At 37.1% G+C, this 72,089-nt stretch overlaps 4 protein-coding genes and 1 pseudogene across 4 annotated transcripts; all 5 read left to right on the forward strand.

Moving 5' to 3' along the window:
* Nucleotides 1-666: 666 nt before the first annotated feature.
* LOC141666769 (protein ANTI-SILENCING 1-like) lies at nt 667-16,018 on the forward strand. The gene is made up of 14 exons (XM_074472949.1): nt 667-809; nt 2,476-2,859; nt 4,248-4,416; nt 4,525-5,201; nt 5,312-5,443; nt 9,252-9,278; nt 10,985-11,077; nt 11,591-11,669; nt 11,820-11,910; nt 13,256-13,355; nt 13,455-13,571; nt 15,244-15,323; nt 15,484-15,536; nt 15,660-16,018. The coding sequence occupies exons 2-12, from the start codon at nt 2,509-2,511 to the stop codon at nt 15,292-15,294; spliced, it is 1,887 nt and encodes a 628-aa protein (XP_074329050.1). The 5' UTR covers nt 667-809; nt 2,476-2,508; the 3' UTR covers nt 15,295-15,323; nt 15,484-15,536; nt 15,660-16,018.
* A 943-nt stretch (nt 16,019-16,961) lies between these two features.
* LOC141668901 (putative potassium transporter 11) lies at nt 16,962-34,694 on the forward strand (annotated as a pseudogene).
* On the forward strand, nt 34,611-35,390 carry LOC141665176 (potassium transporter 11-like). Its single transcript, XM_074471157.1, has 2 exons — nt 34,611-34,627; nt 34,685-35,390. Exons 1-2 carry the CDS (start codon nt 34,611-34,613, stop codon nt 35,388-35,390), a joined length of 723 nt encoding a protein of 240 aa, XP_074327258.1.
* A 10,962-nt stretch (nt 35,391-46,352) lies between these two features.
* On the forward strand, nt 46,353-60,436 carry LOC141667499 (potassium channel AKT1-like). Its single transcript, XM_074474020.1, has 12 exons — nt 46,353-46,664; nt 47,669-48,037; nt 48,333-48,390; nt 48,510-48,830; nt 49,628-49,873; nt 51,482-51,580; nt 52,073-52,105; nt 54,701-54,886; nt 57,052-57,246; nt 57,355-57,430; nt 58,574-59,146; nt 59,741-60,436. The coding sequence occupies exons 1-12, from the start codon at nt 46,447-46,449 to the stop codon at nt 60,007-60,009; spliced, it is 2,643 nt and encodes an 880-aa protein (XP_074330121.1). The 5' UTR covers nt 46,353-46,446; the 3' UTR covers nt 60,010-60,436.
* A 4,430-nt stretch (nt 60,437-64,866) lies between these two features.
* On the forward strand, nt 64,867-65,631 carry LOC141665177 (secreted RxLR effector protein 161-like). Its single transcript, XM_074471158.1, has one exon. The coding sequence runs from the start codon at nt 64,867-64,869 to the stop codon at nt 65,629-65,631; it is 765 nt and encodes a 254-aa protein (XP_074327259.1).
* Nucleotides 65,632-72,089: the final 6,458 nt, after the last annotated feature.

Raw genomic sequence — 72,089 nt, forward strand, 5'->3', positions numbered from 1 at the left:
ATTATTTTATTCATATTTCTCAGATTTATATGTATATATGTAAAATTTAAATTATAAAATGAATTTAGGTAATACTTAATTCAATACATGAAAAAATATATAATTGTAATTTAATAATTATCACAACTAAAAATATAATAACATATAATTATAACAAAAATATATTTAATTAAAAGTTACCAATATATATTGTGTATATATATATATTGTTTGTTAAAAATAATTAATAAATTTTGTTAACAATTTTAATATTTATGCATTAAATATTATATAAATATATGGATATGTATGTATTAATGTGTAGATTTGGGTTTAAATATGAATTAACTTAAGATATAGCTAAGGCCTACAATTCAACAAATATAGAACACCAAATAATAATATCTAAATTTTTGGATAATAGGTGATGTGGTTGGAGTGATGTTTTTTTACCTAATATCTATATTTGAGCGCTAGGTTTTTTAGCTAATAGGAGGCGATTATGTTCTTGTAGTTGTAAATTTTATAAATATGTTTATATTTTTAGATAAATTATAATGAGCATCTAATTTATTAAAATTTTATTTAACTGCTTGTACAAATAGGAGTAAATTTGTCACACGGGATAGTATATCGTATAAATTAAGTTCCAAAAAAGAATTAAGATATTTTGACAACAGTAACTAGGGCACTTGTAACAAACAAATTGTAGTCCTAAAGATACAAAAGTGACATCCATAAATAAATCAAATTAATTATCCAGCAGAGGGAGCTTATCGATTTCTCAAACCCACGCACGGTGAACACTTTCAACTACCCTCCGCTGAATAGTAATCTCTCTCTCTCTCTCTCTCTCTCTCTCTCTCTGTCTCTCATTAGGCTTTGATTTTTATTGCATGTTTCGTCCTCTATCTATTTACCCCCTTTGAACTTTAGCAACTCAGAATTGAATACTTGATTAATTGATTAGTTATGTTATAGACTTATAGTATGTATATTGTATGTATATGTATTTTCTATTGACAGAATATGTAATTGAGCACTGATGTGCATGGTTTGGGGTATAGAAGGGCTGGATTTGATTCCTGAATTCGTGTGTTCGGGTTTTGCATTCAGGGTCGGGGACTATTAATTTCCGTGATTTCGACTCCTATTATGGCAAATTCCAAGTGTTTATGTGGTTTGATGATTAATGCACTATGGTTGTGGCATACAGTGGTTGATGTAATTGGGTAACATGTACTGCAGTCTAAAGATAGTGGCGTTTTTTTTGTAACGGACAGCCAATAATAGTGTCTTTCTCTACGATTTTTTTAGAAAACATTATCAGCTGACTCATGAACTTAATAATTCGTTTATATCTAACTTCATCATGCCTAATTGTTATCCTGGTACAGAGAAATTAATGTACTTTTGTAGTACAAACTATAATTTATTCCTTCAATATAAAGCCATTTTTAGAAAAAAGTTTAAGTTAACAATATTTCAGAATTTATTATTAACAAGCTGGGAACCCCCCTCATTCTCCCTTTTCAAATTTGTTTAATTATATGTTTCTTTTTTTAATTTTGTAGTGCATGTTCCTTAAAACTATGTAGTTTTAGAGGCATAGTAATACAGAACGTCTCTATTTTGAACTATAAAAATTCTTTTCCCCTAAATACATGATTGCTATGTGTATCTTTCTGTTTCTTAATATATTATCCATTTAGCAAAAAAAACTATAATTCACTGTTTCTTTGAATGCTAATCCATTCATATCACATGAGATTAAGATATTCAATTAAACACATGTTTCATGAGATTAAGATAAACAATTGAACACCTGCAAGCATCTTTTTCCCCATTTGAACTATATATGTACACGGACATAGATTTTGCGTATTTGTTGAAACTTACATCTTTTATTGGTTTTATATTTTGTGTATATGCATGCATCTTATATAGATTATTTTGAAACTGAATTTATGAAAGAATTAATTGTATACATTGCAATTTATACCGTGTTTGACTAAAATATGAACTAAGGTTTTCTATGAGAACCTAGTTTGTTGCAGCTCTTTTATGAACACAGTGTGATAGTATTTTCATATATCTAACATATGCAATTGTGAACTATATAGTGAGTTCTGAAGGGTTTTAGTTTCTGGTTCAGGGTTGCAGTGGTAATTTTTTCATGAAAGGATTTGGATTATATGGTTATTATGAGTTTGCAGTGTTGACCTGAGTAAAGGATTGATGTATGTGGTTATATTAAACTTTAGAAGATACTTTATGGATGAATGTATTGGTTCCTTGTTTTAAATTATTGGACTGTGTTTTGAGTAAGCTATAGGGTTTTTTCATATGCTGTTTAATTTGGAGTCTATATTGTCATGAGATTTGAGCACATATCTTGTCTTTCCCAATGCTTTGTTTGCACCCGCATATCAGCTTGTTTTATATTTTTGAAAATTTGTATTTAATGGATGAAGACTATTTTGTTTCATGTTTTAGGACTCTGAAAATTGTCATAATAAAGAGACCTCTATGACGATGGTAGAAGTAACCGATGTTGCAAACCTCGAGTTCATGTGGGGTAAAAAGAGAGGAATTGGGGGGAAAAAGAAAGAGGTCCAATTCTATGAGTCTTTTACCTATGATGGTGTTGATTACAATCTCTATGACAGTGTATATATGGTCAAAGAAGGCGAGCCTGAATTTTACATTGGTAAGTTAATAAAGATATGGGAGTGCGGGGACAAGACAAAGAAAGTGAAGGTTCAATGGTTTTTCCAGCCTTCTGAAATTTTAAGATGGCTGGGAGATGTAACTGTCCTTGAAAATGAAATTTTTTTAGCTACTGGTGAAGGCGTTGGCCTTGCAAATGTTAATCCCCTGGTATGTGATTTATATACTTAAAACATTTTTATGCCAATTATTTATGTTCCACATATGCTGTTGACACTAAACTTGTTCTGCATCATTGAGCCTCAGTGGAATGGAGGCATGTGTGCGCAAGTATTATAATGTCTGCAATTGACCATACTAAAAAAATGACATTGCTTAGGTATCCTAATAAAACTTTACTTAACTGTCAGGAATGAAACTATCTTTAGCCTCTGGGTGTCATGGTCTACAGCATTTAGTAGCAAGTACTTGTAAATTGTAATGGACAAATAGACTAAATTGATAGCCAATATACGTGTTGCAACTTGAAGCTGACCAAACAACCTCAAATTTTTTGAGTTGATTTTTTACAAAAAATCGCGTATTCTAGAAATAAAGCTTTAGCTTTTAACTGAATCATGATTCATAATCAAATTTAGTCTGGTGGAACCATTGTTCGTCATGTTTGTCAATGATAGAGCCATAGAGGATATGCGTATTGTTCTTATCAAAATATTATGTTTTTAAGAAAAAACTCTATTTACATAGTCTTTTAGGTAAATTTCTTTTTACTTTTTTGAAGTACTAAACAATACATAGCAAGAAATTAAGAACATTATAAAATCAAATTTTTGGGTAAAATAAATTTTTTATTATGTAATCACAAAAACGCCTTTTTACTTTAATCTAAGGGACCAAAACAGATTGAAGGTTACAAAGTGAAAGTTTTTTTGAAGTTAGGAGGGTGAACCTACACTGAAAAAAGTACGAGTACAGCGTTGGTCTTCCAAACTTAAGGGTTACAAACTGCAATATACTCTTTTATACAGGCTCTTGAGAGTTAGGCTCGGGTGAATTATGTCCCTAGTAATATATGTTAATTAACAAAAAAATTATTAAATAAAGTAATATTATAAAAATGCATTGTTTAAAAATACATCTAAGTAGTTGCTGAAATAATATATATTTGATAATTATAATATTATGCATACAAATTTTTACAACGGATTGGACTAGTTCTTGTTTTCCATATAAAGAAAACAAAAACACCAGTTATGAATATCTAAGCAGGTGAACTATTTCTTCTTTCTTGTTATGGAATTTATTTGGGAAATAGATTTTATATAAATATAGGATTTAATTAATGATAAATGAATAGGGTTTTATATAAATTCTCGTATATTATACATTTTAGGGTTTGAAGTGTCAAAATTCCCGATCATTAGGAACGTTTAGTGGTCTAGAATTTAGCATTTTAAATTTTCAATAAATGATAAGAAACCAGATTTGCATACTATACACTGTGTATTGCATCTTTGGTCCATAATCTTGAGCTTTTTGCTAACGACCATAGATTTTTGAGTTCTGCGCTTGAGGATTTTTCATTATATAATTTTCAGGAGGCTATTGCTGGAAAATGTAATGTTGTCTGCACATCGAAGGACAGCAGGAATCACCAACCATCAGAGGAAGAACTTCAGTTGGCTGACTACATATTTTATCGTACCTTTGATGTCGGTTCATGTACTATTTTGGATAAAATGGATGATAAAGTTGGTGGGACTGAAGGTATGTATATATGTGGAGTTCCATGTTTTTAGTTTAGCATTGAGTAATTTATGGTGCTGTAATTATTGAGACCCTTTAATTTTTTTTGTTACCTTTAATTTGGTACAGTTAGATTTGTCTTCAACAAAAAAGAGAGTGAAGCTGCTTGTGCTGTTCCTGAACATATACCTGATAAAAAGGATGAAAAGGAGTGTGCTGTAGCTTGTAATGGTACACAACAGATTTCTAAAGAAACTGCTCCTGACGAGTCTAAATCTCTTTTGACGAATGGGTTTATAAATCAATCCGTGGCTTTCAGTGATGTAAAAGATGTTACAGTGAAGGGTGAATACTTAACTGATGTGAAACCTGCTTCTGTGACGGCTGTTGAATTCAATACCTTGTCTACAAGTGTTGGACAACCAGCAAGTCTCTTGAGCGAACAAGTTGCCGCTTCCAATGCTGGCAATGTGAAGGATGAGTCCGAAATGGCCACTGACACCAAGGTTAAAGCTGGAAAGAGACCTCAACCTGCTAACTTTCACAGTGACTCGGAAGAAAAACCTTCCAAGAAAGCAAAAAACAATGATGTTAATAAATCATCTTTTGACAAGAGTAGGAACAATTCTCAGAAACTGGTTGAAAGAGGTAATGATGTCAAAACTATGTCTACAGCCGTAGATTTTTCTGCAGAAAATGCCAAATCCGGGAGTGATGGTACAGTTAGGCAAGAAAAAGATAAACCTTCGAAGCAAGGAAAGGTGGATTGTCCCAGTAAGGAGAAGAACACTAAAAACATTGAGAAGGTAATTTTCTATTCTGATTTGAATTGTGCAAAAAAGAAAGTGCTTCTCTTTGGAACTTCTTCTGGGAAGATTACTAAATCTAAAGTAACAACGAATTCTATGGGCTGTAGGGTCCTTCCAATATGGAGAAGCTTGGCAGTAAGACAAAGGGTCTTTCAAGCAGTAAGTTGCCAAAAAGGCCCGCCCGCAAGGAGCGAGAAAGTGATGGCAAGATCTTTGATGTAACAGAAAGACCAGATGTTGTAAGTTGTGTTGACGCATATATAAGTGTTGTCCAAGTTTTTTCTTTACATTCAAATGCATTCTTTAGTAAATGTGAGATGGGTAAAGTAATAGATGTTTTTTTCTAATTAATTACACATGCACACACCAGGAGTCGAACTCTTGATAATCTTTACAATGATAATGAATGTTTCTCACGACGTACAAATATTTAAAATGAACAAAACGCCAACATGAATAAATGTGAACTAGGGTTGAAGCTTTTGCAATTAGAGTAGGATTAAGCGATTACCCAAAATTATACCGAAAATAATGGAGTCAGTTTCAGGTCAAGCCGAAAATCCAAATGTAACCAACAATTAACACACGAGTCATATGTAGTAATCAATCTAGGGATATTCTATATGGTACCGTTGTGCAAGACTTTTGCAGCTAGTACCATTACGTTCTCAACTACTTATGGTACCATTAAATTTTGACTTTTTCAACTTACCATACCCTTCTGTTAGTTTAACGTTAAAGAAACGTTAAGGATACCACAAATAAAAGTCAGAAAGGTAGTGGCACTATCTGTAGAAACCAATAGTATAGGGGTAACATAGAGAATTTGAAAAATGTACAGGTCTAAACAAGATATATATTTTAAGCTTTTGAAGATCCTTTACCAATTCGAAATTCATAAATACTTGAATCCTTGTTAGTCCATAAGTTTAGGAATGTAAGTCTTACAAAGTACTTGCATATCTCCACTTGACTCGAACCCTCAATCAATCCACTAGACTTCGATTAATACAATTTTTGTTTTGCTCATAGAATCATTATAAACGTAAATCACCATTGCTATAAATTACTCGATTCTAGTTATATTAGACTTTACTTTCTTTTTTTTTAAAGTATGTAGCAAACTTAATAATCTCTCTTCATAAAATAATTAAACTTCATAATTTTATTCATAAAAATTAGAAGAAAAAAAACCAAAATAGAACTCACAACAACAATAATTCTCCATCATTATGCATAATCTCTTGTTAATTATTCATAATTGTTTGTCAAGTTTTTTTACACATTATAAAAGTATGTAATTGATCAAGGAGAAGTGATGGAAAATGTTAGTTAGAAAATAGAAATGGATATGATGGTCATTTGGGTATTTTGTAGCGTTTTTGTGACGTTTTACGTTTTCGTGACGTTTTACTAACGAAAGGGTACCATGAATAGGAAAGTGAAAGGATAAGAGTGACACAAGTAGGAGTCATAAATGTAGTGGTACCAACTGCAAAAGTCAATAGTATAATGGTACATAGAGAATATTCCATCGATTATTTGTATAAATTAATGAGTAAAAACTTTTCCATCGTTTTTTAGTTTAGGATCCTGACCCATATAGTTCTTGGGCTGGGTTGCTGGGTTGGTGGTTTAAATTCAAATTAAAAATAATTCGTACTATTGATCGGGCTAATACAAAATTAAAGTCCACCTGAACCGCCCCTTATATCAGAAACATTAAAAGTTTGGTAGTCAATGGGTTAGTACGATGTATGGGCTTATATAGTTACAGATTTACTTTGTCAGGAATTGATGGATTCCTGACTTGTTTTATGTATAATTTTGTAGTTTTCTGTGTTTTAGGCAGTGTTCCAGAAATCGCTAGGCGTGCCAGGGTACCTTCGAGAGATTAATCGGCAAGTCGGAGATTAATCGGACCGATTAATCGGAACATTAATCGGAAGAATATAAATATTATTTTTAATTTTTATAATTATATAATGATCAATATGTCAAATATTTGTTTGAAAAAAGAAATTAGAATGATATTAAACAATATCTACACATTTGACATGCGTTATGTACTAATTATTGAGTTTACAATATTAACTATATTTTAATTCACACTTTTAAATTAATTATAATATGTTAATTTTATATTTTAAGTGAGAAAGTAAATATATTTGATTACTTGTTACTTATTACCAATACTTTATATTAGAAATTGACATGATATTGTGTGAAATTATGAAATTAATGAATTAAATTATTAAAAGGTAAAAAAAATATTTTTTTTAATTATTTTCCGCCTAGACCGCCTAGGACCGATTTTTGACCGCCTAGCCCGCCTAATCCCGATTTTGACCCGATTTTTTGAAAAAACGCCTAAATCACCGCCTAGGTCCGAGTCGGGGCGTTTTACCACCGCCTAGGCGCCGCCTAGGCGGCCGCCTAGACCGATTTTTAGAACACTTTTAGGGAGATAAACAGCTTGTTACAGCTGAGTAACAGAGAGATAGAGACAGAAATAGAGAGATATTAGAAGTAGAAAAGGAAGAATTGGCAGAGTTCTAAGTGAACTTGCAGAAGAAGAAAGGTTTTAGAGAGTGAAAACCTAGAGAGAAGGGAGAGAGAAGTTTGTGGAACAAAGTCCCATTTTCTGTTATTTCATCAAGTATACTCTCAAATTACAATTGACTGCAATTTATACTACTGCAGTTCTAACTAACTCTGAAATTATGGTACTACCCTTACAACTATATAGCATACTACTACTAGTACTTTTATACTAATGCTGCATTCGTGACATGCTTCTATGTCTACAATATCCATACTATTTTGTTAATACCAAACTAGAGATAAGTTGTTGGTCAACATGATAGCGTTCGGCTAAAGCAAATTAATGTATATTATTTATCTGGGAAAACTTATACAATTGATCCAGGATAAAATAAAATTAAATTCAAAATATATAATTCAAATTTAAAAAAATTAAAATCAACATAAATATAATTGTTTTTTTCAAAATAAAATGTCTCTCATTTCAAAAATATCATGAACATATACATGTATATGTATAATAATTATTAAATCATATCACCAAAAATTTTAAATGATTTTTTTTCATTTTTTAAAAACTTCAATTCAAATCAAATTAAAAAATCCTATAATATTATAAAAACCGTGCATCACACACGTTCTAAGCTTATATATACTAGCTTAAACCCTGTGCGATGCACGATTCCCGTTAATATTTATATATTTTTATTTATATTATATAATTTTAATGAATGTAAAATGTAGAAACATGAGCTAAAATAACAATATCTTTTGTATATATTGACTATTTTAGAAGCCTAAATCATTAATTTTCTTAAAGCACGGGTTCTTGTTAATATTTAAATATTTTTAAAATTTTATTTTTCCAATCGTATAATCACTTTAACTTTAATATATTTGTATAAATATATAACAATTAAGATTTATGATAAAAATAATAAAATTATTAGTAAGAAGCTGTATAAGTTGTTTGTAGTTTAGCCGGATTAGTTGTGGTCCTAGTTTAGGAGAATAAGGAGAATGTGTCTAGTAGTTTAACAATTTAGTAGTTTAGTAGTTGTATAACACTATTTGTTTTTATTTTTAATAACCAAAATAAGGGAATAACGGTTGAACCAAATTATACCCCATTCCGGTTATTATAGTTTAGTGTGTGTGTGTATATATATGTATGTATATATGTATGTATGTATGTATTAAGTTATTTATTTTTGTGTCCATCCCCCTTCTATCTGGTTCCCCCTCTGCCTCCATCCATCTTACACTAATTATATACACAGTCCACCATCTTGGACATTCTAGTGGGGGTTGGATCCATTGTACTGTTGGTCTTGTACCCTAGGATGAGTTAAGTCATGCTCTGTTGATTTCACTATATTTCTTACACACAGATATTGTATTTTCAGTCTTACCAGCTGTACCCTTTATACTGCCTTCTATTCTTTTGGCTAGTGTCTTCTAGGTTTACTTGCTTCTCACTAATTTTTTTTCCATGCTTTCCAGGACAACAGCAAATGGTTTAGGCAAAGTGTAAGTATATCTCATTCTCTACTACGATTTGTCTATACATTTCTATTTTGTATTGTTTCGAGTCATGTTTGTGTTCTCTTATCATCTTACGAATTATCAATCAGGTTTTCTTTCTCGTTCACTATTCAAATGGACATTTTCTTTGTTCCTATCCCAAATGATATTTTGTGTGTTAGTTTTTAAAGAAAAGTTAGTTTGGCCTTTGCGGTTTTTTAGGCCTTTGCGGTTTTTTAGACTATGTTGACGACTGCCAAGTGCCAACTATTTTTTGGTGATGGTGTTGGGCAAATTGAATGGTTTTATTAGGTTTAAGCTGTAGGCCATAGCCGACAGCTGTAGCATATATGGTAGATTTAGAAGAAGATACTAATTTGTAGCAGGATGATTAAATTAATTGTGACAAACCAAGTCTAGAATTTTGATACAAAGGCATATCATTTTCTGATTATTTCTAAACGACGTTTGAGGCAGTTTTGCATCAGATTATTACTTTCTTTTTTTTCATTGGATATCAGTATATGAATCAGTGAGAATCTAGGTAGCACGGGTGCGGCTCCAAGGTGCCGTATTGCGCACTGGGTGCGGCTCGGGTGCGGCGGTGCGGCCCGGTGCAGGTGGTGTATCCCAGTATTTGACAGAATCACAGCGGGGATTCGTACCACGGGAGGGGCAATTTTAGTAATTTTTTGTTTTCGTTGAACCCCTCTCTTTCTTCCTTCTGTATATACATGTATGGATATATGTATATATGCTAATACAATGAATCGATTTGCAGTTTTTTTAAACTATGTATCGATTTGTTGTTTTTTCTTTCTTCTCTTTTTTCCGTCAGTGGTGTACTGGTGGGTGTGTCTATAGTAGGTGTATGTATGTATATATCGATGACGAGACAAGTGTCGTGTGTATGATATATCTAAAATTCCGAATTCTGATTCTGAGACTGGTCTCATATGTATTACAAGGCCCAGCCCACAAGTGTTTATCTTTCTGTTACTTTTTCTTTTATAATTGATTTTTCAAAATTTAATTTTAGTAATAAAGCTAATAAAGTCAAATACATAAGTTCACGTATTTAAGTCCTGACAGATAGAATACATAATAATATATAACAACTAACTATTAATTTTATTTTAGTCGAATTCTTGGTTTTACTATATATATATATAATATTTTAATATTTGCCGAATCCCTCCGCACCGAATCCCCATATTTTTAATTTTTCCCAATTTACGTGTCCCCGCACCCGCACCCGTGCTTCCTAGGTGAGAATAATTTGTGGAAATAAAACATTCACTAGTAACGCCAATGATTCCTTGCAGCATCACACAACAAAGTACAGTGAGATTGCGACATATTTCATTAGAAAGTATGAGTTTACCATCTTTCCACCTTTTTGTCACTGCTGAAGCTCAGCTTGCAGGTCTAGTAACGAAGAGGCTTGGAATAAATTATTATTGAATATCTTTATTAGTATGCTATGATTAGCACATTTTCACCTGTGACTAGGCTTTGTTTACTATTTTAATTTTACTTATGCAGCAAGTCCAAGAACTCTGGTTTTTTGATTTCTCGTGTATTGCTTATATATGCTAATTGTTAATGGCGTTCCTTGATTACTTTTTACATTTTTATCGTTTTGTAATTTGCATTGCTTTATTATTGGCCAATCTTTACACTGATTATTGATAAAACCTTTTCTCATCCAGCCATTTGAGGACAGAGTTGAAATTGCACAAAAGGACGGCACAATTTTAATGCTTCATAATTTGGACCCTGAATATGTTTCAGGAGAAGTAGAGGTAATATAATATGTAGTTTTATAGTTCCTTGTTTTGTAGTAATTACAATACCTCATAAGTATATTAATCCCATGAGGATACATCTGGTGCTTGAAATGGCATGCACATATGACATCCCTCATTTAAACAACATACGTCTAATCATGACCTTCCAAATTTTTATCTCCAAACCTCTGACAGCCCTCGTTGGAAGTAGATTGTTCACCTATATTAATTGGGATAGTTTCATTATGTTTTCAATGTGAGTAATTTGCACAATTGGAACTACTGTAGTTTTTAATTGAAATTTCTGCTTCACTATTGTCGTAACGTTGCTTTCCTATCTAGTGTCCACCACATCTCGTCACAGAGAATTATTAATTATAATTTTCTTTAATCCCAATTTGGGATGTCGAATATCTGTTTACTTGGCACTCTTCCTTATTTAATTTTGCTTAAAGATATGCTGTTTACTCTTACATATTCAAATATATTAAGTTTCTTCTATTTACCAAATGTGAATATTTTCTCCAGAATATTATTTGGCATGCTTTGAAGGAGCATTGTTCTGCAAAAATGGTGCAACGCACCAAAATATCTACCCCCCACTCTGGTATGAAAAACACCAATGTCTTTGACTTGCCTAATTTTTTCCCCTCTTTTCTTGTTGAAGTTTTCGGAACTAAGAAAACATGATTGGTTGTGTTTTGCTTTATGACCGCATTAGAGCTGAAAATTATTATGTTTTTTGAAAATGACCTAGGTCAAGCTATAATAATATTCAAAAGCAGGGAAGGGACTGAAAGAGTCATGACAAAGTTGAATGAAGGATGCTTGATGCTACCAAATGGAAGGTATGCCTTGTTGAAATGTGCGAGGAATCAAATAAAATCCACTCAATTAATTGAGTTTTGTTGCCTGACCTTATAATAAAAAGTATCAGGTTGACAGGTTCCATAACTTGCGTAATTGTACAGTATGATATCTAAAAAAGAATCTTTTTTTATAAAGAAGTAATAAAATGAGGTTGTCAGTTGTCTTAAGTTTGGGTTGTCCTTACTCAATCAGAATGAATATCATACTTTGAACTTTTAAATTGGAAATTTTTGAAGATATTAATTTCTACCATTAACAATGATTTGTGTTACGCAATGGTTACATGATAAGTAATTTATATTAAGCACCTTCTAAAAGAGAGTTTTGGGCTACGTAGTGAATAAGCGAAATTGATGAAGTATGTTCTAATGATCTTTGTAGAACATGATTCACGAAATAATAGGTTTTGCAATGTTTTATAATGTTTCCAAGTAATATTTGACGGAAGTCCCTTAATAGCCTCAGAATTAACAGAAAAAAATGAGGGTGACCATTAGTTTCATAGCTCAGCAACTAATCTTCCAAAAATATCCTTAGAAGCTCATCACACAAGGGCCATTGTTAATCACCATGACTTACGGACCACAAATAGGCTAGTAAGGTTTAAATTTATATTCTACCCAAAACATATTAAGCTTATAGTTAGTAGATTTGTGTCACTCAACCTAAAGGACATTTTTTTTCCTAGTAATATACCCATTCACTATTTCTCTGTACATTTCCTACAAAATTTTATTAAAAATATATCTTACAAAATTTGCCATGAATGATAGATAAACAGTGAATGATGTTATTGTAGTTCTAACTTCATCGAATACAGTTTCATTCTAGTTTAATATCCCTACTTCCATTTAAGAAACTCTTAACATCACTGCCTTTAAATCATGTACCCAAGTTTACAAGGAGAAAAGAGGAAGATGAAAGCACATGACTGAATAACAGGGCAAAGAAGCCAAACATACTCTCTTCATTTCTTTTGTGTTCCCAAGTTCCTTGGTATTGTAATAATGTAAATTAGGATATGGAACGTATAGAAAATCCATTCCAAAGAAAAAAAATGGCATTTTTGGAAATATCAAAATAGTATAACAAGGTTTTTTTCTGGTTCATTATTTCCAATCCTTATTTTCTATTTCTTAGAACTCGGGAACATACTTGATAAAAGGTCTTAGTAATGTCCTTTATGCTTATTTTCTCCTCTAAATATAAACTTAGTCACACCCTTGTGCTTTTTTCCTAGTTTAAGATTTTGCATTGCTAAATTTGGTACACTTTGTTTTAATTGACAGAATGTAATAATGCCTAAACATTTCCTCTTAACAGGCCACTTGTTTGTAGCACACCTTCCACCTTTCCCGGAAAGCAGTCCACATTTTATGGTCACCTTGTTATTGACAACAAGACTCAAGGACAAAGGGGAAAGGTACTGCATTTAGATGCATGCATTATCCATCAACTTATTGTAACCATCTTTCCTTTTCACATATATGATTGCAGTCTTTTGGTTTTCCTTATTATACAGAAAGATGCCGTTTCCACTTCACATTGCTCACAACCGAATACAATTGAATATGATATGGCAATGGAATGGTGCTTGCATCAGGCAAGATCTGATAGTTGGTGGAAAGGTTTGTACAAGGTATGGGAAAACAAATCTGAAAAACTGAAACACTAGTCCATTTTATATAATATGGGTCACGTTTCACTCATAACCACCCTATTTCTTAGAACATTAGAACTATTATATTCCCTCCATCCCACCCAATTGGTAACATTGGGTCAAGAAAGGTAAAGAAAAGAGAAGAAAAAATGGGTAAGTTAGTGGGACCTACTGAAATTGGTGAAGAAAAATATGCTATTTTAGAAAATGCTAAAAATTGGATGGGACATCCCAAAATGGAAAGTGTTAACAATCCGTTGGGATTAAGGGAGTATGTATTATGTTGCAGTACCTAATAATTTTTCATAGACTTTCATTTACTATGAATTTTTTGGATAAATATATTATTAGAGTAAAATACAAGTTGTGTTATGTGCAATTTTTTTTTTTTAAAGATACTCCATTGTCCCTCCCAATTGTTATCGTTTCTAAGAGAGTGTTCGACACGCATTTTAAGATGAATATAAAGTATAGTTATATAACTTTTTTTTAAAAAAAAACTCTTTTTCTGAATAAAAATTTAAATATTTTATTTTTATTCAGAAAAAAAAAAATTTAAATTTTTTTTATAGAACTATACTTTCTATTCATCTTAAAATAGGTGTCGGACACTCTCTCAGAAACGATAACAATTGGGGCTGGGACTTAGGGAGTATTATGTAATTTAGAGAAAATTTAGTTGCGGGGCTTAGGGGGGTTAAAAAAATCCGTCAAACCGTGAATCCGAATCGGACCACGGTAATCCGAACCAAGAAAAACCGAAACCGCTAAAACCATTTTTAATGGTTCGGTTAACCGGACCGTTCACGCATAAATGGTTTGGTTATGGTTTCCAATAAATTAAAACCGAATTAAAACCATTTAGACCAAACAGGACCTTTATATAATAATATATAAAAATTCTATTATATACCTAAAAGTTAAGATTAAAAATTATGGTTTTGTTTATGTGTGGGTGTATATTATATTAAAAATATCAAATTACTTTTTAAATAAAAACTTCAGTTAATATGTTGCAGTTATACTCTAATTCATATACTTAGTATTATTTAAATTAAATTAAAGTATATGAAGGTCATATGTAAACTAAATATTTATAAATATAAATCATAGTACTTCTATATAATATATATATGATATATCAATATATGATAAATTTTATATTACATTTACTTCAATAACTATTTCCATGTAAGTTTAACAAAAACGAAATAAAAGTAAATGATTAAGTTCAAACCGTGGTTCAAAACCGAACCAATCTGTTATTTTATGGTCTGGTTTGGTTTGGTCTCGGCGTTTAATTGGTATGGTTTGGTTTTGATTTTCAAAAAACCGTTTTTACTGGTTCGGTTTGAAAAAAATAAGAATCCGGACTAAACCAAACAGTGAACACCCCTAGTGGGGCTACATAAGTACATCGTACTTATACTTAACAAACAAATATTGTGTGTTGTGGCAAAATATAAAATTTTGTATACTGCATCAGAATTGATATATGCCAGCTGTTGATTGAGCAAAATCTACATGGAGATTGGTCCTAAGTTCTAATTTAATGTAAAATTCTAATTTGAACCTAATTCTATTCCCTTATCTATATTTAAGTATAAATTTGGATTGCAATTCTTAAACTGTTCATTTTTTATACTCTTAGAGTCAAGGCGTGGCTTTGAGAAAATTGAAGGCCACTTTCAAATCAAAATGAGCATCAACTGCTTGTATACCTTTCTCGTGGTGAGTAATTTACAACTGTTTCTTTTCTTCAAACATTTTGGTAGGTTTAAATGTGTATATATATATATGTATATACACGCTCGCCTTATTACTTGTTGGATAAGTCAAATGATCTGACAATGACAATATGGTATACCCTAATTTAAGAACATAATTGTAGGTACAATCTGTCTATTTCTTTCTTTCTATGGGGTTGATGACTCACCTAAGAAGGTAAATATACCCCAGTGCCCCTTTTCACAATCTTTTTCCTAAAACTACATAGTAATTGATATTTGATAGGGTTTAACTCCTTGCCGTTTATTTATTTGTTTTTACTTATTTTTTTGGTTCTAGTTTCCCGATTCTGCCTCGGGTTGGAGTTCAATTCGCAGAAGTGAGATACAACATATGGCGGCCTTAGCTTTACTAATATCAGAGGCTGGCAAATTTTTGTCTATGCCTATGTAGCATACTGATGTTACTAGTTTCTTGGTGTCATATTTGAGGCAGATAACCTGAGTTTGTCCGATCTTCCTTATGTTTACCAAGTCAATTTGAGGATGGAAATAAGATAATGATGTAATTTATGATGTTGCACTTCTCTTAATTTCCTTCTAAAATGTTGCATATAATAGCAAAGGGATTCTCATGAACTTTATATTTGATTACCGTATATGGCAAATTAATGTGATTGATGATGAAGTATGAAGTCATATTATAAAGAGAATATATCTTTGATTAACGGCCATGACAATGTTCAAATACAAGTTTGAAATTGTGAATTAATCTCAAAAATTTAAGATTTTTTATTGCTATATGTTCTGATGTGTCAAAAAAAACTTTTAAATCAGTATTTTTAATTAAAATTACACAATTGTAATTTAATAATACTTGGATTTTATGAGTTTTTTTGGGGGAAAGGTACGTTTTATGAGATTAATTGTTCCAGGAATTCAATATGTACAATTTGTTAGCAACTTAATTAAATTTGTGGAATAAAAAACTAAACTTTAAAAGTAATTCTACTAGAAGTATAAATTTTAATTAGAAAGTTATTTATCTACTTCCCTCTCACTATTTGCGATAATAATACCTTTATTACATACCAATAACTATTCTCAACTTGAATGTTATACAACAAAATTATATTTTTTAAATTGTATTGTAAAGGAAGTCCTAGGTTGAACACGTGTTGGAACAATATGTATGGATGTTAAATTTTACTAGTAGAAATAAACGTAAAAAATTCGACATCTTATAAAGGAAAAAAATACTATGTTATCCAGTAATATCGGGCAAGGAACAAGCTTGTGGCTTGAAATTAAATTTAAATAATCCGCCCACATTCTCTCTTCTCGAAAAGAAATTAGTTACAAATGCAAAATGCAAACTTTGTCATCTCTGAAATGACTAGAAAATGCTTTGATCATTTTGGTTACACTGTTCTGTTTCTTTTGGTTATTTTACCTTCTCACTCATTAAATTTCTTCTGCTATTAAAATTTGGGTTTGTATTTCTTTTAGAAACAAAATTTACCCCGCGTTGAGTTGAAACTCGAATTTCAACCTCTTGTGAGTTTATAATATAGCGTCTAATTTTTTATAATATAGCGTCTAATTTACGATTAAGATTTGGGGTTTTGATGTATATGTTTTATTTTGCTTGTAGTAATATGATAATTACAAGATTTTTATTGGTGAGAAATATTAGGTTTCTGAGTTTTGAGGTCATATTATGGAAAGTGGGAAATGGTGAGGGGAGTATGTGGGCCCTGGACCAGAAACTTGATCAGCCCATGGATGAGGAGGCTGGAGGACTTGAACACATGTACAGAGAAACAGTATGTTGTTCTCTTGCTCTTTCTTGTTCAAAGTATATATATTTGACATTCTTGTTGATTTTCTTGTAAATTTTCTCTGTTTCAAATAATTAGTTAATACATATACAGATTGATAGTACATATAGCTCCCGGGAGGATTACTTCTAGGCTTTCAACTCTATACAGCTCCCGGGAGGACTCCTCCTAGGCTCCTAACCCCATATAGCTCCTGGGAAGGCTACTCCTAGGCTTCTAGCTCCACACGGCTCCTGGAAGGAGTAGTCCCGCACGCTAACACTCCTAACCAGCTCAGTCCCGCAAGCCTAACCTTGGTAAATCCTAGCACGTGAGACATTGGCCCAAGCACAGGATGGGGATAACTGTCACACATCAATCATGAGAATAATCAGGGCACGTGTCAGAGGATCCTCGGAACATTCCTCAACCAGTCCCGCGCTGACACGTTTAAAGCATCCACTCCAGCCAGGTGTCCTCCGCTCCCAGAACCAATGACTATGATCTAAAGGTACCAACCCCAAAACCCTACCCTTGGGCTATAAATAGCCCAAGAAGGTGAGGTTTTGGGGTTAATCATTCTTTCACACTCATATACACACTCAGCCACCTTACATTCATATTCATCTTCGTCTTCCCAAAAATCTAGTTCTTACTCTCACGCCGGAGGCGCCGCGGGACTCCAACCCCCCTTCCGGTGTTGTTTTGTAGGAACCCAACCACAGCTACACCTCTACAGCGGCGAAGGATCCAGGACGGCGTCGAAGGAGCAGCCCCGCCACCAGGAGTTATCATTTGGCGCTAGAAGGAGGGCTCTCCATCCTTGGGTCTCGGTGCCCCTGGATTCACATTCATCAACAAACTCTTCAAAGAGTCCATTTATTCAAACTTGTAAGAACCCAAGCAACCAACCTCTTCCATAAACATGAATGTTGTTTATTTCAGCCACGTTTGTGTGTGCTCGTTGGGCCCGTTTTGTTGATTTAAGCCACATTTGTGTGAGCTATCGTTAGTTTTAATCGTTTTTGCTCTAGTTTGAATATGGTATTTGTGTTATGCTACATCGTTGAGTAGTCCCAGAAAATTGTTTAAACTGCTCCCAGGAAGCTATTTGTTAGTGTTTGTTGTTATTCTGGTTAGTTTCTGCAAATTTCGTAAAGCAACCTTAGAACGATATTCTCTGTAGCATATTGTTGTTATTTGTTGGTATTGTTGAGAAATGGCAGGTAAAAATACATCTGGGAGACCATCTGCTAGTGCTCAAGTCCAGGAGCCGGACCACTCCCAGGCTCTCGACCCGGGAGCCGAGAGAGAAACATTCCAGGAGCAGCCACTTCACACTCCTGTAGTGGAGATAATTGTAAACACCAGGGATGCCAGGACCCTCATAGAGCTCAATCAGTACAAGTACACCAACGTCCCAGTAGTCGAAGAGCACATGGCTAACCTTACAAGTGATGAACTAGCAGAAGCAATCAGACTATACAGACAGGAGCAGACCCGGCTCCATGAAGAAGCCGAACTCGAGGAGGAACCGGAGGAGTCCGGGGACTCCCAGCAATCGAAGAGATCCGTGTTTGACTGAATTGGAGCCAAAGGGAAGAAAATCAAAAAAGATCAAAGCAAGAAAGAAGTAGAAGTCGCTAAGCAGAGAAAGCTGGAAGAAGTCCGGGAGCAAATCAGGAAAGAAGAAGAAGCAAAGCTTGAGCTTAAGATCCAAAAGAGAATGCAGCTAGAAGAAGAAAAGCTATTGGCCAAGTCTAGGAGCAAAAGAACCCGGAGAGATCCTACTCCGGAGCTGATTTTTGATGACGAAGAAGAAGAGAGGCAGAAGGACCTAAAAGATATGATCTATGAATTGCAGAGAAAGATGGACAGAGACTCAGGAGTAGAGGTCGGAGAAACATTAACTCCATTCAGCCACTCCCTGGAAGCTATCCCCCGGTAGCGGAACTTGAAGCATTACAACTTCGACTCCTTCGATGGACTAGGAGACCCGGAGGAGCACTTGAACTACTTTGAGCAGATAGCGCAGATATATTACTACAATGACTTAACGAAATCAAGGTTCTTCGCTTCAACTCTTAAGGGGGGGCCCAGAGATGGTTCAGCAGAATCCCCTCCCGCAGCATCCACTCTTGGAAGGAATTTCGAGCCTCCTTCCTTCGGAGATTTCGGGCAAACAAAATGCACGAAATGCACATGTGTCACCTGGAGACAATCCGGCAGCATGACAATGAGTCCCTCTCTGCATACATGCACCGGTTCCAAGAAGCAATCAATAAAGTTTCAAGTTTGGATGAGAGGGAAGCTTTAAGCATTTTCAGGAGAAACCTGGACCCAGAGCACAATGAGAGATATATAGTGGAGCTAATCAATAAGGAGCCGCAAAGTCTGGCAGCAATTTATTCCATGGCTGCCAGATTCATTAAGGAAACAGATGTCCTCCAGGCAATGAGGATGACCCGGAATGGGGGGTCCAGGAGCAAAAACACTGATGACCGACCGAAAGGGGGTTACCATCAGGATAAGAAATTCAAGCAAAGCAACCAAGGTCAAGAAAGACAAACTACTCTGGTTTTCCAGAGACTTGGTCCTAAGAAGGAGTCAAGCAGTGACCCAGGACCCGCGAAGCAACCCCGGGAGCCAAAGCAGGAGCCGGACTGGACTCCTCTCAACATGACCCGGGAGGAAATCTTGAAAGAGGTAAAAGACAAGCCTTTCTATTATCCTCCTAAACCAATGCAAACTCCTCCGAAAAACAGGCCTTATAATAGGCAGTGTGATTACCACGAGACCCATGACCACAAGACAGAGAATTGCTTATCACTCAAGTAATTCATTGAGGATCAAGTGAAAAAGGGGAACATGAACAAGTACTTAGTTCGGGACAACAACAGAGGGGAAGCACAGAAGAGAGGAAAGAATGTAGTCAATATTGTCCTAGGTGGATCCTACTCCCCACCCCGGAGCCCGGACTTCGGCGAAGAAGTGCTCTCAATCCAATCACTCCCAGACCTGGTGATATCCTTCAGCAGCAAGGACTACGAAGGAGTCAACCCTCATCACAATGCAGCTTTGGTTGTCACTCTAGACATCTTTGATAATGAAGTAAGAAGAATGCTCATAGATAATGGCTCATCGATAAATATTCTCTTTAAGCACACAGTGGATAGAATGCAGTTAGGGAGCGTCCGCTCAAATGAATATCGGGAGGACCCACTCTATGGCTTCGGCCACAATTTAGTCCCAATCTAAGGAACTTTATGTCTGCCAGTCATTTTTGGATCTGCTCCTAACCAAGTGACTCATGTCATCAAATTTTATGTGATCAATGCTCCTTCTTCATTCAACGGAATCATTGGCAGATCAGCTCTAACCATGATGCAAGCAATAACTTCAATCTCCCATCTCAAGATCATATTCTCAACCCCGACCGGAGTCGGGGAGATTAAAGGAGATTATGGAGTTGCTGAAACATGCTACAACCAGGGGTTAGTTATGGCAGAAACCCATCAAGATAACAAGAGGAAGGCTACGATCCTTCGCAAGCAACAAAGCATGAAGAAGCACCGACCCCGGACAAGGGAAGAAGCAAACAAAATAAGTCCAGAGGAACTGGAAAGCAACCAAGTCATGGTAGTAGACAAGGCAAATCAAGTCCCAGAACAAGCTAGTCATACCATGCAAGCAACCAAAGAACCTGAACAAGAAAACTTCTATCTAAAAAAGAACTCTGAAGCCCGAATTCATCAAATGGTTTCAAACAAAGAACAAGCAAAAATTGAAGCCGCGGTTGAAACAGAAGAAGTCCAGGTAGATGAAAGCAATTCTAGCAAAAAAGTGAAAGTTGGGTCAGGACTCGAGGAGTTCTTCAAGGAGAAATTAATGTCCTTGCTCCGGGAGTACAAAGATGTTTTTTCCTGGAGTCCAAGGGACATGCCAGGACTACATGAGTCCATAGAAATGCACAGCTTGGATGTCAACCCCAACAGAAAACCAGTAAAACAGAAGAGAAGAAACTTTGCTCCGGAGAGGCAAAGAGCCATTGACGAAGAAGTAGAAAAGCTACTCAAAGCAGGAATCATCAAAGAAATCAAATATCCGGAGTGGCTAGCTAATGTGGTCATGGTTAAGAAGTCCAACGACAAATGGAGAATGTGTGTGGACTACACTGATCTGAATGACGCATGCCCGAAGGACCCGTATCCTCTCCCAAATATTGATCAACTGATAGATGCCACCTCCGGACACATCATGCTTAGTTTTATGGACGCCTTCTCCGGATACAACCAGATAAGGATGAACCCAAAGGACATCCCCAAAACAGTATTCATAACTCACAGAGCAGTCTACGCTTATGTGATGCTACCCTTCGGGCTTACCAGCGCAGGATCCACTTACCAAAGAGCCATGAACAAGATATTCAAGTCCCAGATTGGGAGAAACTTGGAATGCTATATCGATGACATGATTTCAAAATCAACAACTGTACTAGGGCATGTGGAAGATCTGAAGGAGTGCTTTGACAACCTAAGGAAGAACCAACTAAAGCTGAATCCGGAGAAATGCACCTTCGGAGTAGGAGCAGGCAAATTCTTAGGATTCATGATCAGCAATAGAGGCATATAAGCCAATTCAGAGAAAATAAAAGCAATCTAAGAGATGAAAGCTCCCAGGACCTAAAAAGATGTGCAGAAGCTAGCAGGATCCCTAGCAGCACTCAGGAGATTTGTGTCAAAACTAGCAGAGAAGTGCCTACCATTCTTTGATTTACTCAAATGAGCAACGAACAAGAAAGAGATGAACTGGAATCCGGAGTGCCAAAAAGCATTCGAGGAAATTAAGTCCTACCTCTCTCAGCCACCAGTCCTAACTAAAGCTCAGCCATGAGAGCCTCTCTACTTATACTTGTCAGCAGGAGCACAAGCCATAGGAGCTGCCCTAATCAGGGAGGAGAATGGAACACAGCAACCAGTCTACTACGTAAGCCAAGTGCTAAAAGATGCAGAAACAAGATATCCAAGATTGGAGAAGTTTGCCTTTACCTTAGTCATAACTTCAAGAAAACTCAGACATTACTTTCAAGGGAGAGAAATCAGAGTAGTGACAAATCAACCACTAAGGAAAATAATTCACAAGCCAGTTGTCTCGGGAAGACTTGTCAATTGGGATGTGGAGTTGAGCCAGTTTAATCTAAGCTTCATTCCCAGGAATGCAATCAAAGCTCAAGCGCTTGCAGATTTCATAATCGAATGCAACTTCCCAGAAGAAGATCCGGAACCAATGGACATGGATCAGGACCCAAAAAAGGATACAAGTCCGGGAGCCTGGACCTTAAAAGTAGATGGTTCTTCAACAAGCGAGAGGTCAGGAGCCGGACTCATACTCAAGAGTCCAAAAGGATTCAAGATCCAGACAGCTATATCTTTCAGCTTCTCAGCAATAAACAATCAAGCAGAATATGAGGCATTGATCGCAGGACTAAAGCTCTCCCGGACTCTAAGGGTCCAGGACTTAAAAATCTACAGCGACTCCCAGATAGTGGTCAAGCAAACAAATGGAGAATACATAGCAAAGGACCCTACTCTGGCGAAGTACCAAGCACTGGTTTAGAGCTACTTAGCTTCAATACCAAGCCACTAAGTCCTTCAGATATGCCGAGAAGAAAATGAAGAAGCAAACATCCTATCCAAATTAGTCTGGAACTCATCAGATCTGGACTGCTCAATCTACTTCGAAGAACTCCACAAATCATCCATTGAATCCGGAGAGATCTTGGAGATAGAAAGCAGTCAAAATTGGATGAACCCCTTAATAAATTACTTGGACAAAGGGGAGCTCCCGAAGACAACGGAAAAGCTCAAAGATTAAAATCAAAGGCAGCCAAGTTCTTCCTCCAAGAAGGAATACTTTACCGCAGGACCTTCTCATCTCTTATCCTGAAATGTATTGGTCCAGAAGAAGCAAAGTACTGTTTGGCAGAAGTGCATGAAGGGATATGCGGAGACCACATATCTGCAAAGGCCCTAGCTCATAAGATTATAAGACAAGGCTACTACTGGCCAACTATTCATCAGGATGCAATAGAATTCGTCAAGAAGTGCAAGGAATGCCAACTTTTCAGCCCCCGGATCAGCCCAGTCCTACCATCCTCAGTCCTGTCACCTATCCCCTTCGCTGTTTGGGGTATTGACATTATGGGACCCTTCCACCGGGCCAAAGGAGACCTCAGGTACCTACTAGTCTCTATTGATTACATGATAAAATGGGTTGAAGCAAAAGCAATGAGGATAATCAATCAACAAGACTGCATAAAGTTTATGGACAACATTTTGATGAGGTTCGGGATACTGCGAGTCCTAGTATCAGACAATGGGCCCCAATTTATTGGATCAGAATTCGAGTCCTACCTCCAGGAGCGCGGGATCAAGCACAAAAAATCATCAGTGGCATATCCCCAAGGAAATGGCCAAGTAGAAGTAACTAACAGAATCCTGTTCCGAGGTATCGAGAAAAGACTCAAAGAAAGCAAAAGCAAATGGCCAGAAGAACTATCAAGTGTACTTTGGTCCTACAGGACAAGCCCAAGGACAAGCACCGGAGATACTCCATTCAAACTAGCTTATGGAACAGAAGCAATATTTCCTATTAAAGTGGGCTCTCCTTCCCACATAGCAATAAACTTTGAAGAAGAAGCAAATGAAGAAGGACTCAGAACAAACATGGAGCTAATTGATGAGGTCTGGAACCAAGCTATAGAAAGGATGGAAAAATACAAGGAGAAAACAAGAGAGCACTTCAGTAAGAAGTCAAGAGTCAAAAACTTCCAAGTTGGAGACTTAGTTCTTCGAGACACTGAAGCATCAGATACCACAAATACTGGAAAGCTAATGCCCAAATGGGAAGGACCATACAAGATCAAAGAAGTCCTCATGCCAGGAACCTACAAGCTCCTGAACATGGATGACTCAGAAGTCCCAAACACTTGGCATGGACTAAGGCTAAGAAAATTCTACCAGTAGGAGAACAAACAAAGCAACCAAAAATCTTGTACCCAATATGGCAAGAAACCAATTTGATTATCCTTTTATTTTGTATGAATCATTAATGAAAAGCTTTTCCCCTTTACATACTTTTCAAAACTAACCACTAGTCCGGACAAGCTATTAGTCAGGACTAGAGCAACCATTTTTACTTAGAATTAATTTTCTAACTAAAAGCCACCACTAGTCCGGACAAACTATTAGTCAGGACTAGAGCAACCATTTTTACTTAGAATTAATTTTCTAACTAAAAGCCACCACTAGTCCGGACAAGCTATTAGTCAGGACTAGAGCAACCATTTTTTACTTAGAATTAATTTTCTAACTAAAAGCCACCACTAGTCCGGACAAGCTATTAGTCAGGACCAGAGTAACCATTTTTACTTAGAATTAATTTTTTAACTAAAAGCCACCACTAGTCCGGACAAGCTATTAGTCAGGACCAGAGCAACCATTCTTACTGAGAATTAATTTTCTAACTAAAAGCCACCACTAGTCCGGACAAGCTATTAGTCAGGACTAGAGCAACCATTCTTACTGAGAATTAATGTTCTAACTAAAAGCCACCACTAGTCCGGACAAGCTATTAGTCAGGACTAGAGCAACCATTTTTTACTTAAAATTAGTTTTCTAACTAAAAGCCACCACTAGTCCGGACAAGCTATTAGTCAGGACTAGAGCAACCATTTTTACTTAGAATTAATTTTCTAACTAAAAGCCACCACTAGTCCGGACAAGCTATTAGTCAGGACTAGAGCAACCATTTTTTACTTAGAATTAATTTTCTAACTAAAAGTCACTACTCGTTCGGACAAGCAATTAGTCAGGACTAGACCAACCATTTTTACTTGGAAAAATATTCTAAGGCAAAAATAAACTACAAAAAACAAAGCAAAATAATAGCAAACATTAAAAAATTACCGGACTTGAATAAGCCTGGACCAAAGTACGAATATTACAGATTTCAAAGTTATCAAACTTCTTCAAGAAATATAAAAATTACAAATTCATGACTCCGGATAGGGGTGGCAATACGGACCTAAACCCATTTAACCAACCCAAACCCATCCACTTTTCAGGGTTATGGGTCAATGTAAAATCACATTTTTAAAATGGGTGTGGGCTGGGTTTGATATCACACATTTCTTACTTGGATTGGTTCAGAAACTGTGATAACCATATTACCCATATTTTATAAACCGTGATACAGTCATTCGAAATGTATTAGCAGATGCACAGTGAAGTTCGCCGTCGTTTCTACGCGAATGAACAACAATGGGGTCTGGGATGATGACAGTCGAGTTGACTCAGTCAAACTTGTACATAAAAACAATAAAGACATATATTTGATTCGTTCCAAACAAAGATCAACGATTATATTGATCATTTTGATTCAATCCAAACTTAAAAGTGAGATTGTATTGATCTATTATACCATTTTGTACCATTTCAAATCATGTTTTTTTGAGATTATTTCAAATCATGTTAAACATGTTAGTTAATCTAATTTTTTTTCTTTTTGAATAAATTATATATTCTTTGATTAACATAATTTTGCTACTTGAAAGGTAATCTTAACGAAGTCTAATGATAATAATAAGATTGTAATTGTAATAATATCAAAAGATTCACACTTTATACTACTGTATATTATTTAGTTTAAAAAATATATTTTGTCCAATAAGTTCATTTTAAACTATATAGGAAATTTTTAAGATCAAACTAAGAAAATTAGAAAAAAAACAATATTTCTAAAACTTAATTAAAAATATGGTTGACCTGTATTTCGACCCGAAACCATTATAACCCGAACCAAATTTAACCTATATTTTAACTAAATATGGGTCAAATTTGGGTTTGGGTCGAAAACCAAACTATATCCAAATTTATGGACCCAAAATTTACCCATATCCATTTTATGCCACCCCTAACTCCGGAGCATTAGGAGGCAGGAAACTGGGACAGGGCCCGTCGAACGGCTCCGGATCCCCTAGCCCAAGCTCAAAATCCTCCTTTGCCTTGATGAATTCAGTAACGAAGCTGTCCCAACTGGCCTCCGGATCAGTCTTGATGTGCCTTTCTGCAACCAACCAACAACGAACTATCTTCGGAGCACCAGCATTAGCAAGAGCCTTGTCGTACTCTTCGGATCTCTTAAACTCCGCAATGACTTCAGACTCCGGACGCACAACAGACATCTGCCTCCGGAGCTCAGCCAACTCAGATTTTAGATCAGAAGCTTCTTTTTCAGATTTCTCAGCTCGGATCCTTACATCATCAAGCTGCTGGTTCAGCCCGGAGAGAGAATTGTCCTTAACAATGAACTGGTCCTGGAGCCTGCTAATTTTAGAGTCCTTATCAGCAATGGCAGACCGAGAATTTTTCAGCTCATTGTAGGCCAGAGAAGCTTATCCGGCCATATACCCACCCAGCTGCAAAAAACAGGAAAACTTAGAAAAATATTCTAAGGCAAACAAAAACAAGAAACAAGAACAAGAAGAAAACATACCTGACCCTAGAGCCGGGAACACTCCTTCATAGTTGCATCGACTCCGGACTGATTCATCCTCCTCCAATCAGCTTGAGTAGGAATTACAGCCATGAAACGAGTAACTTTCTCCTTTAGCCCCGGACCACTCGCATCCAGATTCTCATCATCAACATTCTTCCCTTTACCAGCCCCGTACCCGGAACCAGCTTCAAAGTTTTCGGCCCGGGGAGGCTTACTTCTAAGGGTGCGAAGCCTCTTCCTCCTCCTTCCAGAATCACCACCCGGAGCTTCGCCTATAGGACCAAGGTCTTCAAGATTAGCAAACTCATCACCCATTTCAACCTCAGCATCTAGCTCCGGACCAGGATGATTCACATCAACTTCAGGTTCTGGTCTCGGAACCGCATTACTCTAGGATCCCTCCTCCACAGAGGCGTTAGATCCGGACCCAGCACCAGCAGTCTTCTTGGGCAACTTGAAAGCCTTGCCAAGACCTTTCAATGTATCACTGTATGCAGAAGACGACATGTCCGAATTGTAGTGTGGCAAACCTACAAGAAACAAAGCAAAAACACAAGTCAAAACCAATAAATAACCAAGGCAGATGAAAATAGATGATAAATATATGAGAGGTCCGGACAGGAAGGAAACTACTTACAGCCTAGTCTATGCATAATTCTATGATTCATAAAAGTGTCTCGGGTCATTTGGAAACCCAGAGATTCACAAAACGCAAACATTAATCGGATAGCTTCACCCTGGAGTACATCCCTTCGGAAGCGAGTCCGGACTCCTTCTGAAGCAATATGGGGAAGATAGTACAGGTCTAAGCCCCGGAGCATGATCAACTCTCCATTTCAATACTTCAGCGAAGATTGCTGGATAACAGGCCTGTAGAAGCCACCATAGCCGCACTCCGGAGCCCGGAACCGAAGTTCATATAGAGGGAACTGACTGGACCGGACCAGATGAAAAATATGATGCCATAACTTGAACGTGGGTTCCACCTTGAACTGATTGCAAGTAGCAATGAACCAGGTCATCCACTTTATACCATTAGGGGTTATCTGCATCGGAGAGACCTTATACACATATTTACACAGATGCTTCAGGAACAAATGCCAATGAGGATTCCATCCGTACCGGAGATGCTCCAGCCACACCGGAACAAACCCATCAGCCGGCCTATGATGAGCCCTCTCGTCCGGAGTCGGCCACCTCCACTCGATCCGGGGGTCCAACTAAAAAGCAGCCCGGACCGCAGAATCCTGAGCGGCGTGATCTAGGGCAGCGTACTCATCCTTGAGCTCATAGTGCTCCTTAGCCACTATGCTATTAGCAAACTTCCTATCAAACGCTTCCCTATCGTAAGGTCCCGGACCAGCATTTTGCTGCCTAGCATATCTGGACCTAATGCTCCTATAATAAAAGCTATCTTCTATCTCCTCACTCTTACTAACAAAGTACCCCAGATTCTCCACCCACAGACCCTCCGGACTACAAGGTACCTTTCTGGAAGAAATCTTAGCAACTGAAAGCTTCGTTATGGCCTCAGAGTCCGAAGTGGAAGCCCTCTTCCCCATCCCAGCTCTTTCAGAATCAGCAGAAGATTCGAGATCCGAACCAGATGGCCCCGGATAGAAAGTTATGTAAGCTTTGGCACGCGCCTTAGTCCGGACCATAAACCTAAAACAAGTGATAAAGGTTAGTCTAAAAACCCTACAGTTTATTTATCTTGAAAGCTACATGGTCCGGACTACCCTATGCTCAATTTTATTACAAGTCAAAAGCAAATAGTCCGGACTGCAAAAACCTAAAGCTAGAACCCCGCTCCGGACTCAAACCTAGCCTTCACCTCGAACCCAAAGTCCAAAACAGCACAAAAAACACCAAACTACAATTTTATAAAACAAAATAACTAGTCCGGACAAGTTATCCAAGTCCGGACCCAAGCAAAAAACCCTAATCCCAGAAACACGATTCGATAAAATCAAAACACCAAAATATGCCAAAAAATATATACATACAGATATACACAAGAACATTCAACCAAAACGAACACAATAACACAAGCACAAAGAAACAAACCACTGGAACAGAAAACTCAAAGAATAAAACAAAGAAGCAAAAAAGGGACTTACGAAGATATAAAATATGGAGTGATTGGGGACGACCAAGAAACAACAACGAACCATCACGAACTCTCCTATAACAAACGGCGGCGACGGCAAGAGCAACAAAGAATAAGACTCAGAGAAAACAGAGAAAGCGAAGAGAGAAGTTGAAGAAAGGTAAAAAATAAAGAAAGAGGGCAGGGCCTCCTTTTATAGAGGCAGTGAAAAACTGAGCAGCCACGCCACGTGGCACGATCCTAGCCGCCCATCATGAGCGGTCATTATTGAAGAGTCATTATTACAGCACGTCTTTTGAAAAAAGACAACTGTAACAATTCAAATAATTGGGGGGAAATTCCCCATAAACGTTTCGAATTCCAAGTCCGGACTTCTTCGAACTCATCGCAATCCGGACTGGGGGGTAAGAAAACCTCAACTCTTGCGAAAGACAACCACTTTAGTCCTGATTCGCCGAACTCAGCACAATCCGAACTGGGGGCAAGAAAAGCTCAACTCCTGCGAAAGACAACCACTTTAGTCCTGATTCGCCGAACTCATTGCAATCCGGACTGGGGGGCAAGAAAACCTCAACTCTTGTGAAAGATAACCACTTTAGTCCTGATTCGCCGAACTCAGTGCAATCCGGACTTCGGGGCAAGAAAACCTCAACTCCTTCCAAAGACAACAACCTTAGTCCTGATTCGCCGAACTCAGAGCAATCCGGACCGGGGGGCAAGAAAAGCCCAACTCCTGTGAAAGACAACCACTTTAGTCCTGATTCGCCGAACTCAGCGCAATTCGAACTAGGGGGCAAGAAAAGCTCAACCAACCACCTTAGTCCTGATTCGCCGAACTCAGCGCAATCCGGACAGGGGGGCAAGAAAAGCTCAACTCCTGCAAAAGACAACCACCTTAGTCCTGATCCGCCGAATTCAGAGCAATCCAGACTGGGGGGTAAGAAAAGCTCAACTCTTGCTACAGACAACCACCTTAGTCCTGATTCGCCGAACTCAGCGCAATCCGGACTGGGGGGGCAAGAAAACTCAAATTCTACTAACAAGACAATCAAAAGCTCATGTTCTACAAACAAACCCAAATTCACTCCCCCATCCAGAAAATCTGCATAAGGGAGTGGGGGGCACATGATAGTACATATAGCTCCTGGGAGGACTACTCCTAGGTTTTCAACTCTATACAGCTCCTCGGAGGACTACTCCTAGGCTCCTAACCCCATATAGCTCCTGGGAAGGCTACTCCTAGGCTCCTAGCTCCACACGGAAGACTGGAAGGAGTAGTCCCGCACGCTACCACTCCTAACCAGCTCAGTCCCGCAAGCCTAACCTTGGTTAATCCCAGCACGTGAGACATTGGCCGATGCACATAATGGGGACAACTGTCACACATCAATCATGGGAATAATCAGGGCACGTGTCAGAGGATCCTCAGAACATTCCTTAACCAGTCCCGCGCTGACACGTATAAAGCATCCACTCCAGCCAGGTGTCCTCCGCTCCCAGAACTAATGGCTATGATCTAAAGGTACCAACCCCAAAACCCTACCCTTGGGCTATAAATAGCCCAAGAAGGTGAGGTTTTGGGGTTAATCATTCTTTCACACTCATATACACACTCAGCCACCTTACATTCATATTCATCTTCGTCTTCCCAAAAAGCTAGTTCTTACTCTCACGCCGGAGGCGCCGCGGGACTCCAACCCCCATTCCGGTGTTGTTTTGTAGGAACTCAACCACAGCTACACCTCTACAGCGGCGAAGGATCCAGGATGGCGTCGAAGGAGCAGCCCCGCCACCAGGAGTTATCACCAACAACTGTTTCATTCGGACTCTTTGACAATTTTAGCTTGATAATAAGTATTTCATTCAGACTCTTGAACCTTTGAAATGCTCTACTTGCTTCCCTCTTCCCATATTGGTCGAGTTTTAAAATCTTATTACAGGCAATATTTGGGTAATCACTGCCTGATTTTTATGAACGTAAAAGATTATCAACTGTATGATTTTATTGAACTATGATTAAATTGAAAAAAAATATAAATGTAACTTTATCAACTTCCGATGACAACAGGTGAAGTGTATTTACCAATAGTTTATATGTTTGTAACATCATCTATAGTATGTTTTGAATTTGATAGCCATAACTAGCATACATCAGCACTGAAGGTATCTAGTTAACTGTTATATGACGATTCAACTTTAAAACCATGATTTTATGATACGAATTTGTTTCCTGCAGAAATTATCAGCATTACTGCTTTTGCGACTTGCATTTCAGAGTCTTGGAGTGGTGTATGGAGATTAAGGAACTTCGCCTTTATATGTATTTTATAATACCTCCCCACATGGAATTAGTGACACAGAAGATATTCTTGGAGCCCTATCTTTAATTATATATTCCCTCACGCTTATCCCACTCCTGAAATATGTTTTCGTAGTGTGCAGGGCAAATGATAGCGGTCAAGGTTAGCAGATATCAGTGTATGCTTTATTATAAAATAATTTCAGTATGTGTATCTCGGTGTATTCTGTGCATAACTTCACATCATAGGACACAGACACAACAATGTGTTTCCACTTCAAATTCTTTTCCATATGGATTTTGATTTCCTGCAAATTATGGACCTGTGATTTGATCTTTGTTAATAGAATGACTGAATGACTTTTAACCACTTCATTGAACTCCAGACCTAAAATTAGGTATTAAACACATTAGCTGAAGAACAGGACGATGCCGAGATATGCATATGTTCTAAAATATCAGAAATTGATATTTGATTGGATACTAATGCATCTATAGCTACTACTTCATCATAAATATGGAGGGATTCATAGCCTAGAATGTATATTCTTTACAAGTTTTAAACAGTAAAATAAAATTTCTGAATATTCCATAGTTCAAAAGTATGAAACTGAATGAGCGTAATCTTTTTATATTTTCAAGACTTGTCAAACTTAGCTTCTTTATTTGCAGGCTGAACCTTTGCACTTTACTCAACCTAGCTTCTTTATTTGCAGGAGGAACCTTTGCGCTTTACTCACTACTATGTCGACATGCAAATGTAAGCACAATGCCTAATCAACACCGGACTGATGAGAAGTTGACAACTTATAGTCGCAGCACTTTTCATGAAAACTCACATGCGGCGAAAACAAAAAGATGGTTGGAAGCATATGCATTCAGAAAGAATATGCTTCTTCTAGTTGTCCTTGTTGGCACTTGCATGGTTATAGGTGACGGGATTCTCACTCCAGCTATATCTTGTACAGTATGTCAAAGAGGGTAGCACCTCCTGTTTTAGTTAGATAGGTAAATGGTTAGTTATTGTTAATTATAAAATTGCCGTTTATTTAATTTTTTTTATCAAATAGAATGACAGACCGAAAATTAAACCGACAAACTGTAATGTTTCGGCTTTAATAATATATTATAGATGGATGTATTATATAAGGAAATAATTATATAAACTAATGGTGACATAGTGTTTGGAATTGTTATCCCACAAATTTACATATGATATTTTTAAATTTCAATAGTACGCTCTTTGAAATTTATTATAATGGTAATTTAGCTCAGTCTCAGTCCATATACTGGATATGCCAGTTGTGTATAATATTTTTTTTCTGCAGTTCTTTCAGCTACTGGAGGGATCAAGGTGAACCATCCCAGGATGAGTAATGGTACTCCCTCCGTCCCTTAATACGTTTCCCATTTTGACTTTTTACATTGTTGACGATTGACTACTAATTTACATCAAATCTATAAAAGCAAATATAGTCATGAGTGATCTTGTTTGATTCGTATTTATGAATACTTTAATACAGTGAAATTTTTATATTTAATACTACTACAAAATTAAAGATATTAACAATTAAAAGTGTGCATTGGCAAACATGTCTAACACACATGAGAAATGTTTTTAGGGATAGAGGGAGTACTAAACAAAATAGACATCTTATAGAATTGATTGTCCTTTTTCCCATGCATAAGTGTTCTTAAAATAGGGAAAATCTGGGGCATACTTAAATTCGGTCCCCTTTCTGATCAGGTATGGATAAAATAAGCCCATAACTGGTGCAAAACCGAATCATGCGTAAATAAGTCAAAAATGGTTTTATATGACAATGCCCCAGTCAAAGAGAAAAAAGAAGTTTTAACATTAAGATATAGATTGCATAATTTAAGGTTTCTGTGATAGATTTTGGATAAAAATAAATTAATGTCCAACTACTAATGTATGGATTATGAAGCTTAGACCTTAAATGGACACTATAGTTGGCATTTTGTGTTTGTTAGGATTAATTATTTGTTGACTATTTTTTTAAGTCAGGTGTTGACTATTATAACTACATAAACTACATATTATATTATGTCCCATTTTTACACTGGTTAACCATTGAGTAAACTGTTATGCAGTATTTTGATTTAAACCAGTTTCCAATTTTTTCAAAAATGTTGTGAATGAGTATTGGTGAGCAATTCAATTATTTTTTTTATTAAGCCTGGGTTTTTTGATTGCAGATGTGGTCGTAGTTGTGGCAGTTTTCATACTGATTGGTTTGTTTAGCATGCAACACTTTGGGATAGATAAATTTGGGTGGATGTTTGCGCCAATTGTGCTGACTTGGTTTCTTCTGATTGGAGGTATTGGCATATTCAATATTTGCAAATGCAACCGAAGCGTTCTGACCTATATACATAATCATATATCGGTATTTTAAAAGGGGAGGAAGAACTGCTTGGAATTCTCTTGGTGGGATCATGCTGAGCATCATAGGTTTCCTTGGTATTTCTTTTCCCATCCACTATTCACTTTAATTTCTTGAAGTACATTTAATCATGCGAAGAAAAGTGTTTGTTTAAATAATTAAACACACTTGCTAGCACCTACGTCTTGTATTTGAAAAGATTCAAACCCTTGACATCACGTGAAGAATGATGTTTCTGTATCTTCAAAATATATACAGTAACAAAATTGAAGGCCGCTACATGCATTCTGACTGCTGCTCGTTATATTACAGGGACAGAAGCGCTTTTTTCTGACCTTGCTTTCTTTCCACTTACAGCAATACAGTTTGCTTTTACAGTAGTCGTTTTCCCTTGTCTTCTGTTATCCTATTTTGGACAAGCAGCCTACCTCATGAGCAACAAGGAACATGTCTATGATGTATTCTACCGTTCTATTCCAGGTCCAGTCTTGCATTCATTTTCTGTTTCACCATTCTCATTTTGGAAATGTGTGAAATTTTCGAACAAAATTCATGTGTGTCTAGTCTTTTTCAATGTTATGACCATGATTCATATGTTACAGACTTGAGGTTCATTTGACATAATTTTAGTTACCAGTAGATACACGCAAGACACATACTATTTTAATATATTGCCGGTACTAATTAATTGATTTGTGAAAATTTTAACTACATTAAGTCCTTACCTTTATGCAAAACAGACCCAAGATGGAAGTCAAAATTTATGATGTCTAATAAAAATAAACTCTTTATTGCGCAGACATTATATATTGGCCTATGTTTATAGTTGCAACTTTAGCTGCTGTTGTTGCCAGTCAGTCAACAATCTCCGCTACTTTCTCAATTATGAAGCAGGCCCTTGCACTTGGATGTTTCCCCAGGGTAAAAGTTATACATACATCAAAGAACTTCCTAGGGCAGATATACATTCCCGATATCAATTGGATCCTTCTGATACTTTGCATCACTGTTACAGCTGGATTTCAAGTTCAAAGTCAAATTGGCAACGCCTACGGTGAGTATGTCATTTTTTGATTTTTCACCCGGCAGAGTTTACATGGTTTTACTTCAGAGGTTTAGGTTATTTGAGTAAATCTGCGCAGATTTAAGTATTATTTGACAAGTACGTAGATTTGTATACACTGAGTTGGCAAGTGGGGTGCCTCACATTTTTTCACGTATCATTACAAATTTGCCAGCAATCCACTCTGTCGTTGTTTCTGTTGTTGTTTTTGTCTGTGTGAAATACCATCCTGTTTACACAGTCCCGGAAGATGAGAGATCCCTCATAAAACGGATTGGACCCAATAACTTTCACATGTTCCGCTGTGTTGCAAAGTATGGATATAAGGATCCTCACAAGAAGGATGATGAATTTGAGAAAAAACTCTTTGACAACCTATTTTTGTTTGTCCAGCTAGAGTCTATGATGGACGCATGTTCAATATCTGACGAGTATAGCCTATATAATGGGCAGAAAACTCACCAGTCTAGAGGTTTCACCTTAGAAGATGATATAAACTCAACTCTATCTAGCATCAACCAAACAATTTTATCAGTAGACTCTATAATTCCTGTCACAAACACATTGTCACGGCATGCAAGTAGTCAGACCGAGGCCGATGAAATGGAGTTTCTTACTAGATGCAGAGAGGCAGGAGTGGTGCACATACTTGGGAATATAGTAGTGAGAGCTAGGAAGGGTTCTGGAATCCCCAAAAAAATAGCTATTGATTATATTTATGCATTTCTGAGAAAGATATGCAGGGATAATAGTGTAATCCTTAATCTTCCTCAGGACAGTCTGTTAAATGTTGGGCAGATTTTTTATGTATAACTTGTTCAAAAGTACATTAATGAGAATGAATTGTTTACATGAACAAAATGTTGGGCAGCAGGAATACCAATTTTTAATTTAAAAATCTAAAAACAAGCATGGATTAAAGGAACTTAAATTCAAAAAATTTGATAAAAATCCATCGATGCCAACATGATTCATCGAATAATAAAATATGCAAGTATTTTACCTCCTGCCGCAAAAATGCCAAATTTGCTTAGTGTAATTTTCAATGATATTCTAACGGACTAAATTGTAATGTACACGAGGTAATAATTTCGTATGAATGTTTAAAAATTACCAAATTTGAAAATAGTCGGAGAGATTAAATACTGAAGGGGCTTAGTATATTTTTTTTACTTAATATGGTGTTCAGTAAAATCAATAAGTTATATATAACTCAAGTAACATGATCCGACTAATTTGGCTTATATGCCTTACAATTGAGTATCTGTCCTAACAAATCTCGGGGTGAGCGAGAATCGAACGCAGAACCTGAGGCGACAAGAGATTAGTCAAAAGTAATATGATATGATCTTATCTTGTATTTCACAATGTGAGGGTTCAATTCCCTCCAACATATTGGTGGAGGCCCGCAACTATAGGCTCATGTTTCAGGTTGGGCTGAAGTAAAAGATGGTCGGCCCATGCAATGGAGATCCGGAGCGGCCCAGGAAGACGACGAGATCACCTGTCCACAATGTCCACTATCCCCAAAAGGTGGAACGAGCTGAATGTAGTGGGCGGAGATGTTACCTCAATCCGGGGATATATACATGAGGGGAGGTTCATTTTTTACACTGACAATCATCGGTACTCTCTCATATTTTTAATTACCCATTCCTAAAATTGATTAATTTATTCTCACATCAGAGGTGAATCGGGGGATCATCCCTCGCATTCTTCTCTTTGCAGGCTGAAGTCTACTTCTCTGGACGAAGACGAGGTCGACATAAATTAGGTTATAATATTTGGCACCGTTTATGGGAATACAAGATTAAGTTTGAGATTTGAGACAATGACTAACGGAAACGATGAACAGAGGCCTCCAAGATTCACCGATCCAAAACCCAATCACACCTTGCAATCTGTTATTACCCCTTGGAATCTGGAGATGGATTTCGATAAGGAGGCTGAAATAATCCCAACCCTTGAGGAACATGCCATGTTGAGGAAGCTGAGGGCTGAGCGAATGTCGAAGGAGAAGGAAAAATTGAAAGAGGTCGAGGAGGCTGAACAGGCGAAGGCTAGGAAAAGGGAAGCCGACGCGCTGAAACTCAAGGTCATCAAGTTGAGAAGGGAAGAATTGGAACTGAAGGAGAAGGCACTTAGGGTGTCGTTGGAGGAAACTGAAGGAGCGAAGAGTTCTCAAAAGGAGAAGAGGGTCCATGTTGAGGAAGATGAGTCCACAGACTTTGACTCACACCACGGGAGAAGGAGAACGAAGGTCATTTTGACATCAGACTCTGATAGGGAGGAAGACGATGATGTGTCCGACACTAGACTTTTCAGGCTATAAAAGGCCATATTTGGGGACAGAAGGTTCAATAGGGAACCGGTTGTTACCGAGGAGATTGAGGCGTATCGGCCACCCCCAGGAGAAGAGAAACAGTTTTTGAAGATGACAGAGTTCAATGGGAGGGGAGATCCCGAAGACCATTGTGACAAATATGAACTATTAATGACTAGTATGGGTCACAGCCAGATGATGATGTGTAAAATGTTCAAAACGTACTTAAAGGGGGCAACATCAATGTGGTAGAAATCATTTCGGCCACGGTCGATTCACTTCTATGAACAGCTGAAGGGAAAATTCATAAGGCACTACTCACATCTGTGCCGAAGAGAGAAGGACACCGAAACCCTTATCCACTACCGACAAAGGGCAAATGAGTCCCTAGGCGACTACCTAGCCAGGTTCAAGGAGGAAGCAGGAATGGTGACCAATTTGAAAAACCAAAGCTATGGGATACTTGACTACATGACTGGACCCGACCAAAGGTAAGAAACTCTTCTCCTCACTTTATGATTATCCCCCTAAGTCCCTTAATGATATATATGTGAGGTGTGAGAATATCCGAAGAAAGATGGAGATTCTGGAGGGGTATAGAGAGCCCCGAAGAGAGGATCGAAATAGGCAATCCAAACGTTCTAACCATTCTCGAGGGTCCAACAATGACCAAAGGGATGACCGTCGGAACGAAGGGAAAAAGCAGACTGACAAGGGCTTGAAAAGGCGAAGATATAGAGATTCGACTGCGTTCACACCCCTTAACGCGCCGATATCAAAGATTCTTTATAAGATCAAAGGCAAGCCAAAATTCGTTCACCCTGCCAAAATAAAAATGGCCGATCACAAGAAGAATGCAAACAAGTACTGTGACTACCACTAAGATAAATGATATAATACCGATGAATGTTTCCATATCAATAAGTTGATAGAGAGAATGATTAAAGCGGGAGAATTAAACGAATTTGTGAGAGATCTAAGGGACAAACTGGAAAAGACCGACACGAGAAACCCGAGGCCTGAAGAAAGGTATCAGGGAGAGTGAAGACTATTTCGGGAGGCAGCGCCTTTGGTCTGGACAGAAAGAATGCCAGGAAAAGATATGCTCGGCAAGTATACAATTTGTTTCAGTTCAACCCTACCGACAAGCCATGTCCCTCTCCTTCACTGAAGAAGACTACGAGGATGTCATACTGCCTCATGAGGATCCCTTAGTCATCAACCCAAAATTTGGAGAGAACAAGATATGGAAAGTGATGGTCGATGGGGTCAGTTCAGCAAACATACTATTTCATTGGACATACACCAAGATGAACTTGGAAGGACAAGAAATGGAGCCTTGCCGGGAGGCACCGCTCGAAGCCTTCGGCGGACACCACATCCCTTGTGAAGGAACAATCACTCTACCCATTCTTATTGATTAAATATCCCATACTGCTGAAAAACAGGTCAAATTCTATATTGTGAAAGTGGAAAGCCAGTATAATGCACTCCTCGGCCGATCATTTTTGTCTGCCTTCCAAGATGTGGAGTCCGTATCCGACCTGATGCTGAAATTCCCAACGGAAAAGGGGGTAAGAGAGATGAGGGGTGATCAGAAAACAACAAGGATAACTATGCTCGAAGATCTGGACAAAGAAAAAGAGATGAAGACAGTGATTTAAATGGGAAAGAAAGCGTTCGGAAGCCGAACCTAGTGGGAATAAACAATTGCTAAATATTAAGTTGGAGAGATTCGGGGCCGACTTGTCATGCTCCATCGCTGAGCCGGTGACCAAAGTGGAAGATGATGAATTATACGCCAGGTGTTCGGGAAAGATGGTCCGTATAAGTAAAAATATGAAACCTGATGTGAAAGAGAAAGTTATCACAGTAGTAAGATAATACCATGACGTCTTCACATGGGGTCCCGAAGATATGTCAGGGCTCGATCCGAAGACGGCCAAACATTGTCTTAATGTGAAACCCGGGGCTAAGCTTGTCTGACAGAGGAAAAGGACATTTGCCGCAAATTGACAGAAAGTTATCAAAGCCGAAGTGGAGAAGCTATTAGAAGCCAAGTTTATTGAAGAAATTGAGTATCCAGATTGGCTCGCCAATGTAGTGGTGGTAAAGAAAGCAAACAATAAATGGAGGATGTGTGTAGATTATACCGATCTCAACAAAACATGTTTGAAGGATCACTACCCCATGCCGAGCTTTGACCAGCTGATAGATGCCACGGCCGGCCACCAAGTTCTTAGCTTTCTTACCGCCTTCTCGGGATACCATCAGATTTCCATGAATACGATAGACATTCACAAGACAACCTTTATTACACCAAATAAAACTTACGCTTACATCAAAATGCCTTTCAGACTTAAAAATGCGGGGGCAAACTTTCAATGTATGGTGAACAAGGTCTTTAAGGAAAAAATTGGCCGCAACATGGAATGCTATGTGGACGATATGATTGTTAAGTCGCCATTTCAGGATCATGCCGAAGATCTCCGAGAATATTTTGAAACTTTGAGGAAGAATAATATGAAGATCAACCCAAGCAAGTTTACGTTCGGAGTTTCCAGCGGAAAGTTTGGGTTATCTAGTAAGTGAACGGGGCATAGAAGCCAACCCAGAGAAAATAAAGGCAATAATATATATGGAGCCTCCGAAGTGCATTAAAGACATTCAAAAGCTAACAAGCCGATTAGAGGCACTTCGGCGTTTGCATATTAAGGTCAGCCGAAAAAGCCTTACCCTTCTTTGCTGTGTTGAAAGGTTTGAAAGCATTTGAGTGGGGGCCCGACCGCCAAGAGGCTTTTGATGAGCAAGTGAAATATTACTTAAATAAGGCCCCCTGTTGATGAGTCCGAACCCAAAAGAAATGCTGCAACTCTACCTCGCCGTGTCGGATCGAACTATGGGCATGGTGCTAATAAAAGAACATGAGGGCAACCGACACCCAGTTTTTTATGTATCTCATATGCTAAAAGATGCCGAAACCAGGTACCCCAATGATGAGAAGCCCGCATATGGGTTGCTCATGGCTACCCAAAAATGGCGACACTACTTTCAAGGCAAAACAGTGCAGATAGTGATTGATCAGCCGCTCAAGAAAATTCTAACAAGGCCCGAAGCCTCAGGGAGGGTGGTCGCCTGGTCAATCGAGGTGGGCTAATACAATTTGGAGTATATTCCGAGAACATCCATAAAAGCCCAGGCACTAGCCAATTTTATGGTAGAGTGCACTTTCACGGAGCAAAAGGACCTTATGCCCGAAGAGTTGATTTGACAGCCGGGAAAATGGAAACTTTTCATCGATGGGTCAGTAGCTGGATCGAAATGTGGGACCGGCCTTATCTTATCGTCCCCTGACAGATTTGAGATTTGTCAAACCATTCGATTTAATTTCCCCCCTCACCAACAATGAGGCTGAATACGAAGCCTTGCTGGCTGGATTAAGCTTGGCGAAGAACCTCGAAGTAAAATATTTAAGGGTGTTAAGTGACTTCATATTGGCAGTGACATATTTCTCGGGAGAATACGAATAAAGGGAGCTGAGAACTCGAGCCTATGCCGCCAAAGTAAAAGAGCTATCTTTGCCTTTCCAGTCATTCAAACTGAGCCAAATCGTCAGGGAAAATAATAGCAGAGCCAATGCTTTATCTTGGCCAGCATCGTCCGAGACATAAAGTCTCATGGGGTCCATTTATTTGACCGAGATGACGGGCTCTTCGATCGACAAGAAATGGTGCATGGAAATCCACCAGATGATAACGTGAATGACGCCGATTTTAGCCTTCTTAGAAAATGGAACATTACCCCTCAATAAGAAAGAGGCACAAAAAGTAAGATAAAGAGCAGCCAACTACACCATCATAAATGGGAGACTTTACAGAAGGTCGACCTCATCGCCTCTCCTCTGATGTCTGGATACAGAAGAGCAGAAACTTGCTCTAGAGATGGTGCATGAGGGCATTTGCGGAGAACACCTCGTCGGAAGGGCTTTGGCCTTTAAAAATTCTCCAACAAGGTTTCTACTGGCCGACCCTGAGGGTTGACGCACACCAATACACGAAGATATACATGCAATGTCAGTTGTTCAGTCCAATTCTGAAGCGACCCTCAGAGGAGATGACTTCAGTATTGGGCCCCATCCTTTTTGCCATGTGGGTGGTATATATTGTGGAATCTTGCCGACTAGTACAAAACATGCAAAGTACTGCATAGTTGCCATCGATTATATGACTAAATGGTTGGAAGTTCGTCCTCTGGCCACCATAACCGAATAGGCGGCTAAGAAATTTATGTTGGAATAGGTTATACTGAGATTTGGAATTCCCAAAGTATGTGTATCAGGCAATGGCAGTCAGTTCATCGGAAATAAATTCCGAACTTTTCTCCATCACTTCGGAATTCAACAAAAATTCAGTTATGTAGGACATCCTCAAGGCAATGGTGTTATCGAAGCGGCAAACAAGATTATTTTTGATGGCATTTAGAAGAGACTAGGCGAAGCAAAAGGACTGTCGGTTAAAAAGCTGCCTTGGGTCTTGTGGGCATACCGAACGACACCAAGGCCGTCCACAGGAGAAACTCCTTTCAGACTAGCGTATGGGATATATGCACTCCTACCAATTGAAGTGGGTCTCGAGTCCCATCAGACGGAATTTTTTGGAATTGAAAAAAATGAGGTCGGCCTGCGAGCCAACATAGACCTCTTGGAAGAAGAAAGGGAGGCGGCCCACCAAATAAATTTGAAATACCAGTTACAGGCCGTCCAATACTATGACTCGGGAGTGAAGAAATGAAGCTTTTCCGTGGATGATCTAGTACTAAGGGAGCTAGCTACGCCTATGCCCACTAAATAATGTAAGCTTCAGCCTAACTGGGAAGGCCCCTATGCAGTTTCCGAAGTGATATGGCCAGGGACATACAAGTTGAAGACCATGACCGGGGAACCGATCAAAAATACTTGGCACGCTTGTAGACTCAGAAAGTTTTTTCAGTAAGCAGTTAAAAGCTTTCTAGCTCATTTCAATTTATTTAATTCTATCATTTAGTTCCGTAATGCAGTTTGAATTCAATGAATGAGAAACATGTAAGAACTATTATTTGTCAATGAAAATTATAAGTTTCCAGTTCCCATTTCAATTTAGCAAGGAATGATAATTTCTCAGTTATATGTTTTGGAACTTGAATTGTAACCTTCGGAGTGGGAAATAAACGGGTCAATATAGTATTATCCGAAGAAGTAAACTTTTTCAAGAAATTTACTAAGGCCCAATTTGAGGCCGAAGAAGAAAAAATTTATGAAGGCCCAATTTGAGGCCCAAGAAGTAAACTCTTCAAAAAGTTTACTAAGGCCCAAACAGAGGCCGAAGAAGTAAACTTTTCCAAAATTTACTAAGGCCCAATTTGAGGCCGAAGAAGTAAACTTTTCAAAAATTTTACTAAGGCCCAAATTGAGGCCGAAGAAGTAAACTTTTCAAAAAATTTACTAAGGTCCAATTTTGAGGCTGAAGAAGTAAAAATTTACTAAGCCCCAAATTGAGGCCGAAGAAGAAAACTTTTCAAAAATTTACTAAGGCCCAATTTGAGGCCGAAGAAGTAAACTTTTCAAAAAATTTACTAAGGCCAAAATTGAGGCTGGAGAAGTAAACTTTTCAAAAAATTTAGTAAGGCACAATTTGAGGCTGAAGAAGTAAAAATTTACTAAGGCCCAAATTGAGGCCGAAAAAGTAAAATTTTCAAAAATTTACTAAGGTCCAATTTGAGGCCGAAGAAGTAAACTTTTCAAAAACTTACTAAGGCCCAATTTGAGGCCGAAGAAATAAACTTTTCAAAAATTTTACCGAGGCCCAAACCGAGGCCGAAGAAGTAAACTTTTCAAAAATTTACAAAGCCCAAACTGATGCTGAAGAAGTAAAAGCATGAATACGAAAAATAACGATACATAATTGGCAGCAAAGTTAAAAATTATACAAATAGCCCAAAGGCAAATAGAATCCATCCTGAAGGCAATGAGTTTACAGTCAATTTTATAAAAATAACATAGTTAAACTACTCAGAGAGATAGTTCTCTGGGTCGGAGAAAACGACCCAAGGCTCATTGATATTGACGCGGCCAACAGGGTCTTCCGTGCCGACATCCAGCAAGAGATTATATTCCCAGCCCCTGTCGGAAGCCCTAATGACGGCCTCGTCAAAACCCATCTGAAAGCAACGTTCTTCCGTTCGCTCCAGCATCTTCTTCTCTTTTCAGAGCATCTTTCGGGTGGCTTTTAGCTGAGTATTCCGTTGTTCGACGCATTTTTTCAGACGGGTCACCTCCTCCTCCAGATTTCGCTTTTTCTAAGCTAGGGACGAAGCCTGACTATCAGATACTTCCCGGGCTCTCTGCTCCCGCTCCAGGTCTTCTTCGGCCTTTGTGCAACGAATCTCCAGATGACTAGCCGCCTTCATCTGGGCTTGAGCATCACAGACTTTGTCGGCTATGGAAACCACCCATGGAACAGTCTAACATAAAAATGAAAAGAATGAATAAATACAAGTCAAATACTAAAAGGACCGCAAAAAAGTAAAATGAAGCATACCATAGAGAGCCGAGCCATCAATTAGGTGCAATCTTCGGAAAGGTCCACCGCAACGTAGACCTGCTGATCCTTCGGCACCATGAGGCCGCGGAAAAGATCTAGCCCGACTTCCCTAGCCTGGAGAGGGGCCCTGATAACCAAAGAGTCTGATGAAAGTACGTCCACTTCGGGACGTAAGTCTCGATGACGTCTCCTCCAGGAACTTTTCCCCTTTTGCGGGAGTCGGGATAGTCATCTGGGGCCGTTGATCGGGTTTCCCTAGTTAACTCCAAGGAAGCAGTAGGAGAATGAGAAGGAGACCGAACCGGAGCCCGGGTATCAATGTCTTTGCCGCGAGAGGTGCCGGAAACCGCCCTCTCCAAGGCAAGTTTTTATTCCGCCTTCTTCCTCTTCCTTTCTAGGAGGGCTTGTCGGGAAGACACTGCAAGAAATAGAGCAAACAGAGTAAGGATCAGATGCTGAAGCAACATGATGCAATAAATATAAAAAACATGTAAGGACAAGGTGTTGCCACTACCCCATAGGGCCAATAGTCACTCCTTGTCCCAACTACTAGTCAATGGGACTTTGGGAATCCGAAGGGATACCAGAGCCCCATAGTTAATTGCCTCTTCGGGAGACAACTCCGGCATCACTAGGCGAGTTGGTACGACTTCGCGCCAAACACCAAACTCTTCCAAGTAGAGGCCAGATATGTAGCATAAATGAGTATGGATTTTCTTGTTTCTAGAATTGGTAGCACACCAATCCCCTCGGCCGGCCCTACGGTCAATGGTATAAAACCCTAGAATTTTCTCGTTCCTTCGGAAGTCGTGGTAAAACCAGAAAAGGCGAGTTGATGGCTTGATGTTGGCCGCCAGGCAGCGACATTGGAATGTATTAATATGGATAAATCAATTCGGATCCACCTGGGTGAAGGCAATCTTCCTCTGTCGGAACAGATGTTTTAGCAAATTCAGGAGAGGGACTCGAAAACCACACTTCACGGCCGCTTCAGAAATTCCGATGGCACGGCCTCCGCACTGTGAAGGGACCGGGGGGGTGGCAGCTGAAGATACGGTCCGAACTTTTGGGATGATAGAGATGGTAAGCCCCCCTCAAAATTTGGTACTTATTGTAGAAAGTCTTTATGTCTGCGGACCTCAGCTGCGTGAGGTTGTTCGCAGCAGGGAAAGAAGCAATATCGCTGAAGTGGGATGGACCGCTTGGTACCGGGGGACCCTCAACAGATATCCGATCCATAATTCTGCATTCGAAGATGAGGAATGTTATCCATGTACTCGGACCAAATGATCAAAGAAAGTAAAAATTATAAAAAGGCGACCGAGTACAACAGGCCAGGATCGGTCTGGGGACTCGAGGGATCGGCTCCCAGGGTGTGTTCCGAAACTTAGGCGTCTTGAAGGATTCCCAAGACCCACAACATGCCTGCATGCCATCTTTAAATCCCGACAAGACCCCAAGTGAAAAAGAAAAAAGAAGAAAAAGAAGGAAACAAAAAGGCAAAGTGAAGACCTAGGTGCTGAAGTATGTTCTAAAGGCCGAAGACTGTTTCAAGGTTTGTGACGCCGAAGAACATTCAAGCCCAGAAACAGCCCATTTCGCCTTCCCTAAAAAGCCTTCTAAACCTATGTTTACCCTATAAACAACTCAATTCAGAGAAAGGGTAAAAAAAAAAAAATGTATAGAAGAAAAAGGATAGAAAACACGTCCTAGTAATACTCTACGCTACTAAGGAAAGTGCATGCAAAGTGTATACCCAAAAGCGAAAAACAGAAAACATAGGACATTAAAGTAAAAGGAGAATCGCTTACTTGTGTTGGGAAAGTGTGGAGGCTATTGATAGAACCTTGATCTCGTATTGCCCATGATTGGATGCCTGGAGTTACTACTTTTGCAGAGAGTTTGGAGTTACAAAGAAATGTAAAGGAAAATGTCGTAATTGAAGGAAACTATATATAGGGGAACCAGGGACATGACCCTTGGGATCCTCGATCCAGGAGACGTTGGTTTTGAAATCAACGGTGAAGATCAAGTTATTTGGAATTCAACGGCTAAGATGGAGTTTGGGTGTTTCGAGACTGGACAACTGTCATCATTAAGACAGGCGCGGGTTCCCAAGCAGCACTTGCCTTTGAAGAGAGTTCGTGGGCCGAAGCGTTTGGTCTTGACCTTAGAAAATCATTCTCTGCCGAAACCCAGAGACATGTTGGAGGCCCACAACTATAGGCCCATGTTTCAGGTTCGGCCGAAGCGAAAGATGGTCAACCCATGGAATGGAGATCCAGAGCGGCCCCGTAAGTAAGACGACGAGGTCACCTGTCCACAACGTCCACTATCCCCAAAAGGTGGAATGAGCCGAATTTAGTGGGCGTAGGATATATACACAAGGGGGCTCTACAATCATCAGTACTCTCTCGTATTCTTAATTACCCATTCCTAAAACCGATTAATTTATTTCACCGGAGGTGAATTGGGAGATCATCCCTCATATTTTTCTTCTTTGCACGTCGAAGTCTACTTCTCTAAACAAAGACGAGATGGGCGGAAATTAGGTTATAAGACATAATATAACATAACATCATAGTATTGTTTGCTTGAAAAAGGATGTTGGTTAGTCGAACTTATGTGATCGAGCCGAACAAAAAAGTTTACAATGCATGAGTTTAATTTATCAAAAAAATCACATAAATCGTATGTGGGTTTAATTTATCATAGTTTGATCTGAAATATGCACCGGCCCACGATTGCATCAAGGATACATACGATTTTGTCCTATATTTTCTCGAAACGGAAGGGGGAAAATAAACCTAGTTTTGTCATCATATATATAAGATCAATCTATCAAGCTTCTTCCTCCTGATATAGGGCACGATACAAACATACATGAAGCAAAACGCCATTGTAATAAACAAATGCACTGGTAGCTCAAACAGAACGAAAAAGAAGAAGAAAAAAAGGAAAAAAAAGGATGAAGCTAAGGAAAAAAAAGAAGGTAACTTTTGGGAATAAAATTCAGGGGGTAAATGAAACCCAGAGTGAAATTGAGATGGTGTCCGATATCTCAGGGGATGATCGTGCTTCATTTTACAGCATGTCTAATGGGATTCTTCCTGCTCTTGGTGCCGAATCCACCCGAAAAATGAAGCTTAATCATTTTATTATTTCACCCTTTAATCCCGGTTACAGGTCCCTTTTCCATTCTTTCTTACTGTTGTTTTTTCTCGTTTTCTTATGCATGTTTCGTAGATATATGGTTTTTGTTGGTTGATTAGATTTTGTAGTGTGTGCATGTCTAAAATGAATTGATATGATAGTAATGTATGCATTAATGCATGTGTATGAACTCTCTACTTCTTTTTGTTTTCCATTTTATTGGTGTTTTAAGTGGGGTTTGAGTAGGTGGATACATTTCTTTTGAAATTTTAAGTGATTTTGGCCTAAAAATAATGTCCAAGTGTCCATAATCATGTCAGAGTGTTTATTGTCCACCGTCAATATCACAGGCAAACTTAGAAGTCCAGGTCACAAAGTATGCATGTGTTCGCGAAAATATCACTTTTAATGTTTGACAAAATTGGCCCAATAAATGGGACGAGAATCCCACCCAGTACCAAATACTTGGCCAAAAAGGAATGAACTACCTAGCCTCTTCAAACCCGAAAAAATAAGTTTTCGAGTGGGGGATGTTAAGATATATAATATGATCTTGGTAAACCTAATTTTAACACCTTAAAGTTTTAGATGAGCTGACAATGTTTCTATTTTTTCACTATGTGCAACACGCTTTTCTCACGAAGGGTTCTTATGGAATTTTAGAGGGGAAATATCTTGAAATGTTATATCTTGGATTTCTTTTTAGTTGTCGTAAAAAAAGGCAAACACATGTAGGAGGACTTGCTATATGTTTTTTTGTTCATATCTCAATGCATTATCCATAACAGTAGTCATATTATGAGTTGTTAACTCTTATATTTTTTTACTTCAGTCAGAAAAAAAAACTCAAAATTTATAGAAGGGGAATCAGAAATTGCAAAATCTTGACTTCAATGCTATACTCTTTGGGATTTTTTTTCCTTTTTTGAGTTTCACTGATCACATGTTACTTTTTCCCCTTTTTGTAAATTTAAACGACTACTGCCCGTTGTTTTATTCTTAGACTTCACATACTTTACTTGAACTGAATATTGCAGATGTTGGGACAAATTTCTTGTACTTCTTGTATTTTACACAGCATGGGTGTCCCCGTTTGAATTTGGAGGATTTTTAAGGTCGCCAAACCATATCCTGTCTATAATGGATAATGTTGTGAATGCATTTTTTTTCACTGATATTATCATAACCTTCTTCGTCGCTTACATTGATAAAGCCAATTATGTTCTGGTTGACGACCCAAGGATGATTGCATGGAGGTATGTAAGCACTTGGTTTATCTTCGATCTTATATCAACAATCCCTTCTGAGTTTGCTCGAGGTGCTTTGCCTGATCCTTTGGCACAATATGGGTACTTTAATATTCTTCGTTTATGGCGTCTTCGACGAGTCAGTGCTATGTTTACCAGGTAACGTTGAAATTTTACATTATTTTAATCTATTTAATTTCTCCAAATAGAATGTAACCTTGTCATGTAATAAATCAGTTTATGATATTGAGCATTCAAACCTTATCCATATTTAAAACCCAACTTACTTGACAGAGGTTTGATTTTTTTTATAGTGTGTTTGCTTGTTTCGTAAGAAGTGTGCAAATTATAGCATGACTAACTAGTTATATGGATAGAAAATTCTTGGTCGAATATGATTCTGGTCAAACTATAGTGTTAATGGAGGTGTTCCCCTTCTGTTTAATTGTCGCAGATTGGAGAAAGATACAAGCTTGAGTTACTTCTGGATTAGATGTTTAAAGATGATATTTGTAAGTATTTACTAGGAATGTTGCCAATTGATTATTCGATTAGACTTATACAGATGATAAGTCCATGTGTCTTCTGTTACAATTTAATTTGTCATAATAATGCTTGTAATGTCTTGTAGGTAACACTTTTTGCTATTCATGCTGCCGCTTGTATCATGTACCTTATTGCCATTCGTCATAAACCTCTGTCAAATTCATGGCTGGGGCTTATCTATGCTGATAAGGCTAATGACCAGAGTACAATAAAGTTATATGTGACAGCAATGTACTGGTCTATTACTACCCTTTCGACAACAGGCTACGGTGATCTGCATGCTACTGATGAATGGGAGATGGCGTTTACGACCATTTACATGGTATTTAACCTAGGATTGTCATCATATATCATTGGAAACATGACAAACTTGGTGGTTCATGGGACTAGCCGAACCAGAAATTTTGTGAGTGATTTTCCCTTAATTTTATCGTTTACAAGCACACAGTATCCCGAAATTATTTCGCATTTTTTTGTTGAATACAACTAGATTTAGTATAAAATAAAAATCTATCTTGAGCGTAGGTAATCAGCCTAAAACAAAGCTACAATGTAGAATAGACGATCTGCTGTTAGTGCCGGAGAGTTTTCTAAGGAAGGTCGGTTAGTGATGGGCAAAGCTGTTGTGGTGGTTGTGTAGGGTAAAAGTTAAATATATTGCAGTGTGTGTATGTGCGTTTGCGCACCACATAATTGTATGTTGCTATAATCCGGTTCAGAGTACTTGGAAAAAGTCCTTATATATTCACATTAAGAGCTGGAAATGGTGACTATAATTAGGTTTTGATTAGAGGGAATACTCTAGAGCACTACGCCTAATATTTTGACATACTGACAATTATTAAAGTTTAAATTTCTTGCATATTTTGATATGTGCCTTGAACGAAGGCCATATGTTTTAATCCATTATATATATTTTTTAATTGCGTCCTTTAACCAATAAATGCTCCAGCATGGGATCCTAAATCTTTCGAGTAAGTTGTGGTTGTATGTGATAGTAAGTTATAATTATGTAAGGTATATCTTGAATATTTATATAGTTCATTGTATAATTATATGCGGTGAATCTTGAATATATATAGTTTATTGTTGCCTGAGTTGTTGTGGACAGTCTTTAGGCAATTGGTCTTCCAGCCCCGTGTTAGGCATTTGTGACTAGTCTTTGATTCCATCTATCACTTGTGAATTTTCATGGAACCATAGAGAGATACCATTCAAGCTGCATCGAGCTTTGCACAGAGGAACAAAATCCCTCTTCGCCTGCAAGATCAAATGATTGCGCATCTGTGTCTGAAGCATAGAACTGACTCTGAAGGGCTTCAGCAGCAAGAAATTCTTGAAGTGCTTCCGAAAGCCATTCGATCAAGTATTTCCCACTTCCTGTTTTACAATCTTGTTGATAAAGTCTACATTTTCAATGGAGTATCAAATGATTTGCTCTTTCAACTGGTAAGTAAATGAATTTCCTCTTCTTTGCTAGCCATGTTGAACATAGTTTTTCAATTTGTAGAAATACAATTGGTAACATTCTCTATTGTCAAATGTCAACTATGCTATGAATCAAATTAAATTTTACATTGTTGTGTTCGTGCTTTCTGATGGCACACAATCCCACTAGTTTACCAGTCAGTTACTTGACACTGGATGTTTCATGTGTTGAGCTATTTACCCGAATTCTTCAACTAGTTCGTTGTACTTGTGTCATATACATGGCAGTGGGTCTAACTTCTGAGTTCTTGTAAATGGTTACGCCACACCCTAGCAGCGCAATCCAATATAGAATCTGTTTTAAGAAACTTATCTGTTAGGACGAAGACCTCTGGAAGACTTCATTCTATATTATCCTTATAATTTTGTTTTATGTAATGGATACTCAATTATATAATAGTATGCAACAGCTTATTATTGGTAATGACAATTTTTAGGAAAAGGTTGCATAGTGAGTCCTCAGCCCACGTGTCCCATGTTGATCCACATCCAAGAATCTTATTATTATGATACTGAGAATCCGACGCTTTGATTCATCAGTACTTGACATATAATTTTGGATAACATAGATGTTGAGTGTGAGACTTGATAGGTAAATATATTTAGGAGAAAGTGGTAAAGTTAGGATTACAGGTTGTAGTGTGTGTATTAAAGGGTTAAATATCAAAGTGGTCACTTAACTGAAACTCATATATTAGTTTAATCATCAAACTTAACGGGGTATCATTTGAGTCACTAAAGTCATAATAAATATCAAACAGATACCTCAAATGCTCGAGGATTAAAAATTATTTTATGGAGTTCTAAACATTTTTCTTAAATTATATTACAACCAAATGAAAAGTGATGAATTCATAGTATTTTAGATGATGTAGTGAGATTTTTAAAAATTTATCCACTAATTATTTTTATTTAAATAAAGAAAATGACTACAAAAATAAAAATAAATAGTAGATAAATTTTTAAAAATCTTACTATATTATATAAAATACTAGAAATCATACATTTGCATTTGGTTGTAACAGAATTTAAGAGAAATATATAGAACTCCATAAAATAATTTTTAATTCTCGAACACATATTTTGAGGTATCTGTTTGATATTTTATTATAATTTTAGTGATTCAAATGATATCCCGTTAAGTTTAATGATTAAACTGATATATGGTCTTCAGTTAAGTGACCACTTTGATATTTAACCCGTGTATTAAATAGTGGTATAGAGGCTGGTTGATGGCTTACTGAAAAGGCATGTGGAACGATACCAAGGCGTTATTCATATATGGAGCGTTGAGGAAAGGTTATAATCTGGTTTTGAAAGTCATTTTAACGCATTTTATCTCATCTAAATTGCATCTTATTGTAATATTTTACCTTTAAGGGAGGATTATCATCTATGTAAAACTAGTGCATGTTGGATTAGGCAAATTGCCGGACCATGTAAATCTTGTATTGCTTGTTCTTCCTTGCTAGTCTTTCTGTTTTTAATTTGAATAGTTTCTTATAATTACGTCAAATTCTTTATCACAACTGCATGTTTTAGTTATATCACGATTGTCTGAACATATAGGTAGCAGAAATGAAAGCCGAGTATTTTCCACCTAGGGAAGATGTGATACTGCAAAATGAAGCACCAACGGACATGTATATTCTGGTGACAGGATCAGTGGTAAGGAACTTAATTTTTTACTTTACATGATTCCAGTATCTGATACATCAGAAAAATACACATTTATAATTTATAGCAAGGTGATGTCCTTCTGAACTGTGAAAGTCTATACAAATATGTGAATTAAGGATTTGCTGTCACTTAATGACGAGTAGAATAAAGTTATGAAATCATCTTAATAAGTAATATAAACAAGACAAGAATTTTGCTTCAGACTTTTGAGAATTTTTGTTATCATTCTCTAAATTACCTTTTCCGTTCCATGTAAAATTTGACCCTTACGTTCGGTAAGGTCACTTCATCCTGTATACAACTTTTTGAATATTTTCAACCATTACCTTCTTTTTTTTTGATAAATATATTCAACCATCAACTTTTGTGCAACATACAGAAGGAGATGCCATCTGTTCATTATGTTATTAGATGTGTTGTTTTCACTGTCGGTGTTGCTTAAAGTTTAGAGTCAGTCTAACAGTAAATTCTTGGTTACAGGATCTTATCACACAAAGAAATGGAGCAGAAATGGTAATATTATACATCACCTTTCTCTGGGATATCATTATAAATTACTTTGGTTTATGTTATATTGTTGTGCTCTTGGTACGCACGATAGAAACATGAAATCTTGGATGGGAAATATACTGAATTAAAGATCACATTGTTGATATTAATAATAATAATAAGGGTTAAATATCAAATTGGTCACTGAAGTGAAAGTGATATATCAATTCCTTCACTCATCTTAACGGGGTATCATTTTGATCACTAAAGTCGTATAATTATCAAATAGATAACTCCAAAAATGTGACGAAAAAGTAAATATTATCTTTTATTAAGTTCTACACATTTTTCTTCAATGCTACTATAATCAAATGAAAAGTTATGAACTCTAGTATTTTAGATAATATATCTAGATTTTAAAACTTTTATTTACTATTTATTTTTAATTAAGTAAGATAAAATAACTATAAAATTTAAAATAAATAGTAAATAATTTTTTTTAAATCTAGATATATTATCTAAAATACTAGAGTTCACAAGTTTTCATTTGGTTATAGTAGTGTTAAAGAAAAATGTGTAGAACATAACAGATGATAATATTTACTTTATAATCGCATTTTTAGAGTTATCTATTTGATATTTATATGACTTTAGTGATCAAAATGATACCGCGTTAAAATTAGTGAAGGAAGTGATATATGGCCTTCACTTCAGTGACTATTTTGATATTTAACCCATAATAATATTATTATTATTATTATTATTATTATTATTATTATTATGATTATGATTATAATTATGATTACTACTACTACTACTACTACTACTTTTGTTGTTGTTGTCGCTACAAAGTGAAAATAAAGTGTATGTCTTGCTGTATTTTAAACCTTAAAAGAGCTCTTTTCTTATATGGAAATAGCTAAGTACTTGGAAAAGTTGAATATAATTTGCAGCACACACTGATACAAATATATGCTCTCCGTGATTCTGTTTCTGTGACTATAAATTGCAGAAGCAAGTCCTGAATGCACAATGAAAAGGTCTTAATACTAGTCATGCTCCATATTGGGACAACACGTTAAGGATTTCCTGTAGAGAAATTGAGATCGAAGACAAGATGAATAACTCCTAAAGATTCTTACGAATTTATGATTTACTGCATTCATATGTTCCAAAAAAAAATATTTGAGGCAAAGTTATGAATCAAATGATCGGGGTAACCCAACTCATTATATAATACAGAGGGGTAAACCAGATTATGAACAAAAGAGGTACATAATTAAAATTAGCAAGCTGCATAGCATTATAATTTACATCTTACGAGGGGACTATGGCATTGGAATTTTACTGCCCCAACTTGCACATAATGCTCCTGATCCTATACCCTGTTACTGACGCTGTGAAAATATCAGCATATAAGCCTAGAACTACAATTTATACAATTTGCAAGTTGGCCTGGCTATAGCAGCTGCTTAAGGAGCTGGTAAGCAGCTGCAACTTCAAGGAGCTGCATTGCACGGTTTGAAGCTGACTATCATATTCAGAGGGGGGAAGTTTAGGTGGGACATTTATCAGAAATTTGTGGATATTAAGTGTATATCATCTATCAGAAGGAAAGCTTGCTAATCTGTGTCTGATTATTAATTTATACATGTCCCTCGTATATATCTTAACAATCGTACAGGGGATCATAGAGTGACTCACAGTACTTGATGGGCATACAATGTCTGTTTAGTTTTGTTATGAGTCTTTTCCATGTTCATACATAAAGCCTTGAGCATTTATGGTATAGGGATATTAGTTCCATGGGATAATAGTCCTTTAAATATAGATTTAATAAGGTAATACTCCCGTCTCCCAGCATTATAATCCTTACAAAAACATGGCCTCAGTGTCCGTGTCATTCATCAACTTGATTTGGATTTGTGAGATTCAAGCCGGTTTCGACCTAGCTCTACTGCGTTCGCTAAAGATTTAGTTTTTCTATGCCATAACTGACAAACCCTTCGCATACTTTCCACTTGATGGTTAATAATGATCTCATATCATTGCCACTAGCTGCATCTTGCAACTTCTTCTTCCATGTAGATTATATCGACCAAAGTGGCCATGCTTGAATAGTGTTTACTCATTCAATAAGTATGTTTAACCTGGAGATGTGCATGTGATAACATAAAGTGTACATAAACACTAAATCGTGTAGCATTATCTCTTTTTGATTTTTCCGCCTGTGGACTTAGACTTCTTTTTTTTCTGGTGGGCCTTTGCTGCTGTAGCCCAATAACGCCATGTCAGCGCATGTTTACCTTTGATACTAATGCAATGTGTTCTTTTATTTATAACTAAAACTATAAAAGAAAATAACAATTCAAGCTGCAGTAACACAATTTTAATTTCAAAATACCTGAGTTAAAATTGCATTTTTAGGTGGCAAAAAGGCCATTTTCAGAATTATGCTGTTTTGGGCCATTTTGTTTTATTTGTGCTTAAAGGGGCCAACACCCATGTAGTTGTGCTTCTTAGTTAAGCCTTATCTGATGATTGAACTCTTTAAAAGTGATTTGTAATTGACTTGATTTTTAGAAAATTAAATATTTTTTGTGCATTTTCTTATTGCAGTTTGTTAGAGAACTAAAGGCTGGTGATGTTTTTGGTGAGACCGGCGTTCTCTGTTATCGGCCACAACTGTTTACTGCTCGTACAACACGACTGAGTCAGCTGTTAAGATTGAGCCGTACTGTATTTTTGAATCTTATTCAGGCTAATGTTGGAGATGGGACAATAATAATGAACAATTGTCTTCAGGTATGTGATTTGAACTAGGTACTCACCTGAAGTTTCTTCTTTCATACAAAACGGTGATGACTGTTGATGCGGAACAAAGAATAAAAATATTAGTGTATATATATTTTATGTTATTAGTTAGGATCAGATTTAACGTAATTTGTTTTAATTATTATATTATAAATATGTAAGAATATTATATATCATGATTAGAAAATAAGAAAGGACCGGTTTCCTTTATTAGAAGATTGATACTTGGTGACTAAGTTTAGGGTCTACTTGTATGTGGCTATATAAGGAAAGAAGGCCCTTTATCTTACAATTTCGAAGTAAGTGGTCCAAAAGTATCACATATCAGGAAAATGGCCCTAATTATCACTGCGAAGCGCCAAATTATCCAAAAGTTGAAAATTCAGCCAATTACTTGGTGGGCCAGCCAACTGGGCCTGCAATTTTTTTTAGATAAACACATTTTTGCAATGCGTTAGTGACTTAACGCATCAAAATTTTACGTTTCCTTTCTTTAATTTGTAAACCAATCATATCAGTCTAGCTACTAAACGCAAGAAAAGTTTGCATTTTTGAATTTGGAATAAACCGCAACAAAATGTTGCGTTTCTGAGTGATAATAAGGGCCATCTTTCGGCGCCTGTGAGATTTTGGGCCTTTTCTCCCCAAATTGTGATACTAAGGGTCATTACCCCTATATAAGCTGATGTAATCTTTTGTTATAAGGGGAATTAATTGATTACTATTGAATTGAGAAATTGAGAATTGTTTCTCTCTTGTTATGGGTGGCGATCCTAACAAACCATTTTTTTTGTTGGGAAATCCTAGGGGTAGTGATTCTTCTTCGGTTGGATCACCTTAGGCATGGGTTTTCTGCGGTTAATTCACAATTATTTATCCTTTTATTGTGTTTTTAACCCTTTTTCCTGCATCAACTGTTATTCTTTCTAATATATATATTCTCCAACTGCAAATCAAATAAATTATGTCATATGTAGCCAAAAGGGGAAGCTAATAAGGTCTCTAACTGGAGACCTAGAGACCTGGACGATGAAGACTTTTAAAGATAATTTCTAGCTTTTCTTACATAAACTAACATATTTCCTTAACCCCCACCCTGAAGCATATAGTCTTAACGATGCCCAACTTGTTATGAAGACAGGTGATTGATGGTCCCATGTCTTAGTAAAAACATCAGCAAGTTGTTCTCCTCTCTTCGCATGACTAGTAGATACAGGGACAAGGAAATCTTCCATCTTCTCTCGAATAAAATGAGAATTTAAAACCAAATTCCAAAAAACAATTTATATAGCCATATCAACTGTTAAATGACGTATCAACCATATCCCTTAATTAGGTTATGAACTGGATCTAGATACCATGTGTTGTTTCTTACTTTTCTATCTAGATTTTTTTTGTCAAGTACTTTTCTAATTAGATTTATTCGAACGCTAGCACCATATCCTTAATTGAAATCTTAGCTGATGGAAGAGATCTTGCTCTTTTATTCTATTTTGGACTAAAGCTTTTAAGCTTATTAGTATCATTCTAGATAAATCTTGGGTGAGCGAGAATAAAACTCAGAAAAGTCCTCGGCCAGGCGCATCCATAATATGTTTCAATATTCTTTTTACTACATCCTAAATTACAGTGCTACATTTTTCAGGCCTTCGGATCTAACTTTGACAGATAGACCACCTGAACACATCCATGCTACGAAACATATTAACCATAACAATTTTTGAAGTAATTACAGTAAACAAAAACCTTGACACCTACATATATGTATTATTTACAGTAATTACTTCAGGCTGACAGAAAAATGGTGGTCTAACATAATTTTTATGGATGATTTTTATGTAAATGTTAACTAATGTTTAAGTAGCAGCATCTAAGAGAAATAGTTGTGATTAATGTGTTGATATAACATATCTAACATTAAAATAGATTATTAAGGAGTAGAAAAGAGTTGTGCAGGTTTAGGGTATTTATATTGGGTGGAAGAAGGACTTAATTGTTTGGTTTTGTTGTATGAGACAAATTACTTTTTACAGAATGAAGTGCTTGACTAATTCAAGCACAATTTAATTTGTTTAATTATTACTTATCGTCTTTTACATGGGAGACTAGTAAGTTTTAAATTTGTTCTCCTTGATCTTTTCATGTACCAAATGAAGCATTTGAGCGAGCAAAACGATCCAGTGATGAGTTCTATTCTAGTAGAGGTTCAGCACATGCTGACAGAAGGAAAATCTGACTTGCCTCTTAGTTTGTGTTTTGCTGCAATGAGAGAAGATGATATGCTGCTGCATAAGCTACTAAAGCAGGGGAAGGACCCAAATGAATTGGACAGCACAGGGCGTACACCTCTAGTGTGTAATTTTCTATATTTTAAAATGCACTCATGCATAATACACAAAAAAAGATAGATGTCTGTCTGTTTCAGAGGCCTAAAGGGATTTCTATTTTGTATGCCACAGCATATTGCAGCATCCAAAGGATCCATGGACTGTGTGTCGGTACTCCTAGATTATGGAGCAAATCCTAACAGCAAAGGTATGTTCTTACATGCCAAACGAATATATCCAGTTAAGGCGGCTTCAATTCATATTGTGAGTTGTAAACATATTTTTTTTGAAGGTCATTATTTTGCTTTAATTATTAATAATATATCCGATCATATTTATTTTATCTGTGTAAAAGGAGTCTAAAGGTAACTATAGGAAAATTCCTAAAGTTACTTACACAAAGCGATATAGTTTTGATGAATAGTTGTGAATACAGATTTTAGTCATATTGAAACAATATAGTCTCTTGCTCGTGGGATTTGTAATCCCAATTATTAAATCATCGTCATTGTTTGATTCCTCAAAATTTGTTTACATAATTGTAACACTTATGCACAAATAATATCAAATAAAAACTTTTGTCAAAAAAATATAAATTTAAAACTAAGAACATTTGGTAGTTATGTTTGTTGTCTTTTAAGAGAATGCAGGCTTTTGAGCAAGTAGCAACCATAATATTATCAAAGAAAAATGACAGATACTTATTTAACCCTCCCAGACAGAAAGATAATACATATCTAACCAACTATAGGGGATCTGGTAAAAAGGTGGTTATAAAGACATCCTTGGAAACTCCTCAATCATCTCTTTTGAAACTATTGTAACTCCATAATTTTTACAAGGAACAGAAATATCATATTCTAGAAAGCATTTTAATTATCATTGCAAACTTTTGTTGAAGAATTTTTGCAGAATTCTGAATGTACTTATTGTATCTGAGTTTTGGCATGTAATTAGGTTTTCCTCAATAACCAGGTCCTTGATGAAGATTTATTTTTTTTCTCACATATTAAATATTTTCTAATAAAATCACATGAGACGAATTAAGTGACAAAGTTATGTATTTTTGTTAAACTTTAGATACTTTCCTATAGTTACCTTTAGATACCCTGCAGTATACCCAATCTAATATACTTATACTTTTTCCTCTTTGTTTTAATTTTAATAGTGTAAAATTTTTAAACATTTTGTTTTTTACCAGTTTTTCAAAATTATTTTTCTAGGACATTTTTGATAGATTTGGAGGTTTCTGGGTGTGTTGATGTGTAGAATTGTCGACCATGACATGCCATCCATAGTAACTCCTTTACACCAATTATATTTACGAAATAATAATATAATAATTATGCAGATTCTGAAGGTAATGTTCCGCTCTGGGAATCAATATCAGGGGGACATGAAGCTGTGACAAAACTACTTGTTGACAATGGGGCGATCATATCTTCTGGTGATGTTGGCCAGTTTGCAAGCTTTGCCGTTAAACAAAATAACTTGGACTTGCTCAAGAAAATTATTCAGTATGGTGGAGATGTTACATTGTTGAACAGCACAGGGACTACAGCGCTTCACACCGCTATTTCTGACGAAAACACGGAAGTTGTTAAGTTCCTGCTGGAGCAAGGAGCAGATATTGACAAGGCAGATCAGCATGGATGGACTCCAAGGGCCATGGCTGAATACCAGGGGCATGAAGAGATTAAAGGTCTTTTTCAAGCTGAAGGGCAGGGCAGAAATAAATCTGTTGATGCACTTACTGGAATGGAGGATGTGCGTAATTTAACGAAGTATCAAAGTGAGCCTACACTTCCTCCTCCTTACGAGGATGTCACCTCATCAATGATAAGTGACCGTTGGAGGAGAAGGAGCAATAAATTTGATAATTCCCTGTTTGGAATCATCTCAGCTGCACAAAATCTCGGCAGAGGTTAGAAGTGCTTCTGTTTTTTTTTTAAATTATTATTATTGTAAACAATTGTTTCATGATGGTTTAAACAAGTGTTTCATGACGGTGCTTCTCTTCAGTAAAGTAAAATAAAATATGCCTAAAATCTTGATAGAAATATTTGTCTGAGTCAATTGTTTTGGGCCACTTTGATCGCATTTTTTGTTAAATTAACCATTATGATTGTATGGTTCCGAAAATCAGATCTCTTGGTAGACTATATTTATTTCCATACAAATATTATTTTTTCAATCATTCATGACAAATATGTTAGTGATTATATATCTGCTAAAAAAATATGTTTTAGATGTAAAAGTAACACAAATTTTTATGTGTTATGCGGGTGTTAAAATTGACAACTTTTCCCGGGTAACGTTTTGGAAAATTACTCCTTATAGCTGTGCGACTTTGGTCACTTTCCCAAGTTTGAACTTATTGGATGCTGACTTATTCATAGGTATTGTTTCAATCCATGAAAGTTGGAGTAGGAAATATTAAAGAGATCAACTGTTAGTGCATTTTGGGCAGGATTAACTAATTTACTTATATACATTTAATTTCATTTTAACAATGCAGCTGGGAAACAGCAAAAGCTATCTCCAGTACAATATGAAAGGCTTCCAGTTTTGAGCAATGAAATTGCAAGGGTCACAATTCACTGCCCAGATAAATACCAAACTAGTGCAGTGCTAGTTTTTCTTCCAGAGTCCATCGAAGAGCTACTTGAAGTTGGTTCCCAGAGATTTGGGTTCTCTCCTACAAAAGTTGGAACGAAAGACGGAGCACTCATCAGTGACATTAAGCTAATTAGAGACGGGGATCATCTCATGCTTTCTGGTGATTAGACTGAAAACATGTATTGCTAATCATGCTGATTCAAATGTCCGCTATTGGTGGAACGTGCTGTGAACAGTTACCAGTTATTCCTATAATTCCACAAGATTCAAAGACAAGCCGACAACTTTAGTCATGTAACTTGGTGAAAAGGTTTGGGGAAATGCCATCACGTGCATTTTCCCTAGCCTTTTCGAAGATGGTCCTAGCGGTTTCCGGTGCCAAGATCTTAAGTTTTCTATCGGCTTCAAGAGTTTAGATGTTGTATGAAGTTGATGAGTACAAAAAAAAGGTTGGCAGCTATATTGTATATTTATGAATTTACCATCCCGCCGTGAGTAATTATGAATATCTGCAATCAACAGGAGCCTCTTCCAGCTCCTGTTTCCTCCTCTTTTCTTGACAAGACTAGCATTCTAGTAAACTAATGTAATAATATACGGTAAATGAATTTCATTTTTTTAGAAAAGTTTATCGTCTAATCGAAAAATAAACAAATTATTCTCCGAAACTCAAATAACAAAATTTTAACGTTGAAAAACAGAAAGCATCCTTTGAATAACAAAACAAAAAAAAAAACTAGAAATATTAAAAAAAATTATTAATAAAAATGTAAAGAATAAAGATATGGACCCCGTATTCACAACAATTACACCAATCCAGATTCATACATTTTAGTGTTTAGCATGTGTGCATAGCATCTTACCATGAACACACAAACCTTTATCTTATTATTAAAACTATTGTGCACGTCACTACTATACTTCCTGACATCACATCCCCTTTAAATTAAACACATCCCCTTTGAATTAAACAAATCTTTCTCTTATTATTAAAACTACTCTCCACTTCACTGCTATACTTCCTGACATCACACCCCCTTTGAATTAAACCATGTAGAAAAATTACACCCAAGTAAAACCTGCGTCCTCCCAAGTTGCCTCGTGAACACTAAAAATTACACCCAAGTAAATCCTTTATCCTCCTAAGTTTTCTCGTGAACATTAAAACCCGTAATTTATGATAAACCATCGTATGATATTTTAAATACTCCTGCTATCTAGAGGTCTTAAATCAAAGCTACCATGTTCAGATACTTGAGGTTGAGGTAATTGTTGCTCTACCTTGTTGTTTTTCCCAGTAGGACACATGAAACACAAGAGTACACTCCAGAAGATTCAAGTAATGTTATCTTGTAGGCATCATGCCAATATTGGTTTTATTATTAGTCTTAACTGGTTTATTTATTTTCTAATAATTAGTTTGGACGTGGTCCTTTAGTTTTGAGTTTTTATAGGAGTCGTGGGGAATAATTTGCTAGTAGAGTAGTATTAGGACTTTCAGTTTTATCTTTCATGATTTGTAGCCATTAGTTGGCATAGCATTGTTTTATAGTCTCTGTAACTTCAGTTTGAATAAGATATGCACTCAGCGTATTAACGTGCAAGGTGTATGTAGTGTTATTTCCTTTCTTCATCCTCAGAAATACTTGTTGCAAATTGACACAATAATCTGGTATCAGAGCCAAGGTTACTTGGTGAATGCCAAAATATATGCCAAGGATGTCGACGGTGGAAACGGGAAAACTCAAGGAAGGAACTGTTAGCCTGAGCTACCCCATGCTGACGAGGGGTAACTATACAACTTGGGCTATGAAGATGAAAGTTTATATGCAAGCCCACGGAGTCTGGGAAGCAGTGGAACTAACAGACAAACTCGAGGATAGGACAGATAAGATAGCCTTGGCCGCCATCTACCAGGGTATACCGGAAGATATACTCCTATCACTCGCTGAAAAGAATATCGCGAAGGAAGCCTAGGAGGTCATAAAAACTACATGTCAAGGTGCTGAGCGTGTGAAAATAGCTAGAGTTCAGTCTCTTAAATCTGAGTTCGAGGCAATGACCATGAAAGACTCTGAATCCCTTGATGATTTCTACATGAAGCTGAGTGGACTGGTAACCAATATACGCACTTTGGGAGAAAACATCTCCGAGTCTTACATTGTGAAGAAACTTTTACGTGCAGTACCTATAAAGTTTCTACAAATTGTATCGACTATAGAGCAATTCAGGAACCTAGAAGTGATGACTGTTGAAGAGGCGATAGGATCGCTAAAAGTTCATGAAGAAAGACTTAGAGGGCCCAACGAAGGTAATGGTAGCCAATTATTGCTCACAGAGGAGGAATTGGCAAAATGCGAGAAAAATGAAGGAAAATTGTTGTTGACCAGAGAAGAATGGTTAAAGAGGACAAACAGAGGTACAACTAATGGTTTTCAAGGGTATAAGAATCGAGGAAACGCTGATGATCGAGGAAAAGACATAGTCCGTGGCGTTCGTGATAAGAGCAGGATTAGATGTTTTAATTGCAACAATTATGGGCATTTTGCGATCAAGTGTCGAAAACCAAAATGGGAAATAAAGAAGGAAGCAAACTTTGTACAAATCCCTGATGATGAACCTGCATTACTTTTACTCGAAAAAGAAAAACAAAATGATGTTACAATGTTGATTAACGAGGAGAAAGTAACGCCTAAGCTAACCAGTGTCAGCAATGGCAAATCTTTTGAGTCAAATTTGTGGTATTTGGATAACGGTGCTTCGAATCACATGACAGGGCAACATACAAAGTTCAATGTGCTGGACGAAAATGTATCTGGGCAGGTCAAATTTGGTGATGGATCTTTAGTCCACATAAAGGGAAAATGCACCATTGTTTTGAGCTGTAAAAACGGGGAGGAGAGAATATTGAAGGATGTGTACTACATTCCCTCATTGTGCAGCAACATTATCAGTTTGGGACAATTATCTGAGTAAGGTGACAAGGTAATTATATGTGGAGATTTTATATGGATTCGTGACTGTCAGGGAAGGCTAATATTAAAGGTAAAGAAGTTGATAAACAGGCTATACAAAATCATTCTTGAAACCAGCGATACCAGGTGCCTTCTAACGCATAGTGAAGAAAAAAAAATTGGTTGTGGCACAAGCGATTCGACCACGTCAATTTTAAGGCAATTGAATTAATGTCTACAAAGCAAATGGTTCAAGGTTTTCCCAAGATCAACCAGCCAAAAGATGTATGCTCAGGGTGTTTGATGGCAAAACAAACACAAAAATCTTTTCCATCTCAAACTACTTACAGTGCCAAGAAAGCATTGAAATTGGTGCACGGAGATCTCTGTGGTCCTATATCACCAAGTACGGCTAGAGGAAACAAGTATGTATTTCTTTTAGTAGATGATTATAGTCGTATAATGTGAGCATATTTGTTGAAAACAAAGGATGAAACCTTTGAGTCTTTCAAAAAATTCCGCATGTTAGTTGAGAATCAAGACAGAAAGATCAAGACTTTTAGAACTGATCGTGGAGGGGAATTCATGTCCAAGGAATTCATAGCTTACTGCAAGGAGACTGGAATAAATCGACATTTCACAGCCCGTATTCACCACAACAAAACAGGGTTGTTGAACGTCGAAACAGGACAATGGTAAAAATGGCTCGAAGTTTTTTAAAGGAGAAAAATATGCCAGGATATTTTTGGGGTGAAGCAATAAGACATTCTATCTACATTCTAAATCGACTCCCTACACGAGCCATCTCAGGAGTCACACCTTATGAAGCTTGGTGCGGAGAAAAGCCTCAAGTCGGACACATACATGTGTTTGGATGCATTGCCTACATGAAAGTACCTGGTACAAATGTAAGAAAGTTGGATGACAGAAGCAAAATTATGGTGAATCTAGGCAAGGAACCTGGCACGAAGGCATTCAGATTATTCGATCCTGAAAATGGAAAAATCTTTGTGAGTCGAGATGTGATTTTTGATGAAGGAAAGGCCTGGACGTGGTCTCAAGAGAAAGGCATGACAGATGATTGCTAAAAAATGTTCAATGTGGGTAATCATTTAGAAAAAGAGCCAAGTGATGAAAATGACTAGGGAAGCAATTTTTCTCAAGAAAATAATGATAGTGATGAAGGCATAGACTCGAGTGCTGATTCAGGGTCACCATCTGTACAAAATTCAGATGTTTCGAACATGCACACAAGCTCGGGATCTGTTACACAAAGCTCAGACACAGAGAATGATAGTGAGCCTCGATGTTACAAGACCCTCCAAGACATCTATGCAAACACGGATGTGATAGAGTTGGAAGATGATGGACTTCTGCTTATGGGAGTTGACGAGCAGTATCTTATAAGCTGGCAGTGCAAAGCAAGGAATGGAGAAAATCCATGAGCCAGGAAATGGAAGCTATTGAAAAAATAACACATGGAAATTGGCTGAATTACCACCAGGGAGGAAGGCGATAGACTTAAAATGGATTTACAAATTAAAAAAGGATGCTAATGGGAAAATACTAAAACACAAGGCAAGAATTGTAGAAAAGGGCTATGTGCAGAAACAAGGCATCGACTTGAAGAAATATTTGCTCCAGTCACTAGAATCGAGACTATACGCTTACTACTTGCTCTGGCGGCTAAAAAAGGTTGGGAGGTGCATCATCTTGATGTGAAGACAACATAAGGCCTTTATGGGCTTCGCCAGGCGCCTCGCGCTTGGTATTCTAAACTAAACAAATGTCTGGTTGAAATTGATTTTGAAAGATGCCCTTATGAAAATGCTGTCAACTCCAAGAAGGTAGAAAATGAAGTACTGATCATAGAAGTCTATGTTGACGACATTCTGGTGACCGGCTCAAGAACAACAATGATTAATGACTTCAAGGAACAAATGAGCAAAAGTTTTGATATGTCAGATTTGGGAAAACTTGCATATTACCCAGGGGTTGAGGTCGAACAGGGAAATGGTTATATAGAGTTAAGCAGACTGGTTATGCTAAGAAAATTCTTGAAAAGGCGGGTATGGCAGACTGTAATCCCACCAAGTTTCCGATGGATCCAAAGGAGTTAATTCACAAAGATGAAGAAGGGGTGTCAGTGAATCCCACTGATTTTAAAAGTGTTATTGGAGGGCTTCGTTATTTAGTACATACGAGACCAGACATCGCTTATTCTGTGGGAATAATAAGCAGATTCATGGAGAGGCCTACTGTAATGCATCAAAATGCAGCGAAAAAAATCCTCCGTTACATAAAAGGTACACTGAATCTTGGTCTAATTTACTCAAAGAACAACAACAATAATATGTTGACAGGGTATTCAGATAGTGATTTGGCGGCCAATGTTGAAGAAAGGAAAAGTACCGGAGGTATGACATTCTATTTGAATGAAAGTCTTATTACGTGGGTTTATCAGAAGCAGAGGTGTGTTGCTCTTTCTTCCTGTGAGGCTGAGTTTATGGCTGCAACAGCGGCAGCATGTCAAGCCATTTGGTTAAAGAATTTGCTGGTTCAGATAACGGGGGAGCATATTGGTTTAGTAGTCCTCTATATTGATAACAAGTCAGCGATAGATTTGGCCAAAAATCCTGTTTTCCATGATCACAGCAAACATATTGATATTCGCTATCATTTCATTCGTGAGTGCGTTGAAAAAGGTGAAATCATTGTGAAAAGTGTTAGTACTGATAAGCAGAAAGTTGATGTTCTTACTAAGGCGCTCACAACAGTCAAGTTTGAGAAGATGAGGCAGCTGTTAGGAGTCCGGAATGTGAATAAACAAGTCTAGACTACGAGGGAGAATGTTGGTTTTATTATTAGTCTTAACTGGTTTATTTATTTTCTAATAATTAGTTTGGATGTGGTCCTTTAGTCTTTGAGTTTTTATAGGAGTCGTGGGGAATGATTTGCTAGTAGAGTAGTATTAGGACTTTCAGTTTTATCTTTCCTGATTTGTAGCCATTAGTTGGCATAGCATTATTTTATAGTCTCTGTAACTTCAGTTTGAATAAGATATGCACTCAGAGTATTAACGTGCAAGGTGTATGTAGTGTTTTTTTCCTTTCTTCATCCTCAAAAATACTTGTTGCAAATTGACACAATAGCCCTAATTTCTCAAGTGTTTTATAGGGACCAAAGTATTTAGCAATCAGCTTTAAGATGGTTGCAACGACCTTCCTGTAAGGTTTCCGGTTGAGATACACCTTATCCACTTTCTGATATATAATTTTAATACTACAACAATCGGCTTCCTGATTACAAACTCATACCGCCCCGCGAACCAATGCCTAAGACATTGGTGCAAACTCAGGTGGACCCTTTCAGTGCTGCATCGGACTGGGATAGTATGCTTTACTCCAATTCAGTCTCGAACCAGAAAATTAAACATAATTTACCTACTTTTACTATGAAAGAGGTTGTCCTTGTCACTAACAATGGTTTCTAGTAAGCTAATGGAATGGGGAAGATCTATGAAAATGGCTCCCATCCATCGCAACCCAAAAAATATCATTACAATGTAACTCTTCTAAAACCATAGAAATATCCCTCTAGGGTTTCATGAAGAATTTATAAGAGTCAAACAACCCTGGCTGTTATGAGTCCGCGAAAAGGATCATATCACATGTATGTAAACATGAAAATCTCCTTAATTTCCCTGGTCTTTCCTAGGAACCTGCCCTTGAACCTGCTATGGTGATTTATTAAGAGATCACCAACTCTCCTTTAATATTTAATTAAAAGAAAACTGAATGCCCTTTTATTCCATATGTTCTTTCCTTTAAATAGGATTAAAAATTATTATACCTAATGTACACCTCAAGAAATAAAGATATTACCTAATATATAAATATACTAATTCCTAAATAATAGGAATTAAAGATTTTAAAGATATTACTTTCTAACGTCTAGCTAAGAAATCTAGAGTTATCTTCTTTTGTATGTCTTGCCAATAAAAGCATCCACACCATTACTCCCCTCCTGGACTAAAAGCTTGTCCTCAAGCTTAAAATCTGGATAAGACTCTTGGAACTCAAGCGAAGGAATCCAGGTTGTTTCAGTTAATGGAAGGCCTACCCATGCCACTAGTAGTTCGACAACACCCCGGTTCACCCTAGAACGAACAATTGATTCAGGTTGAAGAATGACTTTCCCGTCTTGAAGAAGTCGTAAAGTTGGCACACTAGACGGATGAACACCTCTAAATTCCTTAAGCAATGAAACATGAAAAATATCATGAATTTTGTTACCTTCTGGAAGTTCCAACCTATATGCTACCTCACCAATGCGTTGCAAAATCTTGAAGGGTTCAAAGAACTTGGGAGCTAGTTTCTGACTTGTACGTTTACCCAAAGATCGTTGGCGATATGGCTGCAGTTTCGACCAAACTAATTATCCAGGCTCAAATGATACTTCGCGATGATGTTTATCAAATACTTGCTTCATTCTGAGTTATGCTTGTTGTAGACGGAGATGAACATCAGCTAGTAGAGCATTTATTTCTTGTAGAGAACGATCAACTTCTTCCACCCGAGTAGAACTAGGTTCATAAGACAACAAACGTGGAGGACCACGACCATAAACAACTCGGAAAGGTGTCATGCCTAGAGAAGAATGGTATGCAGTATTATAACAATATTCATCCCCAGGAAGATGATCAATCCACTTTTGTGGCTGATCTCCAACAAAGCAAGGAAGATACACCTCAATTTTCTGATTTACCACTTCAGTTTGTCCATCCGATTGAGGATGATAAGCTGAAGAAAGGGATAAGGTTGTACCGCTTAATTTGAAAAATTCTCGCCAGAATGTGCTTGTGAAAATAGGGTCCCTATCACTAACAATAGATTTGGGTAGCCCATATAAACGAAATATCTGAGTAAAGAAAATATGAGCAACAGAAGTGGCACTATATGGATGTGAAAGAGGAATAAAATGCGCATACTTGGAAAAACGATCTACCATAAGAACTGATTTTCCTCTTACTTTAGGTAGTCCATCAATAAAATCCATGGAAATGTCTGCCCAAATCTGCACAGGAATAGCAAGAGGTTGTAGAAGACCGACCGGATGAAGATTTTCCCACTTGTTTTGCTGGCACACGGAATAATTTTGGATGTATTCCCTGACACTGGCTTTCATTCCAAGCCAATAAAAATTAACTTGAACACGATATAAGGGTTTTTGAATTCCTTCGTGTGTGGAGTTATGAATGGAAGATATGATGTTTGGAATCAATGATGAATTAGTTAGAAGGTATACACGACCTTTAAATGTCATCAACCCATTGGTAAAAGCCCAATTCGAATTTATTATTCCTGATTGACTTTTTTGCACAAGTGTTGACATATCTGCTGATTCCACTACCTCATGTCGAACATTATCCAATAAGTCAAAATATGGAGTTGAAATACCACAAAGTAGCATAGAGTCTTCATCACGCCTTGACAATACATCTGCTGCCTGATTTAAGGATCCCGCCTTGTAATAAACTTGAAAATCAAACCCCAGTAATTTACTAACCCAATGTTGTTGTGGAGGAGTTACAAGTCGTTGTCTAGTAGATACTTTAGGCTATAATGATAATTTTTAATGACAAATGATCTGCCCCACAAATAAGGTCTTTAGTGTTGAACTGCTCTAGCTAATCCAATTAATTCCCGTTCATAAGCTGGAAATTTTAGATGTCGGTCAGCTAACTTTTGACTAAAGAAAGCGATGGGTGTCCTTGCTATTGTAAAACAGCACCAATCCCCATGCCAGAAGCATAACATTCGATGATGAACTCAACATCAAAGTTAGGTAATTGTAAAATAAGAGTTATAGACAAAGCATTCTGTAACTCCACAAAAGCTGTTTCCGCGGCACTGTTCCACTGAAAAGCATTCTTCCGTAACAGATTTGTTAGCGGAGTAGCTATAAATCTATAGTTTTGTATAAATTTACGGTAATATCCTGTCAAACCAAGAAAGCTACGTAAGGCCTTTGCTGATTGAGGCTTAGACCATTCTTGTATTGCTTGAATTTTGGAACTATCTACTGCGACACCATCGCCAGTGATAACATGGCCCAAGTAAGTAACCTGCTTCTCACCAAAAGAGCATTTAAACTGTTTGAGAAATAGTGTATATTGTCGGAGTAATCCAAACATAATCCTTAGATGCTGAATGTGTTCCACCCAAGTCTTACTGTACACCAAAATATCATCAAAGAATATTAAAACAAATTTACGAAGGTAAAAATGAAATACCTTGTTCATTAAAGACTAAAGGTAGATGGTGCGTTTCTGAGGCCAAACGACATGACTAAGAACTCAAAGTGACCGTGGTGAGTGCGGAAAGAAGTCTTTTCAATATTTTGAGGATCCATTCTAACTTGAAAGTATCCTAACTTGAGATCTAATTTCATGAAATATCGAGCACTATAAATCTCATCTATTAACTCTTCTACAACCGGAATAGGAAAATTATCCTTAATAATTCGTTGATTCAGCTCTCTGTAATGTACACAGAATCTCCATGTACCATCATGTTTTGCAACTAACAAGACGGAGGAAGAAAAAGGAGAACGACTAGGCCGAATGATCCCTTAGTTTAACATTTCGTCACATTGTCTTTCAATCTCTTTTTTTGCAGGTCTGGATATCGATATGGTCGTACTATAACCGGATCAGAATTATTTGACAAGATGATTCTGTGATCACAAGCTCGAGGTGGAGGGAGCCCTTTAGGTTCTTGAAATATATCAGAAAAATCAGCTATCAGTCTTTCCATGTCCATTGTGTGTGTTGTTTCATCTTTCAATATATGAACATGTGGATGTTTTATCTCCGCTAAAACTCCCTTCCAGGTGACCTTCTTATCATTCAAATAAATTGTCATCTTCAGAGAGTTAAAATCCCATAAGATTTGGCCTAAAGTGCTAAGCCATTTAACCACAAGAACTACATCAAATCCAACCAAGGATAATACAAATAATTAGTAATGAATGATTCAGAATCAACCTGTATGTGCACATTCTTACATATACCAGGACTACGTATCTTCTCACCATTTGCTACGTCAACTTGTAATCTCTGCTTGAACTCCATCGAAAATTTCAATTGGAGGGCAGCCATTTCATTTATAAAATTATGTGTACTTCCTGAATTGACAAGGATCAATACCAGTTTCCCATTTGTCCACGCTTATAGTTGCATAGCCTTAGAATTCCTTATACCGGTAATTACATTAAGTGAAATTTCAGGTTCAAACATATGAGATTCTTCTCCATCATCATCGCGATCATCAACTAAAAGGCAAAAAATTCTCTTACATTTATGGCCTGCTGAATAGAGTTCGTCGCAGTTATAACATTATCCTTTTGCCCTTCGTTTTGACATCTCAGCCTTAGACAAACGCCGGATGGGAGGTACAATACTGCTGCCCACACTAGATACTGATTTTAAATTGTTGCTTACTAGCGGCTTCAAGTTAATGCTAGTTTGTGACTTTTGCTCATGATTGGTTGTAGTAGGTATTGATGTTCCGAGGGAATTTGGGCTTGACCATGTTGTTTGAGGTCATTAAGTGTTGATACTTCTATGATTAAGTTGCATTTTTCTTTCAAATGCTCTGGCCAAATTTATGGCTGTTACCAGATTTGGAGTATTCTGCATCTCTACATCTACTCTGAGAGTCTCTACTAACCCTGCAGTGAACATATCAACTTGCTGGTTTGATCAGACAGTCGTTGCTCTAGTAAGAAGATTCTGAAATTGCCTTTGATACTTTTCCATGGTACCTGTTTGTTTAAGGTTGATGAGTTCACCTAATGGATTATTTGTTAGTGGAGGACCAAACCTGAGGAGAGAATATGATTTGAATTGAACCCAATTAATCCATGGCTCCTCTTATTTCAATATGTAATACCATAGTTGTGCTTCTTCGGTCATATGAAACACGAGTAATCCCACCTTGTCTCGTTCATCTGTTCGTTGGTTGGAAAAGAATTGTTCACATCGGTATAACCATCCTAGAGGATATCCTATTCTATCATATGATGGAAATTCTAGTCTACTATATTTAGGTATAAATGACGCTCCTGTAGATGTTTGGTGAGAGTTAGAAGATATTTTTGGTGGCTTGTGTTGCTTTTCATCTCTTCAGACCCCTTTTCCTTTGTGGAAAAGTGTAACCCCATTAAACGTCTCAGTTCTCGCACGTCATCCTTGATTTCACGCATCTCCTTATTATTTTCTGTGAGTTTGTGCTCTAAATCATAAACCCTGGTTGTCAGCTACTTAAAGTCACCCATGACGGTAGGCTCTGATACCAAGATGTTATGAGTCCGAGAAAAGGACCTCGTCACAGGTCTTTGAACATGAAAATCTCCTTGATTTCCCTGGTCTATCCTATTCTTCGAGGAACCTACCCTTGAACCTGCTATGGTGATTTGTTAAGAGATCACCAACTCAACTTTAATATTTAATTGAGAGAAAGCTGAATGCCCTTTTATTTCATATGTTCCTTCCTTTAAATATCAGATTACAAATTATTATATCTAACGTACTCCTCAAGAAATAAAGATATTACCTAATATATAAATAGGCAATTGTTTAAATAGAAATAATTCTTAAAAATGAAAATTATACATAACTTTTAAAACTTACATTATACTTCCTTTATTTTTAAAACTTATATTATGCCCCCTAATTCACACACTAATTTTCCTAATTTTACATTTTAGCCCCTACTTCAGTAATGACGTCATCGCCACATCGACACTGGGATCTACTGTCATGTCGTCGATATGTCATCAGTGGGACCCACCGCCAAGGCATCTCCAAAAAAATCACTAGCAAAAATTGAAAATCATTACCAGAAAATTAAAATCACCATATCTGAAAATCAAAAAATCACCCCACATATTCCGGTCATCACTTCCGATCATATTTTTCGACCACCCATAAATCACTAAAAGATTATTAACCACAGCCTATAACTATCACCACCCCAACAATGTCAACTATAATAACTACCACACACAACCATCGAAATTTCAACAAAAGCACTATATGCATATGTTCACAATCACAAGATCTAATGTGCATATGTTTTAAATTATTTTTTAAAAAAAATCATCCGAATTTCAGATCTGAAATGAATCATGAGGATGATTGAGAAGGAAAAAGTAAAAAATAAATAAAGTTGTGTAAAGATGAAGAGATAAGTGCGTCAATTGTTTAACAACAATAATACGACAATGGCG

Source organism: Apium graveolens, chromosome 6 (genome assembly GCF_009905375.1).
Source record: "Apium graveolens cultivar Ventura chromosome 6, ASM990537v1, whole genome shotgun sequence".
In the NCBI taxonomy this organism is placed as follows: Eukaryota; Viridiplantae; Streptophyta; class Magnoliopsida; order Apiales; family Apiaceae; genus Apium; species Apium graveolens.

What these genes read in the sequence shown, in the direction of transcription:
- LOC141667499 (XM_074474020.1), top strand. Translation starts at nt 46,447, where the DNA reads ATGAAGCTAAGGAAAAAAAAGAAGGTAACTTTTGGGAATAAAATTCAG. An exon ending in CCCTTTAATCCCGGTTACAG is followed by an intron (nt 46,665 to 47,668) that starts GTCCCTTTTCCA and finishes TGAATATTGCAG; the next exon opens with ATGTTGGGACAAATTTCTTG. An exon ending in TTCTGGTGACAGGATCAGTG is followed by an intron (nt 51,581 to 52,072) that starts GTAAGGAACTTA and finishes TCTTGGTTACAG; the next exon opens with GATCTTATCACACAAAGAAA.
- LOC141665177 (XM_074471158.1), top strand. Translation starts at nt 64,867, where the DNA reads ATGGCAGACTGTAATCCCACCAAGTTTCCGATGGATCCAAAGGAGTTA.
- LOC141666769 (XM_074472949.1), top strand. Translation starts at nt 2,509, where the DNA reads ATGACGATGGTAGAAGTAACCGATGTTGCAAACCTCGAGTTCATGTGG. An exon ending in GCAAATGGTTTAGGCAAAGT is followed by an intron (nt 9,279 to 10,984) that starts GTAAGTATATCT and finishes TTTCTCATCCAG; the next exon opens with CCATTTGAGGACAGAGTTGA. An exon ending in ATGTTTCAGGAGAAGTAGAG is followed by an intron (nt 11,078 to 11,590) that starts GTAATATAATAT and finishes TATTTTCTCCAG; the next exon opens with AATATTATTTGGCATGCTTT.